Raw genomic sequence first — 72089 nt, forward strand, 5'->3', positions numbered from 1 at the left:
ACATCGACCTCCGACTCCGATGCGCCCTCCGTCACTTCTAAGCGCCAAGAGCGCAAGAAGTATAGTAAGATCCCCCTACGCTACCCTCGCATTTCCAAACATACACCTTTACTTTCCGTCCCATTAGGCAAACCACCAACTTTTGATGGTGAAGATTACGCTAGGTGGAGCGATTTAATGCGATTTCATCTAACCTCGCTCCACAAAAGTATATGGGATGTTGTTGAGTTTGGTGCACAGGTACCGTCAGTAGGGGATGAAAACTATGATGAGGATGAGGTGGCCCAAATCGAGCACTTCAACTCTCAAGCAACAACAATACTCCTCGCCTCTCTAAGTAGAGAGGAGTATAACAAAGTACAAGGGTTGAAGAGCGCCAAGGAGATTTGGGATTTACTCAAGACCGCGCATGAAGGTGATGAGCTCACCAAGATCACCAAGCGGGAAACGATTGAGGGGGAGCTCGGTCGGTTCCGGCTTCGCAAAGGGGAGGAGCCACAACACATGTACAATCGGCTCAAGACCTTGGTGAACCAAGCGCGCAACCTCGGGAGTGTAAAGTGGGATGACCACGAGGTGGTTAAGGTTATTCTAAGATCACTTATTTTCCTTAACCCTACACAAGTTCAATTAATCCGTGGTAATCCTAGATATACCAAAATGACCCCCGAGGAAGTTATCGGGAATTTTGTGAGTTTTGAATGCATGATCGAAGGATCGAGGAAAATCAACGAGCTTGATGATGCCACCACATCCGAAGCTCAACCCGTTGCATTCAAAGCAACGGAGGAGAAGAAGGAGGAGTCTACACCAAGTCGACAACCAATCGACGCCTCCAAGCTTGACAATGAGGAGATGGCGCTCGTCATCAAGAGCTTCCGCCAAATCCTCAAACAAAGGAGGGGGAAAGACTACAAGTCCCGCTCCAAGAAGGTTTGCTATAAGTGTGGTAAGCCCGGTCACTTTATTGCTAAATGTCCATTATCAAGTGATAGTGACAGGGGCGACGACAAGAAGGGGAGAAGAAAGGAGAAGAAAAGATACTACAAGAAGAAGGGCGGTGATGCCCATGTTTGTCGGGAGTGGGACTCCGACGAAAGCTCTAGCGACTCCTCCGACGACGAGGACGCCGCCAACATCGCCGTCACCAAGGGACTCCTCTTCCCCAACGTCGGCCACAAGTGCCTCATGGCAAAGGACGGCAAAAAGAAGGTTAAATCTAAAACCTCCACTAAATATGAATCCTCTAGTGATGACAATGCTAGTGATGAGGAAGATAATTTGCGTTCTCTTTTTGCCAACCTTAACATAGCTCAAAAGGAAAAATTGAATGAATTGGTTAGTGCTATTCATGAAAAGGATGACCTTTTGGACTCCCAAGAGGATTGTCTAATTAAAGAAAACAAGAAACATGTTAAGGTTAAAAAGGCTTATGCTCTAGAAGTAGAAAAATGTGAAAAATTATCTAGTGAGCTAAGCACTTGTCGTGAGATGATTGACAACCTTAGAAATGAAAATACTATTTTAAATGCTAAGGTTGATTCTCATGTTTGTAATGTTTCAATTCCCAATCCTAGAGATAATAATGATTTGCTTGCTAGGATTGAAGAATTAAACATTTCTCTTGCTAGTCTTAGAATAGAGAATGAAAATTTGATTGCTAAGGCTAAAGATTTTGATGTTTGCAAAGTTACAATTGCCGATCTTAGAGATAAAAATGATATTCTTCATGCTAAGATTGTTGAACTTAATTCCTGCAAACCGTCTACATCTACTATTGAGCATGTGTCTATTTGTGATAGATGTAGAGATATTGATGTTAATGCTATTCATGATCACATGGCTTTAATTAAACAACAAAATGATCATATAGCAAAACTAGATGCTAAAATTGCCGAGCACAACTTAGAAAATGAGAAATTTAAATTTGCTCGTAGCATGCTTTATAATGGGAGACGCCCTGGCATTAAGGATGGCATTGGCTTCCAAAGGGGAGACAATGTCAAAATTAATGCCCCTCCTAAGAACTTGTCTAACTTTGTTAAGGGCAAGGCTCCCATGCCTCAGGATAACGAAGGCTACATTTTGTACCCTGCCGGCTATCCTGAGAACAAAATTAGGAAAATTCATTCTAGGAAGTCTCACTCTGGCCCTAATCATGCTTTTATGTATAAGGGTGAGACATCTAGCTCTAGGCAACCAACCCGTGCCAAGTTGCCTAGAAAGAAAACTCCTAATGCATCAAATGATCATGCCATTTCATTTAAAACTTTTGATGCTTCTTATGTGCTTACTAACAAATCCGGCAAAGTAGTTGCCAAGTTTGTTGGGGGCAAGCACAAGGGTTCCAAGAATTGTGTTTGGATACCCAAAGTTCTTGTGTCTAATGCCAAAGGACCCAAAACCGTTTGGGTACCTAAAGTCAAGAACTAAAATTGTTTTGTAGGTTTATGCATCCGGGGGCTCAAGTTGGATACTCGACAGCGGGTGCACAAACCACATGACCGGGGAGAAAAGGATGTTCTCCTCATATGAGAAAAACCAAGATCCCCAACGAGCTATCACATTCGGGGATGGAAATCAAGGTTTGGTCAAAGGACTTGGTAAAATTGCTATATCTCCTGACCATTCTATTTCCAATGTTTTTCTTGTAGATTCTTTAGATTACAACTTGCTTTCTGTTTCCCAATTATGTCAAATGGGCTACAACTGTCTTTTTACTGATACAGGTGTCACTGTCTTTAGAAGAAGTGATGATTCAATAGCATTTAAGGGTGTGTTAGAGGGTCAGCTATACTTAGTAGATTTTGATAGAGCTGAACTTGACACATGCTTAATTGCTAAGACTAACATGGGTTGGCTCTGGCACCGCCGACTAGCCCATGTTGGGATGAAGAATCTTCATAAGCTTCTAAAGGGAGAGCACATTTTAGGATTAACAAATGTTCATTTTGAGAAAGACAGGATTTGTAGCGCATGCCAAGCAGGGAAGCAAGTTGGAGTCCATCATCCACACAAGAACATCATGACGACCGACAGGCCGCTTGAGCTACTCCACATGGATCTATTCGGCCCGATTGCTTACATAAGCATCGGCGGGAGTAAGTATTGTCTTGTAATAGTGGATGATTATTCTCGCTTCACTTGGGTATTCTTTTTACAGGAAAAATCTCAAACCCAAGAGACTTTAAAGGGATTCTTGAGACGGGCTCAAAATGAGTTCGGCTTAAGGATCAAGAAAATAAGAAGCGACAATGGGACGGAGTTCAAGAACTCTCAAATTGAAGGCCTCCTTGAGGAGGAGGGCATCAAGCATGAGTTCTCTTCTCCCTACACACCTCAACAAAATGGTGTAGTGGAGAGGAAGAATCGAACTCTATTGGACATGGCAAGAACCATGCTTGATGAGTACAAGACACCGGACCGGTTTTGGGCCGAAGCGGTCAACACCGCCTGCTACGCCATCAACCGGTTATATCTTCACCGAATCCTCAAGAAGACATCATATGAACTCCTAACCGGTTAAAAGCCCAACATTTCATACTTTAGAGTTTTTGGTAGCAAATGCTTTATTCTTGTTAAAAGAGGTAGAAAATCTAAATTTGCTCCTAAAACTGTAGAAGGCTTTTTACTTGGTTATGACTCAAACACAAGGGCATATAGGGTCTTTAACAAGTCCACTGGACTAGTTGAAGTCTCATGTGACGTTGTGTTTGATGAAACTAACGGCTCTCAAGTAGAGCAAGTTGATCTTGATGAGATAGGTGAAGAACAGGCTCCATGCATAGCGCTAAGGAACATGTCCATTGGGGATGTGTGCCCTAGGGAATCCGAAGAGCCTCCAAATGCACAAGATCAACCGTCCTCCTCCATGCAAGCATCTCCACCAACTCAAAATGAGGATGAAGCTCAAGTTGATGAAGGGCAAAATCAAGAAGATGAGCCACCTCAAGATGATGGCAATGATCCAGGGGGAGATGCAATTGATCAAGAAAAGGAGGATGAGGAAGAACCAAGGCCGCCACACCCAAGAGTCCACCAAGCAATCCAACGAGATCACCCCGTCGACACCATCCTCGGCGACATTCATAAGGGGGTAACCACTCGATCTCGTGTTGCACATTTTTGTGAACATTACTCTTTTGTATCCTCTATTGAGCCACACAGGATAGAGGAAGCACTTCAAGATTCGGATTGGGTGGTGGCAATGCAAGAGGAGCTCAACAATTTCACAAGAAACGAGGTATGGCATTTAGTTCCACGTCCTAACCAAAATGTTGTAGGAACCAAATGGGTCTTCCGCAACAAGCAAGATGAGCATGGTGTGGTGACAAGGAACAAAGCACGACTTGTGGCCAAGGGATACTCCCAAGTCGAAGGTTTGGATTTCGGTGAAACCTATGCACCCGTAGCTAGGCTTGAGTCAATTCGCATATTATTGGCCTATGCTACTTACCATGGCTTTAAGCTCTATCAAATGGACGTGAAAAGTGCCTTCCTCAACGGACCAATCAAAGAAGAGGTCTATGTTGAGCAACCTCCCGGCTTTGAAGACAGTGAGTATCCTAACCATGTCTATAGGCTCTCTAAGGCGCTTTATAGGCTCAAGCAAGCCCCAAGAGCATGGTATGAATGCCTAAGAGATTTCCTTATTACTAATGGCTTCAAAGTTGGCAAGGCCGATCCTACACTCTTTACTAAAACTCTTGAAAATGACTTGTTTGTATGCCAAATTTATGTTGATGATATTATATTTGGGTCTACTAACGAGTCTACATGTGAGGAGTTTAGTAGGATCATGACACATAAATTCGAGATGTCGATGATGGGGGAGTTGAAGTATTTTCTAGGATTCCAAGTCAAGCAACTCCAAGAGGGCACCTTCATTAGCCAAACGAAGTACACTCAAGACATTCTAACCAAGTTTGGAATGAAGGATGCCAAGCCCATCAAGACACCCATGGGAACCAATGGGCATCTCGACCTCGACACGGGAGGTAAGTCCGTGGATCAAAAGGTATACCGGTCGATGATTGGTTCATTGCTTTATTTATGTGCATCTCGACCGGACATTATGCTTTCCGTATGCATGTGTGCAAGATTCCAATCCGACCCTAAGGAATCCCACCTTACGGCCGTAAAACGAATCTTGAGATACTTGGCTTATACACCTAAGTTTGGACTTTGGTACCCTTGGGGATCCACGTTTGATTTGATTGGCTATTCGGATGCCGATTGGGCGGGGTGCAAAATTAATAGGAAGAGCACATCGGGGACTTGTCAGTTCTTGGGAAGATCCTTGGTGTCTTGGGCTTCAAAGAAGCAAAATTCGGTCGCTCTTTCCACCGCCGAAGCCGAGTACATTGCCACAGGTCATTGTTGCGCGCAATTGCTTTGGATGAGGCAAACCCTGCGGGACTACGGTTACAAATTAACCAAAGTCCCTTTGCTATGTGATAATGAGAGTGCAATCAAAATGGCCGACAATCCCGTCGAGCATAGCCGCACTAAGCACATAGCCATTCGGTATCATTTTCTTAGGGATCACCAACAAAAGGGGGATATCGAGATTTCTTACATTAATACTAAAGATCAATTAGCCGATATCTTTACCAAGCCTCTTGATGAACAATCTTTTACCAAACTTAGGCATGAGCTCAATATTCTTGATTCTAGAAATTTCTTTTGCTAGCTTGCACACATAGCTCATTTGAATACCTTTGATCATATCTCTTCTATATGCTATGACTAATGTGTTTTCAAGTCTATTTCAAACCAAGTCACAGGTATATTGAAAGGGAATTGGAGTCTTCGGCGAAGACAAAGGCTTCCACTCCGTAACTCATCCTTCGCCATCACTCCAAGTAAAGGACCGGATTTCGTCTTTGGTATAATCTTAACTCATTTATTTATGACCAAAGGGGAAGAAAAGCACCCAGGAGGGCTCTAATGTTTCCGTTTTTGGCGATTCATGCCAAAAAGGGGGAGAAATGAGCCCAAAGCAAAAGGACCGCACCACCACCACCAAATTCAAAAACTTAGTGCTTTCCAAAAGTATTTATCATTTGGTATCCTATTGTGTTCAAAAGGGGGAGAAAGTAGTATTTCAAAAATGGTATATCAAAACCCTCTTGAACACTAAGAGGTGGATCTCTTTTAGGGGAAGTTTTGTTAAGTCAAAAGAAAAGCATTTGAAACAGGGGGAGAAAATTTCAAATCTTGAAAATGCTTTACAAACTCTTATTCATTTACCTTTGACTATTTGCAAAAGATCTTTGAAATGGATTTACAAAAAGAATTTGCAAAAACAAAACATGTGGTGCAAACGTGGTCCAAAATACTAAATAAGAAAGAAACATTCCATGCATATCTTGTAAGTAGTTATATTGGCTCAATTCCAAGCAACCTTTACACTTACATTATGCAAACTAGTTCAATTATGCATATCTCTGTTTGCTTTGGTTTGTGTTGGCATCAATCACCAAAAAGGGGGAGATTGAAAGGGAATTAGGCTTACACCTAGTTCCTAAATAATTTTTGGTGGTTGAATTGCCCAACACAAATAATTGGACTAACTAGTTTGCCCAAGTGTATAGATTATACAGGTGTAAAAGGTTCACACTCAGCCAATAAAAAGACCAAGTTTTGGATTCAATAAAGGAGCAAAGGGGCAACCGAAGGCACCCCTGGTCTGGCGCACCGGACTGTCCGGTGTGCCACCGGACAGTGAACAGTTCCTGTCCGGTGCACCAGGGGACTCAGACTCAAACTCTTCGCCCTCGGGAATTCTCGGAAGCCGGCGCGCTATAATTCACCGGACTGTCCGGTGTGCACCGGACATGTCCGGTGCTCCAAGGAAGCGCGGTCTCCGGAACTCGCCAGCCTCGGGTTCGCGCGGCAGCCGCTCCGCTAAAATTCACCGGACTGTCCGGTGTGCACCGGACTGTCCGGTGTGCCAGCGAAGCAACGGCTCCCTGCGGCGCCAACGGCTACCTGCAGAGCATTCAATGCGCGCGCAGCGCGCGCAGACGTCAGACATGCCCATACCGGTGCACCGGACATCAAACAGTACATGTCCGGTGTGCACCGGACACCCAGGCGGGCCCACAAGTCAGAAGCTCCAACGGTCAGAATCCAACGGCAGTGATGACGTGGCAGGGGCACCGGACTGTCCGGTGCGCCATCGAGCAGACGCCTCCAGCCAACGGTCAAGTTTGGTGGTTGGGGCTATAAATACCCCAACCACCCCACCATTCATTGTATCCAAGTTTTCCACTTCTCAACTACTACAAGAGCTCTAGCATTTAATTCTAGACACACTAAAGAGATCAAATCCTCTCCAATTCCACACAAAGCCCTAGTGACTAGTGAGAGTGATTTGCCGTGTTCATTTGAGCTCTTGCGCTTGGATTGCTTCTTTTCTTTCTCACTTGTTCTTGAGATCACAACTCCATTGTAATCAAGGCAAGAGGCACCAATTGTGTGGTGGCCCTTGCGGGGAAGTTTTGTTCCCGGCTTTGATTTGAGAAGAGAAGCTCACTCGGTCCGAGGGACCGTTTGAGAGAGGGAAGGGTTGAAAGAGACCCGGCCTTTGTGGCCTCCTCAACGGGGAGTAGGTTTTCAAGAACCGAACCTCGGTAAAACAAATCTCCGTGTCTCACTTGCTTATTCGCTTGGGATTTGTTTTTGCCCCCTCTCTCTCGGACTCGTTTATATTTCTAACGCTAACCCGGCTTGTAGTTGTGTTTATATTTGTAAATTTCAGTTTCGCCCTATTCACCCCCCCTCTAGGCGACTATCAGGTTGCTCTGGCCAGTCGAGCCGGCGTCGCTGGTGGTCATGGCCTTGAGATCGGGGAGCTTTCCCTAGTAAGCAATGAATTCGATCACCCTCCGCCCATTCCCTTTCCCGGTCTCAACACGCTAATCATAGGACGGACGGATGGAGCTCGCCATAACCAACAATGGCGGTGGCGTGGGCGACTGATGCATGAACGAAGACTGGAAAAGAATGGACTCATCTATTCGCCCGTCGGTCAGGCTCAGGCATAGGCCAGGGCTCCCAACCGGTCCATGGACATGACGGAGAGGCTGGCGCTGGAGGAGCTGTTTCTGAACCCGTCGATCCCACGGCCGCCGCCTGCGGTGGCGCTTCCTTCGCAGAGTGCTAACATCGTCTCCAGGTTGGCCACGATGTCGGCCATGGCGGGGTGGTACTTGCCATCGAACCGGACACAGTGCACGACGGTGTGCGCCACCAGCTCAACGGCCTCGGCCTCATGCGCCATGGGCTCCAATCCGTCGCAAGCGGGTCCAGCACTTCCCAAGCTCCCTTCTATTGATGTTGGGCACCTCGTAGTCCACCACGCTCACGGGGCTCCCACCCTCTGCCTCCTTGAAAACCCAAACACCAACAGGCTCCTCCAGTTATGTTGCCCTCTGATATAAAGGTTACACATAAGGAAAATATTAACAATGTTTCTGTTTATTCCTCGAAAAAACAATTACCGATTTTATATCAGGATTTGGGAGAGTGCAAAGGCAGAAAAAGGCGCAAGCCACATTCTATTTAAGGTACGGTGAACATGCACATAAACCAGTGCCTATCAGAATGGGCTAAATCATATGGATAAAGCAGTAAGTATTCACATGACATTGGCGAAGGAAGAGTAACGCTTACTCCATTCATTTTTGTTCATTGGTTTACCTTTACAAGGGTGCTTTTTTTGTTTGTCATGAAAGGAATCCTTAGAGACACATAGTGACATCTTCATAGCATATTTAATGTTAACTATGCTTGCCAAGACTTAGTTCTTTTGTTTGTTTGTCACCAAGGGTGGTGGGGTGCATGGCTATTAAAGTAGCAAAATGATAAAATGTTAGGAGGCACCTTTTCAACATTTAAACATTGAACACTGAAACATCATTTCAGACTTGACATAAAATAACAAGATGTGTTATATTCATAGTCATAAGTTGAGTACTTTGAGTTCACAAAGCAAATAGCATAGAGAAAATAGATCATTATCAAGGTTTATCAATGTGATATATAGAAATCGTAGCAATGCATGACCCATATAGTTGTGTTTAATAATTAGCACCATCCTTCTGACATAGAATTTTATATCTCAAAAATTACAGAGGCATAGTTATTTGTTTATTGTGCATGGAAACTTAATATTCTTTCACTTCCTATGCCCAGAAAATGGTAGATGGCGGTAAAGTCAGAAGTTGGATATGTGCCAATTTTGCTTGCAATGTGCAAGACAGTGTTGTTCATGGATTCTGCCATGAGTTTGCACTGATGTGCCAAGCCTCAGGAATGGCAAGTATTCTTGACATGGTTCCTGCAAAACTTGTATATTGACATCAAGGAGGCACCACAAGATCCTTAAATAAAAGTAGAACCACCATGAATATTAGGATTTGTACTTCATACCCACCAGCTTATAAAAGTAACATTATCATGCATTATCATAATAGGATTTTGCTCGGGAGCTTGTTCTTCCACCTCTGTATGCACATCATGATCAAGTGAATGTTATTGGAATACTACCTGACAACAACGACTCACTTTATGGTATGTGAACCATAATTCTCTAACTTCTAATTCTTCCTATTGATGCATGTGTGTTGCTAGGTTTTCATTATGATTATTAATAAATTATTCTTCATGGAGTTCTCTATTGGCTTCTCATTGGTTGATGCTTATCCAAATGATCGATGCCTATGAAACATGTCATGAGTTTTGTGTTGTCATAGAGTTTGCTCAGGTACACAAGAACTCAGTTCAATTATCTTGTCCTTTATCATCTTGACTGGTTTGAATTGCTTGTTGTTGGCTAACTTCAGTGAAAATCCTTGTCTTAGGTAGAACTATTTGAGGTGCTCGAGGATGATAAATACCTTCTAGAAGAACAAGTTCAAGCATTAGCTAGGCAGCTGGTATGCACTTCACTCTAGTTGTGTTCTCCATACATAATAGCAGTCCGGTTGTTTTGGTCGTCTTCACTTCATTGTTTTAGGACATTTTATTTTAGGTGAAAGCATTGTATTACTTTCTTACCAATCTGAATTATTCACCGGGATATGAAACCTCAGAACATCCTTACTGGGGAATGATCTATTGAAAAGGTAATTTCTCTTCTACCTTGCCATGCATAATTTGTCAATGTATAATTAGTTCAATTAAAATCCAACATAATTAATATTTTAGTTAAAAATGATTAAATATAAAATAGATATTAAGTTTGAAGTAGAAAGGGTTAGCTATAAAATAATAGTTATCGTTGGATTTTTCTTAGATATATCATATCAGTTCAAGATATAATAGTGAAAAGATATAATGAAAATTATAATAGTGAAGCATGTTTTTCAACAAGGCACGTTATGCACTAATATTTTATCAAATAATTTATAAAATAATTTTTGTGATGTCGCAAGGGAGAGGCATTGTACTATTTAGAACCTAAAGGGTAACATGCATCCCCTCCTCAAAGCACCCCTTCCTCCATCAGCGCTGCATCGGCGACTTCGCATACGGGCCATCTCAGTCGAGCATCAGTGTAACGCCCTGAATTTGGGGTAGAATTTTTTCTTCTTGTCTCTCACCAAATTCAGGCGTTACCCTTTTCTTTTCTCGTTCCCTCGCTAAACCTTGATCTTTTCCAAAGTTATAGCGGGATTCAGCTTGGAATTCCCGTGTAAAGAAAAACCCCAAAGTACTTTATGTTGTTTGATGCACCATGCCGAACTATGCATTCTTTGATTGCTTAGAGATGTAAGTGCATTCATCTAGAAAGATCGGATTTCGAAAAGGAGAAAAACCTTTTCTTTCTTTTTCTTTTTCTTTTTCTTTCTCTCTCTTCTCCCTTTTTCTCCCTCCCGCGCCGTGGGCCGCCTCGGCCGGCCCAGCCGCCCCCCCCCCCCCCCCCCGCCCCCCTTTGGGCCCATTGGCCCAGCCGCCCCCTCCCTTTCCCCCCAATTTCCCCCCAATCCCCCCAATCCCTCTCCCTCCCTCTCATTCTCTCTTCCCCACCCAAGCCGCCGCCCCCTGCAACTTGGCCGCCCCCTGCAGCTCGGCCACCCCACCGCTCGGCCACCCGTCCTTGTCCCCGGTGAGGTCCCCCTCCCCCTCTCCTCCCTCCCCCATTTCCCCTCCCCTTTCCCCTCGCCGCTCGGCCGCCCCCGCGCCCCGGTCCGGCCGCCCACCGCCCAGCTCGGCCGCCCCTGCCCGCCGGCTCGGCCGCCCCCACGCGCCCTGCCCCGCCCTTGGCCGGCTTGGCCGCCCCTGCCCGCCGGTTCGGCCGCCCCTGCGCCCCCTGCCCCGCGCCCCCGCCAGCTCGGCCGCCCGCCGCCGGCTCGGCCGCCCTCGCCCCTGCCCCAGGCCGGTTCAACCGCCCCCTGGCCGGTTCAACCCCCCCCCCCCCCTTTTTTATTTATTTTATTTTATTTTATTTTCTTTCATTACTGTTATTTATTTTATTTTAAGCAGGTTAATCATTGTTCATATTATTGAAATAGGAAACTTAATTTAGAATTCCGTTACACTAGTTAGTTCATATAATTAATTGTTTATCCAGGTCAATGTTGATCAACTACAAATGACTAGGTTTCCATTAGTGCATATAGCTAAATTCTTTTGTTAGAACCAATTGTAACTAATCATTAGTGCATAAGCTTTAAACCCCCCCCCCCCCCCGCGAGACATTTTCCCGTTTCTTTCTAACCATAATGAATGCGATATCGAATGTCATACTTGATGCATATTCACTTTATTTGTTCCCTTGTATGATGTACTGTTTGTTTCCCAATTTGAATGGATGAATGTATGTATGCTTGCAATCGCATAGAGAACGATCCGGTTGAAGAGCCCGAGGAACTCGCAGGAGAAGCCCCTGAGCAGCAGTCGTTTGGTGGAGGCAAGTGTCCCTTGACCTATCTCTGTCCTATTCATTATTTAATTCACCTCCCGCATTACACATTTATGCCTAAGGATTGACTAGCTTTTGTTATCCATGTCCTTGTTTACCTATTTGGGTTGGATTATTATTGTTTAGCTTTATGCTATTGCTCAAACTCTAATCAATGAACATGATGAGATTATCTATGATACGCTGTTTTCCCTTCTCTTATTATGATGTTATACTTGTGGTCTTCAAGGGGGCTCAAGCGGTTTCTCGAGTGCCTCTCCGTAAGGACCTGTTCTATGGATGACCGCCCGGGAAAACAGTGCAACCATGAGGGTGGAATGGGATGCCCTTAGCTGAATAATTAGAGGATCCGGGGTGTAGTTCGCTTAGCCGTCGTGCCGTCAATGGGGCTCGGTGTATGCGGCTCGCTCTGCCAAGTTTGGGTTCGCCCCTTGGGGAGGAGTGCGGTGCATTTAGGAAACCTAACGGGTGGCTACAGCCCCGGGGAATCTTTGTAAAGGCTACGTAGTGATGCCCTGCTGGGTCACCTTGGTAGTGATCAATGGAGAGTCATGATCTCCGGGCAGAATGGGAATCACGGCTTGTGGGTAAAGTGCACAACCTCTGCAGAGTGTTTGAAAACTGATATATCAGCCGTGCTCGCGGTTATGAGCGGCCAAGGGAGCTCCAGTGATTAGTGGTACTTGATCAGAGATACTTTGGTACAGGTGGTTATGAGACTGATGGTTTTGGTTATGACTATGGTGCTGGTAAGTGGTATTCTTTCCGTTTGGAAAGGGTACATCGGGTTAAGAACTTGGGTTAATGCTAAAACTTGGCTTTCTACTAGTAAGTAATAATCTGACCAACTAAAAGCAACTGCTTGACTTATCCCCACATAAAGCTAGTCCACTACAGCTAAACAGGATACTTGCTGAGTATGTTGATGTGTACTCACCCTTGCTCTACACACCAAACCCCCCCCCCCCCATCCCCAGGTTGCCATCATTGCAACCACTGCTCAGGCGAAGACGAAGCTGTGGAAGGAGACTTCCAGGAGTTCCAAGACTACGACGAGTTCTAGGTGTGGGTTAGCGGCAACCCCCAGTCGGCTGCCTGTGAAGGCCGCGGTTATCTACGTTTCTTTTCCGCACTTTGATTTATTGTAAGGACTATATGGACGTCTCAGACGTATGATGTAATCGACTATTTCCCTTATTAATACTATTTTGAGCACTGTGTGATGATGTCCATGTTATGTAACTGCTGTGTACGTGAATAACTGATCCTGGCACGTACATGGTTCGCATTCGGTTTGCCTTCTGAAACCGGGTGTGACATAAGTGGTATCAAAGCCGTGCTGACTGTAGGACCGCTAACCTAGAATAGAATGGTCGTTCTAAGGACTATAGACCTCTGTCTCTGCCTTGACTTTGATATCCCTTCAAAAGTTGGTCATACCGACCAAACCTATGTTCTACTATATAGTATACCTTGCTGAAAATCATGTTTTATTCTAATCCTTCATTTACTTATGATTCATTACTTGCTGGTCATATTAATTCTGTTCTCACCCTTTTGCTTGCGATGTCTTTTGTAGATGGCTCGACTTAGACACACTGCACGAAAGTCAGTCATCCCCTTCTTACCCTCCCGCCTTGCTGAGCGTCCGCTTCGCCGTCCCGTGGCCGGACAGTCCAGCCACTTGGAGAGACTACACCACCGCCTGCGTGAGGAGCAGGAACGTCGACGACAAGAGCAGCAGGGCTCTTCCTTCTCGCTCCACCAGGAGATAGAGTCTGTGAGGAGCTGCTCCCCTGTGCTTCCTCTGGAGCCGCCCCCTGCACCACCACTGGGCGTCCCAGCTTCTGGAGTAGCTGCTGGAGGAGACCCAGACGACGGAGATGGCGACGACAGCTCGAGCCACGACACCGACTTCTCTGCTAACCCTGAGCCGGAAGGATGGGTTGCTCGACCCATCACTCGCGACGCTGCTCGCGGGTGTCACTTCCACGATGCGCTCGACACCCTGCTACGTCGGGCATTTGACCGACATACTTGGTCCATCGAGTATCGCTGTGTGGTCTACCAGCATAGTCGCGGGGTCTACCCGGACCGCTGGGAGGCAACCTGCTTGGTGCGCTGCCCGGAGAACAGTCTCCAGGGTGCAGAGGCCTGCTCAGAGCACTATTCTATCTCTGAGTGGGACTCAGCTGAGGCAGCCATGCAAGATGCTGTACGGCGTGCGCTTTCGCACTACTGCTCGGTTTTCGGGGGGGCAGCCGATGGTCTTGACCTGAAGTATTACCCTCGCCGTCCATCTGGCAGCACAGGAGGCGTGATTGTCTCACCTGTCGGTGAGGGCAATCCTAGGTTGAGCAGCACAGTCAACCTAGCCGCCGTGCTAAACACGGAGCTGGACCATGCATTAGACGAGCTGAGTAGGGCTCGTGCTGAGATCGCCCTGCTGCGGGCTGAGCGCGTGGAAAGTCGTTACTTGGATGGTGGTTCCCCCGCTCCAGTCGGGACTCAGCACCCGTACTGCTCACCTCAGCGTGGACACCAGTCTTATGGCAATCCCGGCTGCAAGACCAAGATAACTCTAGAACCATAGATCGTTAGAGTTGGATCTTGTAATTAATACGAAAAATATACATAGAAGCTTCAGTCTTAGCGTTAGACTCGGTCTTAGTTAGTCTTAGTTAGACAGGGTAGTTTGCTATATCCTGTGCATTTATGTTTGTCATGATGAACTATGTTTGGTTTGGATCTTTGTAATGATTGTCACCAGAGTGTGGGTATCCCCTGCATTTTGGTTTACCTGTTATATGTTAATGGAGTTAGTTATATGGTTGGGAAACCTTTTATTCCACTCTCCTCTTTATCTGAGAAGCTGTGTGGTCTGTGTTGGAGATCAGTGAAGATGCTCATCTGTTCAGTGCTGTTGAAGGATTCTATTCTCTTTTCTTATGCTGCAAGATTTGCCAGATCAATTCTGATGTGTGGTTGCATTCTGCAGATGTCAGAGAACAGGCGCAGAGGAGGAAGGCGTGCTCAGCAGGAGCGAGCCGCTCAACAGGATGAGGTGCCCCAGCAGCAGCACCTGCCGCCCCCGCCCCCGATGTCCATCGAGCAGATGTTTCTGATGCAGACTCAGGCAGTCCAAGCCATCAGTCAGACTTTGGCCGCCATTCAGCAGCAGCAGCAGCAACAGCAGCAGGCCCCACCTCAGCCTCAGATGCCTCAGATGCCCAGAGACAAGCGTGCTGAATTCATGAGAGGCCATCCACCAACGTTTGCTCATTCTTCTGACCCCATGGATGCTGAAGACTGGCTGCGCACTGTGGAGCGGGAGTTGCATACCGCTCAGTGTGATGACAGGGAGAAAGTCTTGTATGGTCCCCGTCTGTTGAGAGGAGCAGCCCAATCATGGTGGGAGTCTTACCTCGCCACCCATGCCCATCCTGACGCCATCACCTGGGAAGAGTTCAGAGGAAGCTTTCGTCAGTACCATGTCCCTGCAGGTCTGATGACAGTGAAGAAGGAGGAGTTCCTGGCTCTCAAGCAAGGGCCATTGTCTGTCAGTGAGTACCGGGACAGGTTTCTGCAATTGTCTCGCTATGCTCCTGAAGATGTCAACACCGACGCCAAGCGACAGTACCGTTTCCTGAGAGGCCTGGTTGACCCTCTGCAGTACCAACTGATGAATCACACCTTCCCGACATTCCAGCACCTGATTGACAGAGCAATCATGACAGAGAGGAAGCGAAAGGAGATGGAGGATCGTAAGCGCAAGATCAGTGGACCCCAGCCTGGAAGCAGCAATCGTCCTCGTTTCTCAGGCAATCAACCTCAGCAGTTCAGGCAGAATCAGCGTCCACCTCAGCAGCATCAGCAGTTTCAAAGGCAGTATCCTCAGCCTCAGTACCAGAACCGTCAGAGCAATTAGTCAGGAGGTCAGTTTCAGAGGCAGAATCAGCAGGCACCTCGTCTTCCTGCCCCAGCAAACCAGCAGAACAGTCAGGCAGCACCAGCTCAGGTTGGAAAACAGAGCATGTTTCCACTGTGGAGAGCAAGGCCACTAGGTGATGCAATGTCCGAAGAAGGCAGCCCAACAGCAGTCAGGACCCAATGCCCCAGCAAAGCAGAATGTGCCTCAGCCTGGAGCAGGCAATCGCTCTCAGCCGCGCTATAATCATGGAAGGCTGAATCACTTGGAGGCTGAAGCAGTTCAGGAGACCCCCGGCATGATAGTAGGTATGTTCCCAGTCGACTCCCATATTGCAGAAGTGTTATTTGATACTGGAGCAACACATTCTTTCATTACTGCATCATGGGTAGAAGCACATAATCTTCCAATTACTACCATGTCAACCCCCATTCAAATTGACTCAGCCGGTGGTAGAATTCGAGCCGATAGCATTTGTTTGAATATAAGTGTGGAAATAAGGGGGATAGCGTTTCCCGCCAACCTTATAGTAATGGGTACTCAGGGAATAGATGTCATCCTAGGGATGAATTGGCTAGATAAGTATCAGGCAGTTATCAGTTGTGATAAAAGGACCATCAAGTTGGTGTCCCCACTAGGAGAGGAAGTGGTGACCGAGTTAGTCCCGCCTGAGCCAAAGAAAGGAAGTTGTTATCAGATAGCTGTTGATAGCAGTGAAGCAGACCCAATTGAGAGTATCAAGGTTGTGTCCGAGTTCCCAGATGTGTTTCCAAAGGACTTACCGGGTATGCCACCAGAGCGGAAAGTTGAGTTTGCCATAGAGCTTCTTCCTGGAACCGCCCCTATCTTCAAGAGAGCTTACAGAATATCCGGACCAGAGTTGGTTGAACTTAAGAAGCAAATTGATGAGCTGTCAGAGAAAGGTTACATTCGGCCAAGCACCTCGCCTTGGGCCGCCCCTGTCCTATTTGTGGAGAAGAAAGATGGCACCAAGAGGATGTGCATCGATTATCGAGCTTTGAATGAGGTCACGATCAAGAACAAGTATCCCTTGCCCAGAATAGAAGATCTGTTCGACCAGTTGAGAGGAGCCAGTGTGTTCTCCAAGATTGATCTGAGGTCAGGTTATCATCAGCTCAGGATCCGACCTTCGGACATTCCGAAGACGACATTCATTTCCAAGTACGGTTTGTATGAGTTCACAGTGATGTCTTTTGGTTTGACCAATGCGCCAGCGTTCTTCATGAACTTGATGAACAGTGTATTTATGGACTACCTTGATAAGTTTGTGGTGGTATTCATTGATGACATTCTGGTTTATTCTCAAAGCGAAGAAGAGCACGCAGAACATTTGAGGATGGTATTGCAGAGATTGCGAGAGCACCAGTTGTATGCAAAGTTGAGCAAGTGTGAGTTCTGGATCAGTAAAGTCCTATTCTTGGGTCACATAATCAACAAAGAAGGATTGGCTGTGGATCCGAAGAAAGTGGCAGACATTTTGAACTGGAAAGCGCCAACAGATGCTAGAGGAATCAAGAGCTTCGTTGGAATGGCCGGATACTATCGGCGATTCATTGAAGGGTTTTCAAAGATTGCGAAACCTATGACAGCGTTGCTAGGCAACAAAGTTGAGTTCAAGTGGACCCAGAAATGCCAAGAGGCCTTTGAAGCGCTGAAAGAGAAGTTGACTACAGCGCCTGTCCTAGTCTTGCCTGATGTGCACAAGCCCTTCTCGGTGTATTGCGATGCTTGTTACACAGGTTTGGGATGCGTGTTGATGCAAGAGGGAAGAGTTGTGGCTTACTCGTCCCGACAGTTGAAGGTTCATGAGAAGAACTACCCAATCCATGATCTAGAGTTGGCAGCAGTGGTTCACGCACTAAAGACATGGAGGCACTATTTGTATGGACAGAAATGCGATGTTTACACAGACCACAAGAGTCTGAAGTACATATTCACTCAGTCAGAGTTGAATATGAGGCAGCGAAGATGGTTAGAGTTGATCAAAGACTATGAGTTGGAGATCCATTACCATCCAGGCAAAGCAAACATAGTGGCAGATGCTTTGAGCAGAAAGAGTCAAGTCAATCTGATGATCGCTCATCCGATGCCTTATGAGTTGGCCAAGGAGTTTGACAGGTTGAGTCTCGGATTTCTGAATAATTCGCGAGGAGTCACAGTCGAGTTGGAACCTACCTTGGAGCGCGAAATCAAAGAAGCGCAGAAGAATGATGAGAAAATCAGTGAGATCCGGTGACTGGTTCTAGATGGCAGAGTCAAAGATTTTCGAGAAGATGCAGAAGGCGTGATATGGTTCAAAGACCGCTTGTGTGTTCCCAATGTCCAGTCCATTCGGGAGTTGATTCTCAAGGAAGCTCATGAGACAGCCTATTCGATTCACCCTGGCAGTGAGAAGATGTATCAGGATCTGAAGAAGAAATTCTGGTGGTACGGAATGAAGAGGGAAATCGCAGAGCATGTGGCTATGTGCGATAGTTGCCGAAGAATTAAGGCAGAGCACCAGAGACCTGCTAGATTGTTGCAACCGTTGCAGATCCCTCAGTGGAAATGGGATGAAATTGGTATGGATTTCATAGTCGGATTGCCTCGCACTCGAGCCGGCTACGATTCCATTTGGGTAGTAGTGGACCGCTTGACCAAGTCAGCCCACTTCATACCTGTCAAGACCAACTACAGCAGTGCAGTATTGGCAGAATTGTATATGTCTCGGATCGTTTGTCTTCATGGTGTGCCGAAGAAGATAGTGTCAGACAGAGGAACGCAGTTCACCTCTCATTTCTGGCAGCAGTTGCATGAAGCTTTGGGCACGCATCTGAATTTCAGTTCAACTTATCACCCGCAGACAGATGGTCAGACCGAAAGGACTAACCAAATTCTTGAAGACATGTTGAGAGCCTGTGCGTTGCAAGACCAGTCCGGATGGGACAAGCGATTGCCTTATGCAGAGTTTTCCTATAACAACAGTTACCAGGCCAGTTTGAAGATGTCACCATTTCAGGCGCTTTATGGAAGGAGTTGTAGAACTCCGTTGCAATGGGATCAGCCTGGAGAAAAGCAAGTGTTTGGGCCAGACATTTTGCTTGAAGCCGAAGAAAACATCAAGATGGTCCGAGAGAATCTGAAGATAGCGCAATCGAGGCAGCGAAGCTATGCAGACGCAAGAAGAAGAGAGCTGAGTTTCGAAGTCGGAGACTTCGTCTATCTGAAAGTGTCACCGATCAGAGGAGTCAGAAGATTCGGAGTGAAAGGCAAGCTAGCACCCCGCTACATTGGTCCGTATCAGATTCTTGCAAGACGTGGAGAAGTGGCCTATCAGCTCAGTTTGCCAGAGAATTTGTCTGTCGTGCATGATGTCTTTCATGTGTCTCAGTTGAAGAAGTGCTTGCGTGTGCCAGAGGAGCAGTTGCCAGTGGAAGGTCTTGAAGTCCAGGAGGACTTGACCTACGTTGAGAAGCCAGTGCAGATCCTTGAGGTTGCAGACAGAGTCACCCGAAGGAAGACCATCGGAATGTGCAAAGTTAGATGGAATCATCACTCTGAGGAAGAAGCAACCTGGGAGCGTGAAGATGATCTGATGGCTAAATACCCTGAGCTCTTTGCTAGCCAACCCTGAATCTCGAGGGCGAGATTCTTTTAAGGGGGATAGGTTTGTAACGCCTTGAATTTGGGGGTAGAATTTTTTCTTCTTGTCTCTCACCAAATTCAGGCGTTACCCTTTTCTTTTCTCGTTCCCTCGCTAAACCTTGATCTTTTCCAAAGTTATAGCGGGATTCGGCTTGGAATTCCCGTGTAAAGAAAAACCCCAAAGTACTTTATGTTGTTTGATGCACCATGCCGAACTATGCATTCTTTGATTGCTTAGAGATGTAAGTGCATTCATCTAGAAAGATCGGATTTTGAAAAGGAGAAAAACCTTTTCTTTCTTTTTCTTTTTCTTTTTCTTTTTCTTTCTCTCTCTTCTCCCTTTTTCTCCCTCCTGCGCCGTGGGCCGCCTCGGCCGGCCCAGCCGCCCCCCCCCCCCCCCGCGCCCCCCTTTGGGCCCATTGGCCCAGCCGCCCCCTCCCTTTCCCCCCAATTTCCCCCCAATCCCCCCAATCCCTCTCCCTCCCTCTCATTCTCTCTTCCCCACCCAAGCCGCCGCCCCCTGCAACTCGGCCGCCCCCTGCAGCTCGGCCACCCCGCCGCTCGGCCGCCCGTCCCCGTCCCCGGTGAGGTCCCCCTCCCCCTCTCCTCCCTCCCCCATTTCCCCTCCCCTTTCCCCTCGCCGCTCAGCCGCCCCCGCGCCCCGGTCCGGCCGCCCGCCGCCCAGCTCGGCCGCCCCTGCCCGCCGGCTCGGCCGCCCCCGCGCACCCTGCCCCGCCCTTGGCCGGCTTGGCCGCCCCTGCCCGCCGGTTCGGCCGCCCCTGCGCCCCCTACCCCGCGCCCCCGCCAGCTCGGCCGCCCGCCGCCGGCTCGGCCGCCCTCGCCCCTGCCCCAGGCCGGTTCAACCGCCCCCCCCCCTTTTTTATTTATTTTATTTTATTTTATTTTCTTTCATTACTGTTATTTATTTTATTTTAAGCAGGTTAATCATTGTTCATATTATTGAAATAGGAAACTTAATTTAGAATTCCGTTACACTAGTTAGTTCATATAATTAATTGTTTATCCAGTTCAATGTTGATCAACTACAAATGACTAGGTTTCCATTAGTGCATATAGCTAAATTCTTTTGTTAGAACCAATTATAACTAATCATTAGTGCATAAGCTTTAACCCCCCCCCCCCCGCGAGACCTTTTCCCGTTTCTTTCTAACCATAATGAATGCGATATCGAATGTCATACTTGATGCATATTCACTTTATTTGTTCCCTTGTATGATGTACTGTTTGTTTTCCAATTTGAATGGATGAATGTATGTATGCTTGCAATCGCATAGAGAACGATCCGGTTGAAGAGCCCGAGGAACTCGCAGGAGAAGCCCCTGAGCAGCAGTCGTTTGGTGGAGGCAAGTGTCCCTTGACCTATCTCTGTCCTATTCATTATTTAATTCACCTCCCGCATTACACATTTATGCCTAAGGATTGACTAGCTTTTGTTATCCATGTCCTTGTTTACCTATTTGGGTTGGATTATTATTGTTTAGCTTTATGCTATTGCTCAAACTCTAATCAATGAACATGATGAGATTATCTATGATACGCTGTTTTCCCTTCTCTTATTATGATGTTATACTTGTGGTCTTCAAGGGGGCTCGAGCGGTTTCTCGAGTGCCTCTCCGTAAGGACCTGTTCTATGGATGACCGCCCGGGAAAACAGTGCAACCATGAGGGTGGAATGGGATGCCCTTAGCTGAATAATTAGAGGATCCGGGGTGTAGTTCGCTTAGCCGTCGTGCCGTCAATGGGGCTCGGTGTATGCGGCTCGCTCTGCCAAGTTTGGGTTCGCCCCTTGGGGAGGAGTGCGGTGCATTTAGGAAACCTAACGGGTGGCTACAGCCCCGGGGAATCTTTGTAAAGGCTACGTAGTGATGCCCTGCTGGGTCACCTTGGTAGTGATCAATGGAGAGTCATGATCTCCGGGCAGAATGGGAATCACGGCTTGTGGGTAAAGTGCACAACCTCTGCAGAGTGTTTGAAAACTGATATATCAGCCGTGCTCGCGGTTATGAGCGGCCAAGGGAGCTCCAGTGATTAGTGGTACTTGATCAGAGATACTTTGGTACAGGTGGTTATGAGACTGATGGTTTTGGTTATGACTATGGTGCTGGTAAGTGGTATTCTTTCCGTTTGGAAAGGGTACATCGGGTTAAGAACTTGGGTTAATGCTAAAACTTGGCTTTCTACTAGTAAGTAATAATCTGACCAACTAAAAGCAACTGCTTGACTTATCCCCACATAAAGCTAGTCCACTACAGCCAAACAGGATACTTGCTGAGTATGTTGATGTGTACTCACCCTTGCTCTACACACCAAACCCCCCCATCCCCAGGTTGCCATCATTGCAACCACTCTTTAGGCGAAGACGAAGCTGTGGAAGGAGACTTCCAGGAGTTCCAAGACTACGACGAGTTCTAGGTGTGGGTTAGCGGCAACCCCCAGTCGGCTGCCTGTGAAGGCCGCGGTTATCTACGTTTCTTTTCCGCACTTTGATTTATTGTAAGGACTATATGGACATCTCAGACGTATGATGTAATCGACTATTTCCCTTATTAATACTATTTTGAGCACTGTGTGATGATGTCCATGTTATGTAACTGCTGTGTACGTGAATAACTGATCCTGGCACGTACATGGTTCGCATTCGGTTTGCCTTCTGAAACCGGGTGTGACAATCAGCCGAGTGGAGCGAGCAAGTCTGCAGGTAAAGTAAAGATTTTTTGTTTACATGCAAGCAGTCCATAACCTAGGACACATGTTCAGTTTACTATGTTCTGCACGTATATTTTTTTACAAGTGCTTGTAATTCTCTTTCAATTTACTTGATTATGTTTCCATGTGTGATCTGCTAACTAAACTTTGTATGCCAAACTTAATGTTCTTTTGAGAACACATATATGAATATACGACAGTTCCACATATTGTTCCTGAACATTCAAACCGCTTATTCGCATCTTCAAGTAGACGCTTCGATCTTTTTTTCTCGAATATAATATAGTTTTAGACATCGAGATACCAAATCATTGGTTTATTGCGATGGTTGGGTTCGAGGGTTACTTCATATAGGTATTATTAACCGTTGGTTTTGTGTGGAATCAGCACTTTATGCTATAGTTCTTGAGTGTCGCATGCATTGTCTACTTTGCATATTAATCTAAAACAAACAGGATAAGGATGTAAAATGACATGTCTGCTTGTAGAACTATGTATGGATTGTTCCTACTTTGCCAAATTCATGGCATTTGTGTTCATGATAGAAGGATTCATGTTTCCACCGAGGAGCCAAAAGTCTGAAACAACATAGCTGCATGACACCATAGTAGGAGTTTATTCAAGTATAAAATAAGCAATCTGAAACTGCATAGAAGCACGACACCATAATAGGAGTTATAATTATTATATGTCAAAGGTTACCGAACAATAGGTTCTTGAAAGTCGCCTAGAGGGGGGTGGATAGGCGGAAACTGAAATTTATAAACTTAAAGCACAACTACAAGCCGGGGTTAGCGTTAGAATAAAATCGAAGTCCGAGAGAGAGAGCGAAAACAAATCAACCAAGAAATAAAGCGAGTGACATGGTGATTTGTTTTACTGAGGTTTGGTTCTTGCAAACCTAGTCCCTGTTGAGGTGGTCACAAAGACCGGGTCTCTTTCAACCCTTTCCCTCTCTCAAACGGTCACTTAGACCGAGTGAGCTTTCTCCATAATCAAACAGACCACTTGACCCCTCACAAGGACCACCACAACTTGGTGTCTCTTGCTTTGATTACAAGTGTTTGAAGAACAAGAATGGGAATAGAAGAAATCACGATTGCAAAAGCCAAGCAATAAGAGCGACAAATATCACACGGATCACTCTCTCTCAAGTTGCTAACCACTAATGACCACTTGTCTCAATTGTGGAACTTGGGGAGATTGGAGGCTTTGATTGTGTCTTGGAATGAATTGCTAGCTCTTGTATTGAATGTGAAAGGTTGGAATGCTTGGGTGTAGTGATGGAGGTGGTTGGGGTTGTATTTATAGCCCCCGACCACTTCCTAGTCGTTGCTCCATTTCTGCCAACCGTGGACGGTCCGCGCCTCTGGTCCGGACGGTCCGCCCCTGCACATCAACGGCTGAAATACCAACGGTCAGTAGTAACGGCTATATCAACGGCTATAATGCATTTAATGCGTCGTCAGGTGTCAGATAAAGGCAGTCATGGACGGTCCGGTCGTGCACCCTGACGGTCCGCGAGGACGCTATAATTCATTTTATCGAACCCGTTACCTTCGGGTTTTTCAGTTCTGCGCCGCCCGGACGATCCGCGCCTGAGGCCAGACGGTCCGTGCTTGGTCTCGGACAGTGCTTGCTTTTCCATCGGACGGTCCATAGTGTAGACTTTTGTTTTTGCATTGGTTCTGTCCGAGGCTCACCCTAATGTCGCGGACGGTCCGCCGCAAGGGCCCGGACGGTATTCCGGACAGTCGATTTAGAATAGTTGTAGATGAACTTATGCACCTGTGGAATGATCAACTAGACAAACTGGTTAGTCCACAAGGTTTGTGATGGTCGTCAAACACCAAAATCGATTATAGGAAATGTTGAGACTATTTCTATTTCAGTTCTCACTATTGGGCAATATGTAGTTTAGAGGCTGGTTCTCGACAACTGGAAACCCCAGTTTCATTATGCCAATATCCTTGGTTTCATTGCTCTTACCTTAGTTCTGACGTTCCCCAACTACTCACAACTTGCTACACTGTCAGCTCCTAGACTTCACATTGTAGCTTGCTTGGTAATAATTTATGGTTGGGAAATGAATACCACAAGGTTTTTAATGGTGTCTTGGCTTTTATTGCTGGCTAGCAAATGACACAATTGCTAACTTGCATTTTTGTAAGTGTCTATTGTGGATGATGGTGGGAATTCATATACCAAGGAAATCCTTGTATTCAACTTCATTTTTCATGCTCTGATTTTACCTTTTCCATTATCTCATTTACCATTTTAAGCTTCGGATAAAGATGTGTAAATCTAGGATGATATAATTTGTGACTCTATCAGTTTCCTATTTTGAAACTGCATTGTGCTTTATTAGAATTGAAGTTTTCTATGTTGTTAGTGCCCTGGCAAAAGAATTTTTGCATGTTGCAGAGCTGCATTTTCTCTATGTTGCAGTACTATTCTGCAGTTCAATGAATCATAAAGTGTGGTTCTTTCTAAAAGTGTTTATTATACTATACTGTATTGATTTAGATCTGAACATTTTGCAGTTGCGAAGAGAATCTCAAATAAACAACCTATCGAGCTTAAATTTATTCATCAAATCCTTTTTGGGAGGCTTGAAAAGGTGATTTAGTATATTTATGTGGTGCTTTCGAAATGACTAATGCAGCTTTCTATTTGGAAATGATTCCATGTATCTGCATCATGAGAACATAATTCACCTAGCCTAAATGAAAAACTTACATATGGGCATCTAGCTAATTACTACGTGTATCATATATATTCTATATTTTTTTATTTTTAGTGATGCTTATTGCAGCGGAGTTCATCAGCATTGTTCTCTGTACACTAATTGCTTGTTGTACACTTCACGCACGAAAATTAATTCATCATTGTTTTTGCAGGCAACAAATATTGTCACTTTGTATGATGTTTCCAATATCTGGCACATTCGTTTGTTGTTATAGGTAAGTTACATCTGTTTTCTTTCAATGGTTCGACAATGTACAGATATAACTTGAAGGTTCCTCCATGATACCACAGAGACCCTGCATAAAAGAAAGGGGGGGGGTGGTTCAGAAACTTTGAAAGGGGAGCTTCTTTTATACAGCCCCCTTTGAAAGGGGGCTGGAGAGAGTAGTTTGCAGTTTAGCGTCAATACATAAAAGAAAGGGGAGCTTCTTTTATACAGATACAACTTGTAGCATTTCCAAACAGTCCAGGTAGAGGTATACAGCTGCTTATTTCATCACACGACCGCATATATGTCTTGTAGTATATTAGGTGTAATTTAGAATGTCTTGTGGCAAAGGCAATTTTTAAGCGGCCTAAGGCAAAGCTCACATTTTGATGACAAATTTGGTTTTTTTTGCAGTAGTCTTGTACTCTTGTGTGCCCACCATCCATGGTCCACAATAAATAAACTGGAAACAAAGCCACGCTTGCAGATACATATTTAGTGTGATACTTTTCTAATTTATTTGCACTTAATATTTGTCCGTATTGTAGTATAGTATTGTACTGTGAATCTATGATGAAGTTATTCTTTATTTGTTTATAAAGAGAACAAGCAAAACAGTGGTACTTTTTATGTTTACCTCCTATCATAATAGATTTTACTGTGAACTCATAATGCGGACTTGGATATCCCAATTAAAAGGTCAGTCAATTAACCTGCTTTTTAATAACCATCAGTAAGGAGTTTATTTGTTTGATGGGTTGCCTCTTTTTACATTACACGATGACACACGTCATTTTGCTTGTATAAAAAGGGCAAAGATAGTGGCTGAGGCTCCCAAGTGAGTGGGGTCGAATCAAGATTACATTTCAATTTGTGAATTAGATGGACGATTGTTTATAAGAGGTACAAAAACTCTTTGGTTAGATCCTATATCTAGAAAGGTTACTGTCTTGGCAGCCAATGCAAATTTCTAGGTTGTTGGTTGTGAAGATGGTTTCTTACATGTGTGTAATATCCATTCTTTCAAATTAATTATGTGTTTCAATTTAGATGCTTCTATGCTCGTCAATTATATCCTAAAATCTGCATTTTTATTTTCTAATAATATGTAATTAGTTAGGTCTACACAAGATGTGGAGTGCGAGGAATGTCAACAATGATGATGGGATCTGTAGTTGTTTTTATTGATTGTGAGGATGTTGGGGCGAAGGCGAAGACGCCACCCTTCGCTCGATGCCTTCGCCAACCTCGCTGGCTGCTACCGGAGGCAAGACGACTGGCAGATTTACCCTTCGTCCCACGCGTCGCCGGACGAAGACCTGCGACGAGGTCGTCGCACCCTGCGGCCTCGTCCAACATGGAGGCCCACGTGTGATCCGGCCCATTGTAACAGGCCCTGCGTGGCCGCTGCGCATTACGGGCCTAATTTGTAAAGGTCTCCCTGTAATTACAGTCTGTAACCCTGCTTTATGGGAATATTTCGGGGATAACCTAGGTGCCTGAGGGCACATGCGTCCTTAACACTGGACGCTGGGCACTCAGATACCTATAAATACCCCCGCACAGTGCCCTTGAGAGGCTAGATTAACAGAGCTATTGCCATCTCGAGCAAAAACCCTGTTTACGTTGCTTCACTCCCCCGTTGGATCAACTTGCTCGGGAGAGCAAGTTCCAACAGAGGACTCGTGGAGATTGCTTCTTGTCACAAGGAGATGTCTAATGTACATATGAAACTTTTATGACACAACCTGCATTTTGCAGGACTCAGCTTCTTTGATTGCATCTCCAAATGAGTCATCTGCCATGCTGGTAACTATTTTATATCCAGACTTTGTTGTCGTGCTACGTGAGATGGCTCATCTGAACTTGGTTGCATCTTAGATTATGCATGAGGTGTTTATTAGTTGTCCTTGCTTTGTTGACATGTATAGTAAAGGTTATATCTACCACATTCTTAAGATGTGGATCACCCTTGGTTGTCCTTGCCAGCCGTCATGCTTTTCTTATGACATAAGCCTAAAGTACTAGCTAAGGATTGTTCATGATTGTTTTCCAGCATCAAATTTTGCTAGCACGTTTAGTTTCCCAAAAGATGGGGAGCTAGGGAAGTTGCAGATTGACATAAGCAAGTTCATGGCGAGAAAACCAGGTTAGAGTATACCTTCGATTACTTTAGTATTAAAAGGCTCTTCACGATTTTGTCTGAATATACTTGTGTGTCTGTTTCTATTTCAGGATTACAGATGATAGGTTGCTGACACGTGCCCATCTAGAGACATCCTCGAAGCTGGTTTGTAGTGTCACCAATTTTATTTGTTGCAACAGAGCAGATCACCTTGGAGCATTAAGCATGTTTCTAATTAAAGATTTAAACCAAATTGAAGCAGAAACATGCCACTCCTAGATAGTTAGCATAATCTACATATTTTTATGTTTGTACACTAACATTATAATATATGTTTCTTTATTTTTATGTAATCATTGTACATTAATATTTTATCGAAATTTTTGTGTGCCGTCGTAACGCACGGGCATTCTACTAGTATTACTTAACGCATAAAAAAGACGAATGTGACATGCATACACAAAAAATGAATAAATATGCTGCTATATTTTACATACCAAAATATGTGTCGCAAAAAAGAAAAAAAAGACAACCGTGCACACATGCGAACAATGCGGCAAACAAAAAAAGAAAAAAAAAGATATGGCGTATTTAGGGATGAAAACGGGACGGGTATCCGGAACGGGTACCAAAACGGGACGTAATTTCGGATACGGATACGGGTATTTTATTTGTCGGGACGGATACGGGTATTACCTGGATATTGAACCTCGGATACGGGTAGGATACAGAATCACTAATACCCGGTCAGTACCCGAAAATCCCGGGTCGGATACGGGTACCCGTTTTTTCTTTTTCTGCATAATATAGTTATAAAATCATAACTTTTACATATAAAATTGGATAAAGATAAAGTTTATATGAAAATTGTAGAGCTTGAAGAGATTATCACTTTGTAGTACATTAATTTTTTGTTTAAATAATATTTTAATGATTTAATTGTATTTTGATGATTTTCTATGACAAGAAATTAATAATACATAAATAGCCTCAAAAAATCGTGAAATTTTACGGAGATACAACATATGTCCATATGTAACCATAAAAAAAGTTTGGATCATAATATCTATAAGATGTTCACGTTTCTTTCCTTTCACTTTCACTTATTTTTATGAGTTACATGTGAAATTAGTGTAAGTATCCAAGTTTCAACATAATCAGTACTTAAATTTATCATTTTCATACGAGGACTTGAGTTATCTTCATATAAAATGTTTATTAGTTTTTGTAACTTATTTGCAATTTTTAGTGAAACTGGAATATTTTATGAATTTTAAATATTACGGTGTTGGTTCTACAATATCCTTGTGATAAGCAACTTTGAACTGCATGATGTCAATTTTACCGGTTTCCTTTCTTACATCTAATCTATCATATACATGATTATGTATTGCTTAACTTATGGATGGTTGGACAATTAATATCATCGGATGAACTACCCGACGATTATTCGGTACCTAACCGAGTAGTATCTGTTATCCGTTTCTTACCCGTCCGGATTATTACCCGGTCCCGTCCTGTGTCCGTCCCGAATCTTAACTACCCGTATCCGGTCTCGTATCCAAAAGAAATACATTAGAGTAGGATACGGGATGACCCTGTATCCGACTGTATCCGTCCCGTTTTCATCCCTAGGCGTATTGGCGTGAGGACCCTGCGGGGCGATGCGCCTGATCACGGTGGGGACAACCCCTGCATAGCGACAGCTAGGTTACGGTTGAGTCTAACTTGGTCGTATTATGTCTGGGTGAAGCTTCACTGGTGATATATATATAGTAGGTACACTAAGAGCTCGGAGCTTTCTCTAGTTAGAGAAAACTCACGTCGATCACTCCTGCGATCTGGTCTAGCCCGGTGTACTCAATGCATTCACTCACCAAGCCAGGCTGTCGGTTGCACTCCCTCACCCCACGTCTGTGCAGGCAAAAAAATAAAAAGGTATGCATGAGTCAAACACGTTTCTCTGCATAAGCGTAAATTTAGGAAAGAGATATGTAATAATTTTTATTTTTAAATGCTTGATTTTCTCCATAAATATAAGATCGCTGCAACAGATATGCAACTATACTCGTCAGGACCAATTTATGATATATACTGATACTAATTATGTTACACAGTGTAAATATTTATACAATTCAGTACACCGCGTAAAAAACTATTACATGCTGCATGCACAAAATTATGTGACTATGATGAAAGAAAATGGATTGACATGTATGAAGATAAAAAATCGTATTTAATGCTTTATTTCCTCCATAAATATATGATCGCTCCAACAATCATATAGCTAGGCTCGTCATGATCAGTTTATGATATATACTGATACTAATTATGTTACACGGTGTAGATATTTATGCAATTTGGTACACTGTGTAAAAATCTGTTATCTGCCGCATGCGCACAAAATTATGATGACAAAGATGTACTATGAAAGGAAATAGATTGGCATACATGGAAACAAAAATCATATTTAATGCTTTATTTTCTCCATAAATATAGGATCACTCCAACAACCATGCAACTAAACTCGTTAGAACTTGTTTAAGATATACACTTATACAAATTATGTTACACGGTGTATGTATTTATGCAATGATGTAGACTGCATAAAAAAATCTGGCATGTGGTTTACTGGTGGACGCATCTCCAGGTTCGAGCGTAAAAATCTTAAGTTTTGAGCATAAAACCCCTCGGTTATAAGTGTAAGTACCGAGCTAATGTGAGAGGTTGATATCTCTGGTGAGTTGTATTTACGATCCTATTTTTATGGCAGTTACGAAAAATATGAGAGTTGCATCCATGGGGTTTCTATTTTTATGCAGATCCAAAAATTATGGCAGATAGTTGGAGTTTCCATTGCATGCGCGAAAATTTTGGATGATATTTTTGTTTCCACTACACGCATGCAAAAAATAGAATGACATGGTTCATGCAGAGCATAAATTCATATACAAAGTCGCATAATTACATACACTGTGTAGCATAATTGATAAAAAACTAATATCGGTTCAACTAACAGCCCCCCGTGGGAATTAGGGACAGTTTTATGGCAAAATAATATCGTATTCATCGTCGTAAAAATCATCACTGGAATGCATAAATAGTGTAAGTAGCAGGCATAAAACATAATCATCGATGGCATAAACATAGATCGGATAGTTCGTTGCTGGAGGACGATCCCGAGGCCGCTATATCAAAGGATGACGCCAAAGCCACCAGATCGGAGGAGTTGGTCGTCGAAGGACGCCAGAGCCACCCACGCCTCGCGTGCCCGCCATCGCCAGAGACGACAGCGCCTCGCGCGACCGCCAGAGCGACCCGCGTATCTCGTGGCCACCGCCGCTGCCGACGCCTACCACGCCTCGCACAACCATCGTTGCCACCGGGCCTAGGGTGCGTCGTTGCCGCCCGTCCGCTTCGAGAGCGTCGTCACCGCTTGCTTGCCCACCTCGGGAGCGTCGCCATCGCTCGTTCCTGGTGGAGCGCCGCTGTCGGTCGCCCGCCTCGGGGCAGCACCGCCGCTGGCACCCAGGATCGCCGCCGCTCGCACGCCCTAGGAAACCGCCACTGTCAATAAAGCCTAATCCCTGGCGGTGTGGGAGTGTTTTTATAGTAGCCCCGACCTGGTTCGGCTGAACCGGATTGCACCGTCTGACCTAGGCTTCCTCTAGTTATTGGAAGCCCATGGCTCATAATATACAATCATATATATATATGCTTAATATAGGTTTGGTATATACTTATATTTAGTAATTAAGTGTTGATAACAAAATGTTGACCAACTAAAACGCTAATCGCATTAAACCCTAAGCCTTAACTTGTTAGCCTTACATTTTCACCCCACTTGTTGAGCTCCCACCGTAGGTGTGCTCACCCAGTCACCCTTGGTTAAGACTTTATGTCGATTAGAAGTGTAATATGGTAATATAATCTTTATTTATGCTTTTACATATTGTTCTTTTGATATATTACATTTGTGATATCAACATATGTATTGTAATAGATCCTAACACACATATACTATATATTCAATTATGTCCTTAAAACAGGTTGTGTCAGCAAACTTAATTATGTTTTGTATATATAGACAAGTTATTTTTCTTTATAGATAAATAGATTGTGATATTAAATTAGAGTTATATGAGGCACATGTTTTATATCTTGATCTCTTTGAACTATAGTATTCTTTGTTATTTTATTTTTAAAAAATAAATATATATTTTTTGTTTTGAATCGAAATCGTCTTATAGATAACTTAATTATGTTTTGTATATGCAAACAAGTTATTTTTCTTTATGGATAAATAGATTTTGATATTAAATTAGAGTTATACGAGGCACATGTAGAGATGACAATGCGGAAAACTCGTTAGATATCACTTGTCCAAACCTATACCATCAAAGAAAAAATATACCAGCTAAAAAGCTCATATCCATGATAGGTATAAAATTTTATCTAAACCCATGCTCATATGGTTTTTGGGTACCCAATCAGTTTTCGATACCCACTAACATCAATATAAAAAATATTCCGTCATGTAAATGACGATCAATATATTAATGAACCAGGATAAAAAAACAAGTGGTAACTAATTTTAGTTTAAACTTTGTTACATGTAATTTATTTCAACTAGAACATATTCAGTTAATAATATTGTGCACATATTTGTAAGTTATGTTGATTTTAGGAAGACTTTTAAAAATCTATAGGTTTGCGGACATGTATAGTGGAAGAACAAACTTATGTCCATATACCAGTTAGGTTTTTAGTTGAACACATTAACAAATCCATGTGTAAAGAAATTAGTCTAAACCTATGCCTTAATAGAGAAAACCCACATAGTTTCATGTAGCGAGCACCCATTGCCATACACATGTTTTATATCTTAATCTCTTTAAAATATAGAGTATTTTGTAATTTTTTTAAAAAAATTAAATACATATTTTTTGTTTTGAATCAAAACTTGTCCTCGGTGCGTCGGCCAAAATATAAAGGGTTTAAATACAAATTTTCTAAACCTAAAGCTATCCCAAATATAGCCTAAATCCAAAGGAACAGGCTATCGACTTTGAGGTTTTGTGATGCCCTTGGCCTCGCCATGTCAGCCGCCGGGCGTGAGCACTTTGTAGGGTTCGCTAGTGGACGATCGGCGACCCGATTTTTTTAGTTTAGTCTTTTTTAAAAAAGATTCACATTTAGACTTTTAGATGACTTGATCTTATTTTTGAACTCTTTGTTCGGCGACATAAGCTATGACGTCGAGTTAACACGGCTCGACGCCACAGATCTTGATGTCAAGGTACATGCTCCGCTGGCTACGAGAGGCTCACATGGCCGATGTGACCGAGGTTGGCGATAATTTATGGCGCCGAGCTCCTGTCTCCCACCGCGGCAAGCGGCGCCAAGATCTGTGGGCAAGACCGTTCGTCCTGCGTGCCAGACTCGCGCTCAGCTTCAAGGGCCTCAAGAGTATGAGTACGTCAAGGAGATCTTTGGAAACAAGAGCGAGCTCCTCCTCGAGTCCAACCCGGTGCACAAGAAAGTACCCGTGCTCATCCACAACGGCAAGGCTATCTGCGAGTCACAGATCATCGTGCAGTACATCAGTGACACTACTACAGGTATCCTCTATACAGGCGGTCCGGTTAGCCTCTACACAGGCGGTTCCAGGAACCGCTTGTGGTGCACCGCCTGTGATGTAAAACAACATCACAGGCGGTCAATCAAAAACCGCCTGTGATAGTCACACATCACAGGCGGTCCAGTTTAAAAGAACCGCCTGTGATAGTCACACATCACAGGCGGTCCGGTTTAAAAGAACCGCCTGTGATAGTCACACATCACAGGCGGTTTTAATTATAAGCCGCCTGTATTTCCCAGATTCATATACAGAAGCAGATTCATATATATTTTCCAGATTCATATACAGAAACAGAATTAATAACAGATTCAAACACAGATTCAAACACAGATTCATCATACAAAGATTCAAACAAGTTCTATAGCAGGTTCCATACACAGATTCATCCACATATATATCAAGTTCCATCATACACAGATTTATACACATCAAGTTGCATAACAACTCAACATCTCAAAGTTCCATAGACAACTAAACATCTAAAGTTCCTAACTAAAGACCTAAACACTGTGTGATATTGTGTACAAACTTAGTTCTGGGAATTTTTGCAAATTTCCATTTACATTGTAGAATAGCCCTTGTTGATGAAGAACTTCACGGCGCATAAAGTAAAGCAAGTCTCTTACAACCTTAGCCACGCCGGTGGAAACCATATCTCTTTCTAACCATTCAGCATTGATCTTAGATTTAGGAACCTGCAATGAAAGCAAAAAGCAATCGGTGCTAAGAGTAATGTGATGAGCAACAATATAACATAAAAATTGCAATATAGACAATGATAGCGAACTTACATCCTCACGATTGACCATGTAATGGAAGGTGACACGACACCATTCGCATACATAATAACCGCACAGGACAGTACCCGGAGGTTGTTTGTCACCATATGGAAATAATGATATTGACAAATTAGGCTTGTCCTCTGGATCTTCGCCGCCAAGATCTTTCCAATAAAAACGGTATGCACTGCATATAAGAATAGCATTGTGAGATTAAGAATACATTTGTTAAGTTGTAATAAGTACAAGTGTGCAATAATAATCATACTTCTCTAAAATCTTCAAGAAGTCATTATACGTAGCCTTTTCCATTCTCAGTGAGTCGAAGACCACGACTTTACCATCCTTTGGCCAGATCATGATACAAATGTAGTGGTCACTATATAGACATAGACGAAAACACATGTTAATATCACGATTGCCATAATTTATAGTTCAAAATTAAACCATGTCGATAACTTACTTAAAGTGGTGCGGAGCTATTATTAAGTCCTTGCCATGTTGTACATGATTATACATGGCTCGTCCAATGTATGCCGCCATTACCTTCATTTTCTTTCTCTGATTCTGTTTGACGGCTTTCTCAAATTCAGCATCGTCCAAGTCTTTGTATTCTTCTCCTTGCCTCCGAGCAACTACTTTGTAGCGAGCTTGGGATATCATCAACGGGTCAAGAAACCCTGTCTTAAGTTGTTTCTTCTTATCATCCATGTATTGCATCCTACGTGTAATAGTGTTAATCGTTAGACTCTCGTTTATGTGTGCGTGTACAAAACTAACAAATATGAAAGTTTAGAGGTACTTACAAGCAGAAGAGGGTTAAGTAGTTGGTTTCCATCCTTTGTCGGTGGTACAACGACCAGAGATCGTCAAAGAATAAATGCCGCACAGGATTTATATGATCATTGCTCCAAAATGCATCTTCTGGCACAACAAATGTGAATTCCTCGAGTTTGTATTTGTTGCTAGCCACCATGTACCACTCATGCATTCTAATCTCTGGAGTCGACAACTTAGAAAGTTGCACCGTCGTTAAGAACGGCCTCCCATTCACAAATTTAGGAGGAACATCCTCCTTCTTGTATACCGAGATATTGGTTTTAAGACGTAATGATTCTCGAGTATGAATCATTCCATCTTCTTCCCATACTTCGAAATTGTCTATTTGGGCCGGCCGTGTGCCTACTCCATGAGATGCTGATACTGCTTTTGATTGATTAGTCATAACTCTCTGCAATTTATGCAGGTAGCGTGCCACTGATTCTGACGGTTTCTTGACATCGTCTGTGGCGATTCGCTTATGAATCTTCTTTGAAATAGTTGGCCCTTCAACATTGGTGCCAACCTTTGGTTCCTTTTTGATGTTGACGTCGACATTCTAAGGAACAATTTTGTCTACGTCCCCCTCGTCGAACAAATTCCTCCCACTGAGCTTGAGTGATTTTCCCCATTTTCTTGGGCGGAGGAACCTTATTCTTCTTAACAAAGTCCCTATTCATCTCGGCCTTCCACCCACGAAACATCTTGGCCATAGCAGAGAGCATCGACTTCCTTACTGCATCCTCTGTGCCTTTTGGGAACTTGAATGACTCAGACAACTTAGCCCATAGCTTGTTGCGGGTGTCTTCATCTAAATCCTTCCATTTTTGTAGGAGGTTATTATTTACACATGCAGCCGGGGCAGCTTTTAATTTTGTGACCACACATCCGGACATAGTACACCGGCTCAACATCGTCTGGCCTCTTAACAAGCTCGCAGACGTCTTCAGCCCGAAGGTCGTTTGCTATCACCAAATGTTTCCAGCCATCGGTGAAGCCCACAAATAACGGGAGGTGGTAGACTACAGGGCTTAATCTCTTCTTGGGGTCCTTCAGCATTATAACATCACAGCCATGCTGAAGGACCCCAAGAAGAGATTAAGCCCTGTAGGACCCCAAGAAGAGATTAAGCCCTGTGGTCTACCACCTCCCGTTATTTGTGGGCTTCACCGAGGGCGGGAAACATTTGGTGACATCAAACGACCTTCGGGCTGGGAACGTCTGCGAGCTTGTTAAGGGGACAGACGATGGTGAGCCGGTGTACTCTGTCCGGATGTGTGGTCACAAAATTTAAAGCCGCCCCGGCTTCATCTGTGCGCTTCTCTTCTCTTATGTCGGCTACTAAGATCACTTAGCACCCCACCTAAGAGAAGAGAAGCACACACATGCAGCCGGGGCAGCTTTAAATTTTGTGACCACACATCCGGACATAGTACACCGGCTCACCATCGTCTGGCCCCTTAACAAGCTCGCAGACGTCTTCAACCCGAAGGTCGTTTGCTATCACCAAATGTTTTCAGCCATCGGTGAAGCCCACAAATAACGGGAGGTGGTAGACTACAGGACTTAATCTCTTCTTGGGGTCTGCCGATTCAAGCATTCCGCCGATGCCATTCTCCATATAAGTCCCAAACAGAGAATAGGGATGAGGTAGTCAAGATTGTAGGCGCTAGTGCTCAACTACTAGCATCTATAGATATGGACACAAGTCCAAATTTGGTGCTACTCGGCACCATCGATATCACTAGAAAAAAAAATACATCAAAGAGATACACTTCCCAATAGTACTCGAAGATAGTTCATTGACTTGACACTCTCTAAGAGGTTCATACAAAATACATTATCTCTAAGAGTGAAACCTACGATACTCATATCGTGTTGTTTAGGACTAAACATCAACAACCCCTTGACTGGTCGCTATCATACTCAATTCCAAAATATTTTTCCAATATGTCGGCTTGAGTAAGGAGATCTGGGCTTGGGAGTTCCTCCAAATCATCTGCAGCTTCATCATCTTCAGCATATTGCAGGGCTTCATCTTGAATAATTTTAGCCCTCTTGGAGTCAGCATACTTTTTGATGGACAGAGCACACTTCTCAAGCATGTCGCATACATCTCCAATTTGAAACAAAGTGGTCTTAAGTGTGTACACTGATTCCGGTTCACTAGTATCCACAACCCCATCAGTCACTAGACTGCGAATGATGTCAACATGTGTCTCGATGACTCGAACTGAGCTCTCAACCATGTCAAGTGGCTCTTTTTCCATCTCTAAAACTGAAAATGGCCAAGTCTCACAATCAACATTGAGATCGCAACAAAGGCAGGGATCAGAGGGAAAACAAGGATGTGGCTTATAGGGCAAAAAGAGGGGTCCAAATAACATTGTCATGGCTATGAACAAGTCAAAGATGGGAGATAAGAACAAGTCTTATAACATAGGGTTGGGAAGCAAAGATAGGTAGTCAAAAAACTAAGAAGGGAGATAAGAACAAGTCTTATAACATAGGGAGATAATAACATTGCCATGGCTATGTACTTCCATGATGTATGTGGCCATAAGCACTAAAAATAGACTTGTTTCCCCAATAACTATGGAGATTTTCTACCAAGAAGGGGTCCTAGTAGTTGCATCAACTATCCATGACAAAATTCTTCATAAGCATAATTACCAACATTTAATCACAAGGGATACAAGCTACTAAAGCAAAAATGGTGACCTTAACAAAATATGTAAGTGAAAACACCAACAATATAAGCATAATGACCAACATTAACAATATAAGATTAACAATAATTAAGGCATGACTAGCAAAAACAAGTAATCAAGGCATGAATTTTTAACAAGTAATTAAGGCATGATCAAGGAGTGCACCGAGGGCTCGGAGATGGGCACGGCGGCGCACTCGGCGCTCGGGCTCGGCGGCGCTCGGGCTCGAGGACGGAGACGGCGGCGCTTGGCCTCGGAGACGGTGGCGCTTGGGCTCGGGGACGGGGACGGGGACGGTGGCGCACTCGGAGATGGGCACGGCGGCGGGCTCGGCGCTCGGGCTCGGCGGCGCTCGGGCTCGGGGACGGGGACGGCAGCGCTTGGCCTCGGAGACGGTGGCGCTCGGGGACGGGGACGGGCGCCCAGCTCGGAGACGGTGGCGCTTGGGCTCGGGCTCGGCGACGGCGTGGCGGGCGCTCACGGCTCGGAGACGGGGACGGGAACGGCGGCGCAGCAGCCTGGCGGCGTAGTATCAGCTCCGGGCGAAAACTAAACCCTAAGCCACCGTACCGAGGCTTTTATATAGTAAACACATCACAGGCGGATTTTTAGAACAACCGCTTGTGATGTATAACATCACAAGCGGTTTTCTATTTCGACCGCCTGTGATATGTAAACATCACAGGCGGTCGAAATAGAAAACCGCTTGTGATGTTATACATCACAAGCGGTTTTTCTTAAAATCCGCCTGTGATGTGTATGTAGTATAAAAGGCTCGGTTCCAGCGCAGGAACCCTAACTTCCGGAGCCCGACGCCGCTAGGCTGCACACTACTGTAGCGGTGGCGGATTTTTTTGATCTACGGGAAGAAGGTTTTGTTTTTTATTTTCGGGCTTGATTTCAAGAGTTTATGCATATATGTGATCTCTGTTTGTTTTCTTTCTCATTTTGATACGATTTTTTGCCTCAATTTTGTAATATAGACCGGAATTGAAGAAAAACTCAGGAATTCCAAGATTTGGACTTGTAGTTGATCTAATTTAAAGATTTTTTTTGAAGAGTTGTCTCACCTCAAGGTACCTATATTGCTGCAATCTTGTTTCATTTTCATGCACATTAATTCGTTCATGATTTAGGGATTAAATTCAATTAATTAGAGATATTTTAAAATTTTTTGTCTCATGTACTAGGTACATCTCGATATGATCTTGTTTCACTTTCATGAACATTTATTTTTTCATGTTACATCTCGATATTGACGTTAATCAATATAGGGATAGGTAATGGACCGAGGTTGGATGTACAATGTGCCAAGACCACATCCGTCGTACATTCGAAATTTGAGAAGCTTTATTGAAGCGGCCAACAAGCACGCGAATTTGCGAAAGAGCAAGGAGATATTATGTTCGTGCATCGATTGTGATAATAAGATAGCTTGGAGAGATATAGGAGTAATCCAATCACATCTGCTAAAAAGAGGGTTTAAAAACAATTACACGATATGGTCAGAACATGGTGAGTTGGATCCGTGTGAAGTGCCTGGTAATGACGAGAGAGTTGTCGGAATTTTAGATCTTAAAGTTGATGGTAAAGTGGATAATGTGGATGCTAATCAAGAATTTGAAGAATTTGATTGTGAAGAGATGTTGCGCCATATGGAACCAGAAATGTTAAGTTCTGTGGGATCGCAGAAAGGGCTATCTAAAATGGAGGGACTGGAAAGTGCCTCAAAAGAACCTTTATATGATGAATCAAAGGGTTGTGACAAAGAGTTTACTACACTGCGTACAGTTCTAGAACTTCTGAAGTTGAAGGCTAGCGCCGGATGGTCTGATACTAGCTTCACAGATCTTTTGAATTTTCTGTCTCAATTACTACCAAAACCCAACAAACTACCAACAAGCACTTATAAAGCGAAGAAGCTTATATCTCCCATAGCTCTGGGTGTGCAAAAAATTCATGCATGTCCGAACCATTGTATTCTGTATCGTGGCAATTTTGAGAACGCATCAAGATGCCCAGTTTGCAATGTCAGTCGATACAAGAAGAGCTACAATCAAGACTGTGTAAAAAAATTCCAGAAGAAAAATAAAAACAAGAAATCCACTATTGGACCTGAAAGTGACGATGACACTTTTGATGACATGGATGGGAAAAAGAAGTCAAAGAACCCAGCTTTGGTGATGTGGTATCTTCCAGTAATTGATCGCTTAAAACGTTTGTTCTCAAACCCTAGGGAGGCTGAGCTTATGCGTTGGCATGCTGAAAATCGCAAGCAGAATAACAAACAGATTCGACACCCTGCTGATGCATCACAATGGAAAAATTTCGATCTTATGTATCCTGAGTTTGCCAAAGAAACCAGAAATGTAAGATTTGCTTTGGGTACAGACGGAATGAATCCATTTGGTGAAAAAAGAAGTGTACATAGCACCTGGCTCGTGACTTTAACGATGTACAACCTTCCATCATGGCTGTGTCACAAAAGAAAGTATATTATGTTGACTATTCTTATTCAAGGTCCGAAATCAGCTGGTGTTGATATTGATGTGTTCCTAGAACCTCTTATGGAAGATATGACAAAGCTCTGGAATGAAGGAGTTAGAATATGGGATGAGTATTGCCGTGAGTATTTCAACTTAAGAGCAATTATATTTGTTACCATCCATGATTCTCCTGGTGGCGCCACACTATCAGGGCAAAAGACTAAAGGAAAGAATGGTTGTGTAGTGTGCGTCGATGGAACTGCTTCCATGTACCTTAAATCATCCAAGAAGTTGGTGTTCATGGGACACAGACGGTTCTTGATGAAGCAGCATAAGTACCGAAAGATGAAAGAGGAATTTAACAATCAACTGGAAAGTGAAGGTGCACCAAAGCCTTATAGTGGGAAACTTGTTTTTGAAATTGTAAAGAACATTCATGTTGTATTCGGAAAGGGAAAAAACAAAGGAGAAAAGAGAAAGAGAACTGACCCTTCAACTTACACAACTTTCAAGAAGCAATCAATATTTTTCAAGTACCTCCCATACTGGAAGGATATGGAAATTTGCCACAGCATTGGTTTGATGCATGTAACAAAAAATGTTTTTGACAGCATCATTAGAACCTTGCTGGGCATGCCGAGTAAGACAAAAGACGGACTTAAATCACGCAATGATCTAGTAGATCTTCAAATCAGACCGGAACTTCATCCAGTGGATAGTGGCAAAGGGAAGCCTTACCTCCCCCCAGCTAGCTACAACTTGTCAGTTGAGGAGAGAACAAAGATTTGCAAATGTTTGCGTGGGGTCAAAGTGCCCACAGGTTTCTCATCCAATATCAGCAGACTAGTCAGGATGAAGGACTTGTCTCTATTTGGCTACAACTCTCATGACTGCCATGTGATGATGACGGTGTTCCTCCCAATTGCGGTAAGAGCCCTCGAAACAGAGCATGTCAAAGTTGTCATCACACGCTTGTGTTACTTTTTCAATGCGGTTTCACAAAAAGTAATAGCTTTAGAAGACTTGGACTATCTAAAGGCATACATCATCGAGACTATGTGCAAGCTTGAAATGTGTTTTCCTCCATCATTTTTTGATATGCAAGTACACCTAATCATACATCTCGTGGATCAGATAAAAATATTAGGGCCACTATATTTACATCATATGTTTCAGTTGGAGCGATACCTGGGAGTATTAAAAGGTTATGTGCGAAATCGCGCTCACCCAGAGGGTTCAATCATGGAGGGATACACTACAGAAGAAGTGATTGAGAGCTGTATAGATTACATCAGTGACGGAACAATGATAGGTGTGCCTGTACCTAAACATGAGGGTAAACTATGTGGGAGAGGGAGAATGGGCAAGAAAACTTTTCGCGTTGAGGATTACAAGCTAGTACATTGTGCTCATGGTAGTGTACTACAACATCTCACGATAGCCGAGCCTTACATAGAGGAACACCTGAATGAGCTTCGTAAAGAAAATCAGAACCGCACAGAGGACTGGATCATGAGGGAGCACAAACATCGTTTCAGCGAATGGTTAATGGACAAAAACATCCCATTCGGAGACTCTTCGGATGAGAAAACAATGAAGAATTTGGCTTCTGGGCCATCGTGTTTTGTGACATCATGGCAAGCATATGACATCAATGGGTACACATTCTACACTAAATCAAAAGACATGAAAAGTGTTGCACAAAATAGCGGTGTTCGTATCGATGCTTTTGACCTACATGGACAGAAGACCACATATTTTGGATTCATAGAGGAAATATGAGAACTTGATTATGGCCCAAGCATGAAAATACCCTTGTTTAAGTGCCAATGGGTACAACATCCCGTGGGGGTGATAGTGGATAACTACGGACTCACACTGGTAGACTTAAAGAAAGTAGGATATAAAGATGACCCGTGGGTTCTCGCCGAATGTGTTGCACAAGTGTTCTATGTACTCGATCCAGCAGATGAGAAGATGCATGTAGTTATTTCTGGAAAGCAAAAAATTGTTGGAGTTGAGAATGTGGGAGACCAAGATGAGGAATACAATAAGTATGAAGAGATGTTCGTCTTTAACGGTCCAGAGAGAATCAAGCGTGTGGAAAAGAAAATTGATAAGAACTTAAAGCCATACATGCGGAAAAATGATAGTTCATGAAAAATTGTATGAATCAAATTGTATTTGTTATCATGTATGATCGACTATGAATTGTGGTTGCCAATTAATTTAAAATCTCTCTAGTTATCTATGTGTGCTATTATAATTCATTTAAATTGTATTTGCATATTATTGTTAAAAATTAAATATTAATTCATTTAAATTGTATTTGCATATTTCTGTTAAAAATTAAAATTATTTTCATATTTAAATTGTATTTTCATATTTTTACAATCACATGCGGTTTTGTCTTAGGGTCCGCTTGTGAAAAGGATAGAGCATTACAGGCGGTCCTAAACAAAAACCGCTTATGATACTATTACATCACAGGTGTACTAAACCGCCTGGGACATCACAAGCGGTTTTCTAACCAAACCGCCTGTGATGTAAAAATCCTACCGCTTGTATAGAGCCAAATTGTACTAGTGTGAGGTCTACGACGGCACCGGCCCTTCTCTCCTCCCCGTCGACGCGTACGACCGTGATGTGCAATATATATCCACTAATCCCGCTAGCTGTTCCTAGCTTAATTTGTTTTCACTAGTTGTGGTGGTGGTGTGTGCTTTTGGTGCACGTGTACTCCTTGTATTTCCAAAGAAAAGTGAACGTGTGTGGTTTTCATGATGATGATAATGGGCAAGACGGGTGACGAGAAGGCAGAGCGGCAGAAGCAGTTGTTTGCCGCGGCGGAGACCCTGGAGGGAGCAGTGGAGGAGTGCTCCAAGGGGAGACCCAGACCCTTCTTCGGCGCGACAGCGTCGGGTACGTGGACATAGCGTGGGTGCAGACTGCAGACGAGGGACCTGTAGTGTTGTCTGGTTTTGAGCATTTCGACGCCGACAAGACCCTGCTCCTGGCCGCGTGGATGGAGCGCCAATAACGGGCACCAAGCTCGGCCACGTCGGCACTATGTCAACCTTTTGGATTTCAGATTCGGAATAGTTCCATACAGACCAGGGTTCCGGCTTTTAAGCCAACCACACACGCCCGACATCCAGGACCCACATTACAAAAATACGCTTTTCTCACACACAAACGCCCCACGCTCGGCTGAGCACTTTCCCGCCGTCTTCAGACCGTCACACCCTCGGTCGTGACAGGTTTCTGCCTCCACTGCCTTCCCCACCGCCGCCATGCCCTCCTCCGCCGCCCGGGCCCTCACATCCGTCTCCCGCGCAGCCTTCTCCTGGAAGCCGGTAAGTCAGCGATGCTCTAGTGTTTAAAAGCAATAGTCTGAATCTCTGGCAGACTAACCCTCCTCTGCCAGACGGGGCGGCCGCAGCAAACGCTGGCGGCGGCGGTGAGCAGGTCGGGCGTGGGGCTCCACTCGGGAGCGCGCGTCACCGCCACGCTGTTTCCGACGCAAGCTGGAGAGGGTAGGTATTTCCTCGTGGAGGGTGATGAGGAGGCGAGGGTAGCGGCAGAGGTGGGGAACGCCGAGCCACTGTCGCAGCTCTGCACGACGCTTCGTCGGGGCGAAGGCGCCCACACGCGGGTCCGGACGGTGGAACACCTTCTTTCGGCGATGGAGGCGCTTGGCGTCGACAACTGCCGTATCGAGGTTAGCGGCGGGGATGAGGTGCGTGGATGTCTGCTCATTTCCCACCTTGTCTTAGTTCCCTATTTTCAATGTGGGAAGGTGTAGAGTTATCGTTGTATTTTCCATTTATGTGAAAGTGATTAAGCAATGCCAGATTCCTTTGCTTGATGGATCAGCGCAAGAGTGGGTAGAGGCAGTACAAGGCGTTGGCTTGTGTGCGGCAGAGGATGCCAATGGGGAAAAGTTGGATAAACTGGCGCCTGAAATTCAGGAGCCTGTTTACCTACGGAAACACGATTGCTTTATAGCTGCATTCCCTAGCCCACAAATCCACATAACCTGTGGCATTGATTTCCCAAAGGTATATTCATCTCTTCCCTTTGAAATCAGAAAAAGGCTAGTTCATTATGGATATGAAACCGAATCATGTCTTATGACCGATAAAAATATCAATAACATTAAACCATTATATGGAACACACAAAGTGAGTGGGTTCTTAATGTTATAAATAACTCGTCTGGGGAGAGAAAGACGGTCCTCCCAGTATTATATTAAGAAGAGACCAAAACATGGTCCCGGACTCCTCCCGTCCGAGAAAATCCCCAAACCCTGGCCCCTCATCACTAGCGGACTGTCACCGCCCACTCTGCAACGATCGAGCCAGAGGGTGGCGCGCAGGACTTAACTCGGGAGTGGACGGGGCACAACGAGGGGATTTTTTTAACCAAGCCCGAAATTAGTCCCCGAGGGGGATCGAACCCGAGACCTGAAGGTGCTACTCAGAAGCTTTAACCATTACGCTAGAGACCCTTTCGCTAATATTATAAATAACACAAATAAAAACCAGCAGTAGTGATCATAGAAGAAAACCGCTGAAACCAAGTTTGAGGAGCTTGCTTGAGACCATAGAGAGTGGCAAAAACGACAAACCAATATCCTCACGAATAGAATACCCACGAGGTGGCTACATACACACCTCCTCATGCAACCATAGTCACAAGAGTACAGTGGCAGCGACCCTCGACCTAGAAACGTCGTCCCCGTCCCGGATACGCAGGGTCATTTTCATTCCCACAGTGTAAAAACCTCTCATAAGTAGTGTATCGCGTTCTCGATCTCGTTCCTCAACCCTATCGATCCGAGAACTTTGTGACTATGCATGCAACTTGCTATTAAGAAAGACATTCTTGACATCAAGCAGAGAGATGGATCACTTATGAACAGAAGCTACAACAAAAAGAGTGCGAATTGTAGTCATATGAGCATCAGGAGCAAACATCCATCATAATCATGACCATGCTCTTGTTGAAAAGTATGAGCAATAAGACGAGCTCTATAACGTCCAAGAGAGAACCTTCAGAATAGGTCTTGACCTTATAAACCCATTTACATGTAGTAGAACAAATATGAGGAGGATGGGGGAACAAGATCCCACATGACGGTACACTCAAGCACAACACTCAGTCATCGCAAGCTACCATTCTGGATGAAGAACAGCATCACGATAAGTTGGGTCAGAAAGAACAGTATCATCAAAACCTTGCCAAGTAATTTCCAAAACCATACAAATCAATAGATGACGAGATCGATGCCTACAACAGAGAAGCGGCTTAGGTGAAGAATCACTAGGTAAGGATCGGGGGCGACAGCAGGGGGGCAATGTCCCCCCTAATGCTCCCCTAATTCTATAGGGCTGTTAGTTTCTTTAGCTAATTCTCATGTAAATAATGCAAAAAATGCTTCTAACAGCCCCCTAATCTAATTTGGTCCCCCCAATCTTAGATCCTAGCTTCGCCCCTGGTAAGGATGGCTCAGGAAAAGATGATCCAACAGGAGAAGATGAAGCATCAGAAGGATTGAGCCATTAGAAGATGGCGAGATGGGGAAAAATTCCTTGCACCTAGATGTACAGAAGCAACACCACATGCTTCGTCTGATCATGACACATGTCCATCCTACTAATCTTAAAGCAACCGAACAACCAACCATGTTGGCTCATGCTTTAAGATTGGTGTTATGTTGCTTTAATATTGGTGGGATGGACACGTGTCACAAATCGAGAGGAGCATGCAGTGTTTTTTCTCTGCAGCTGACTGTAGGGAATTTTTAGACGAGGTCATGTATAGACCTATGTCATAGGAGGCTTCATAGTGTAATTTGGAACCACAACCAAAGACTCTAAAGAAAACACAAAATAAGGCACAACGGGAGGCGCCAAGCGGGAAATCGACACACAAGCTATAGCGTCATCAGATATAAATAAGAAAGAAAGTGGGTCAACAAGTGATGTTGAGGAAACATAGAAGAAGCATGAGGGTAAAAAGGATGAGACTCATCAAAAACCATATCCCGAGACACTCGCATTCGTCGAGTAACCGGATCCCAACAATGATATCCCTTGTTCTCGACATTATACCCAAGAAAAACACAAGAAAAAACACAGTCAACCGACTAATTAATCAACTAATTGTGCTTAGGAGGTGCAAGAAGCACATAGCACACGCAACCAAAAAGATGAAGGCTAGAGTAGTTAGACACCTTGCCACAAAGATGCTCAAAAAGGAATACCACCAGTGTTCGGCTAGGCGGCGGCTAGGCGGCGCCTAGGCGCGCCTAGGCGCTAATCGGCAGCCCACCGCGTAGCCTAGGGCGCTGTGCGCTGTTTAGGCGGGCGCATCGCCTAGGCGGCGCTCAGCCGCGCCTCCGCGGCGACTTTGCGGCGCGCAGGTGCCGTAGGCGGGCGCGTAGCCGGGCGGCGGGAGCGCGCGGCTTTTTTTTAGCGGAAGCGCGCGGGATTTTTAGCGGGAGCGCGCGCCGGGCCGACCTGCTCCCGCGCGGGAAAATCCACGCGCTGCTCCCGCTCGGCTGAATTGCGACCGTCGGGGAACTGGGTGCCTACAGGTCCAGCAAGGTCAAAACCCATCTCTCCCGCATGCCTATTTCATAGATTCGAGCCTCCCTTCCTCTTGTCCACTGATTTGCGACCCTGATTGGCGCCTGCTGCCCCCCTTTGGTCCTCCCTCATCTCTGTTGATTGATTCACGGTTTCTTCCCTTTCTCTTCATACAGTCACAGGGCAGGCACATAAGCATTTCTTCCTCTCCTTTTGGCTTCCCTCCTCTTGGGTGTGCACTGCCCCTGCTCTTGACTTGGATGTGCACTGCCTCTACTCGACTTGGATATGCTCTGCAGTTCGCATCTCCTCTGCAGCTCTGTTTCCCTCCTCTTCTGTTTCTTTCCCCGTCTTTCCTCTGCTTGTGCTTTGTTATATAGATGCTGATTGGAAGTGCTTGAGTTCTTTGTTTTACAGCTGATAGCACAATGGTATGTTATACTCTTCACTCGAATTCCAATATGTTGGTGCAGTGGTTAGACGGGGGGTTCCCAGGTCAAAATCTGGTTGGTAGTATATAGTAGTTATGTAGTCATATATAGTAGTTATATATAGTATATATAGTTATATACATAATATATATATAATTTATGGCTATATTGCCAAAACGCCTAGAAAAGCGCCTAGAAGCGCCTAAGACCGAGTACTCCCGACTAGGCGCTAGGCAATGGGTCACCGCCTAGATTCCGCCTAGCGCCTAGCTGAACCTTGAATACCACACTGAAGAGTCAAAGAAGGCTGAATGTTAGTGAGAAGGTTGCAATAGAGACTGCCTCGGCCCATAAGTGAGGGGGATTGAGGAGGCAAGCATGAGAGCACGAGCAACCTTAAGAAGATTACGATGCTTATGCTCGACAACACCATTCTAAGCATGAACATCAGGACAAGAAAACTGAGCAAGAGTACCTTACTCAGAAAGAACCTAGAGAAGAGTCTCAAAAAGATATTTTCCTGTAGAGTCGGCATGTAAAACACAAATAGAAGTGTCAAAATGAGTGCGAACCTTATCAAAGATCTTATAGATGGATAAAGTCTCACTATGATTTTTCATAAAATAAATCCATGACAAGAAAAATCATCTTAAAAAGTATGTAATATCGATGACCCCCTTTGAAACAAAGGGAGCAGGAGACCCATATATCTGAGTGAACAAGCTCAAAAGGACGTTGGCATGGACACTAACTCACTAGAATGATAGGGAAGCTGAATTTGTTTTCCAAAACGACAACCTTGGCAGTTGGCACTGATCTTTGGCTCATGACCTGAAACTGATCCTAAAAGACCACGATGAATCAAAGTGGACAAACAGGAGCCACAAAGATTACCCAGTCGATGATGCCATTGAGCAAACGACGAGATGGACTCCATGATGATGCACCTACTGTGTGATGTGCACCTGTGCTTACTATATGACATTTTGTGTCATATTTTCTAACTTTTAACTGCTTGGGACTACTATATATGTTTTTAAAAAAAATCAGACTTATATGTAACTTGAGCAAAGTGTGCATCTATCGCAGGTGCCAGCGATTGAGTGTCAATGGGTTTCTACATTCCTGGATGATAATATATACTCAAGCAAGATTGCGCCTGCAAGAACTTTCTGTATATTTGAAGAGGTTTACTCATACATCTAGTATATGTTTTTCATCACTTCTGTCTCCTTTTGGTAATATGCATTTGCATTCTCGCTCTTATAAGATTACATTACCTGCTACTATCCTGTATTTACAACTGTTTGCCACATTTACATGTATATTTTATTTGAGGAAACTTCCTTACTGTAGAACTAAGTTACTTACCTAGCACATGGTTAATGCTAATTTACTTCGTCATGAACTCATGATTTTGTGATACATGACTTTATGTTCATTTTCATCTTCTAGGGTACTCTATAACATATGCATTATTCTTGTTTGGATAAGGGCTTAAAAGTACCTCATATGTTCTCACAAGTTTGATTCCTTTGTCCTGCTGTGTGCCTTTTCTTTTCCTTGGAAGGTTCTAGAATTATTTGTTATAACTTTCTCAGAAATTTTCTGGCTCTGTAACACTTGTCTATACTTCTCATTCTCCCATTAATTTTTGGAGTTTGCAAGATCTTTTGTTATGGCGTTCTGTATTAATGATTTTTTGGTCATGAATCACAGATACATAGTGACTCACTTCTGCTTGCTGCATTTTTGAGTTCAACAGGTTGAAAAAATGCGTGCTGCTGGACTCATCAAAGGAGGGTCACTAGAAAATGCTATGGTTTGCAGGTGAACAAAAATACGATGGAAAATTATATTTGTACATTTAACATCGAGTAGAACTGCCTATTAGAGTGATCCTAGTTGGCCTAGTTTTTGAAGGTTTATATTCTGCTGGATCTGTTGTCACGTTGTGAATATAAGGCAACCCGCAGTTCAGACTTTTTTCAATATTCGTAGTGTTGGGAATACAAGGCAAGCCACAGTTCAGACTTCTTTCAATATCCGTAGTGCAACCAAGTCTACAACATTAGCCTTTTGTTGGTCTATTTGTTAAATATCTTATGTTAAAAAGGGCTTCATGAGTAACAAGCCAGATGAAATTTGTTATTAAAGAATTTACAAAATTGATAGGAGTGCAGTCAGTAATTATCTTTTGTACTCGTTCCGTTTTAAATTATACTCTCTCTGTACCAAAATATAGTTCTTTCTAGCCCACTTTTTTTTCCGTCCATATTCATTCAAATGATAATGAATATAGACATACATGAAAACTACATACATATGTTACTTAATGAATATTTGATTAATCTAAAACGAATTATATTTTGGGACGGAGGGAGTAGTTTTTTGCATATATATATAGTAAAACTAGAAATTTAGAAATGTCAAAACAATTTATTTTTTAGGACAGAGGAAGTATTGAATAATTAATAATTTAATGTGAATAGTTACTCTGAACTTTGAATAAAGTTTATTTAAGTAGTAGCTTATTATCTGCACTTCCAATTGTTAGCAATACTCCCTACGCACCACTGATGTTATGCTTTACTGCTCAGCTGCAACCTCTACTGCTGTATTTACTGCTTGCCTGGGAACTATCCCAGTGTGTGCCGCCTTTAGTGTTGGGCGTCAACTGGGTTGTATGCACCTCCATTACGGCACATTACCCAGGTTTATACTCCTTGCCGCCCTACGCCTACAGAGGCACAATTCTCACCAAACTTATCTGCTCCTGGTCCTTTAGGACCACCCCCCTCTACAACCGGGTGCTGTTCCTGTTTCTCCAGTTGTCAATCATCATCCAATGGCCACCTGAAGAAAGTTTGGATTTTGACAGCTCGCCATATACCACACCGAATGTCTGTCTCCCATTCCAAAGACTTGCTAGACTGCTCTTGTTGATTCTAACTGGCAGGCTGCTATGGAGGAAAAATTTGCTGCAGTCCAGTCCAACCACACTTGAGATCTTGTCCCATGACCTCTAAGTGCTAATGTGGTGTCCAGGAAGTGAATTTTTCGTCATAAATTTCATGTTGATGGCTCTTTGGATCACTATAAAGCTCGCTGGGTTTCCCGTGGTTTCACACAATGTCCTAGTGTGGACTATATGATGAAACCTTCAGTTCTATGGTCAAACCTGCTACAGTTCGAATAATGCTCACTTTGGCTCTTCTTAATAGTGGCCCGCCTATTCATCAGCTAGATGTCAAGAACACCTTTCTTCACCGGACCCTAACAGAGACAATTTACTGTTGTCAGCCCACTGGTTTTGTTGATTCTGGCCTGCTTGATCATGTTTGCCACCTCAACAAGTCTCTCTACGGCCTCAAACAGGCCCCTCGAGCATGGTACAATTGTTTTGCTGCATACCTTCTCAGTTTTTTATGTTGGGCGTCACCTGGGTTCCTCCCCTGGCTGCCACCCTCTTTATTCTAGTCTGTACTAGCTCTAGTTATCCTATATAAGTGTACTCTGTAACCTTGTCAAGAATCAGTGAATACAGACAAATGCTCATATTCTCTCCCCAACGACGACAACTACGCGGTGAATGCTATCTTTTGCCTTGACTAATTTAATATGGATATGTACTGCTATTACATAAACCGCTGATTTATAAAGTCATCAACATCAAGTCAGCTAGTGGTTGACCATCCAGTGGTGCAGTGTGCCTTGTAGTGCAACCAGCACTCCAGCAGGGCCATTGGGACTGTTGCTTTCTCTTATTCCTTCCTTTCAAAACTTTGCCCCGAGGATGTTGTGACTTATGGGCTGGGAATGAAACTATTGCACTATTTGAATTATGTATTTTGTCTCAACTATGTCTAATAATTGTATACTGCTTGTTTGGTAATTTGACAGCATATCTGGTGGCTGGCTGAATCCACCACTGCGGTTCGAGGATGAACCTTGCCGCCACAAGATTTTAGATCTTATTGGTGACTTCTCGCTGTTTGCACAGAATGGTAACCAGGGCTTTCCAATTGCTCATATAATTGCCTATAAGGTACCTTCCTTTTATTCAACTTACTGCTGTCTTGTTATGTGTGCTATAAGTTAACAACTGCTTCTTAAGTCACACGTTGCTTTTCCTTTATTTAGAATTAAAATGATAGTAGAGTCACCTCGTTAAATTTCAGGTTCACGCTCTTCTTCTCACTAGTTAGTCCTTGTAAATTCTGTATTTTTTTTGGGTTTCTACATGTCCATCGTTTTTGAAATTACTGCTCAATAAAACTGTTGGTTTTCGTTTACTGATACATACCATTTTGCACTCTCTCGCCTTTTATAGTTTTGTCTGACTAGTTAATTTACAAAGTTAATTTTCAATCCCAATGTGTAGCGGTAGGTAAAAAGACTATGTATTTCAAAGTCACTGAAAGCACCAGACAGTGACTTCATATTCCGTTAATAGATCATGGGCATAGTAAAAGTTAGGCCAGAATTGTAGTTATCCAAAAAGGGTACAAAGAGTACCCTGTTACTGCAGGGGCGAAGCTACGTGTAGTCGTGGACACTCATTATTCTGATGTGACCCTATACTACAGACCACCTGCTTTTTTTTCGTTCTGTTTCGTTGGCGCATCACAGGCTCATGCTTTCGAGCAACATGTGGTTCTGAGATAATAGTGTTTGTCTGCTGAGGCCATAGCATATTCTCTGTGTATCCTTTTTTTGTGCAAGAAGATTCTCTGTCTAAGAGCAACAGATCGTAAATTGATGTCCTTGCTTTTCCTTGTACTCTGTTGTCTTTTTTATGCTAATCCTTGGAGCTCTCTTGTGGCACCTCAACTTAACTTCTCCTTTTTTTCTGTGACGAAGGCTGGTCACGCGCTGCACACTGATTTCCTCCGCCATCTGTCTGGAAAGATCACTGTGGACCAAGAGCAGCTTGCTGGGCGGTGTTCAGATGTGCACGGCTCATGTTCATCGTATGTTCGGTAGTGGTTAGGATAGAAAGAGGTGCATTTCAGGACAAGCACGCGGTGACACCCCTCGTTTCTCAGTATAAGGCTAGTACTGAGATGAGGGTTCTACTGTGACATTTTTCCTTCAGATTCGTGGGCTGCAACAGCCATGGTCTTTCAGAAAATTGAATTTTGCCGGCCCGTGTGGAGTTTTGGTAACTTGGTATGGAAGATCATTTTTTTCCCATCGTACTTTGAAGTTTGCGGATGTGGCCGGGCCGTGTCTGTTCTTTTGATGGCTGAACCCAGGTGGGGGTGGAGTCCGGTGGACGCTCCAGGAAGCAGGGACTGCAGGTGGGGGTGGATTTTATTTGTATTTATTGAACTATAATTATAGAGCTCTAGTTTATTGTTCTAGTTTATTGTGAAGAAACATTTGGATTAGGATCCATTGCGACGACCCAGTGGCTGTGGCTCGGGGTCGCCGGTCGCCACGTCGTGGTCGCCCCTCCTTTTCCCTGTGGATAACCACGAACAGCGTTGAGGTGGCACTGCGACGCGCGGGTGGACGACTGGACCCGGAGAGCGACGTTCTCGCGCGCGTGGGAAAATTTGGCCACCACGATGAAGTGGCGGCTGATGGAGAAAAGGCGACCGAAAGTGCAAGCGCCCGCGGCCCTCTGGAGTTCCGCCGTCTCGCCGCGCGGCTTCCTGCTCCTCCCCCTCCGGAACGGGTTTGTCCATCCGTTGGCAGTTGCACTAGGGGGGTCAGCTGCTTCGCCCCCATTGGAGCCACCGGTTGAGATGGTGGTCCTGAGCTGACACCCATCTCCATCCGCGACTCGTCGTGGTCCGGCCCTGCGCTCTGTTGCGGTCTCTGCCAGTCGGAAGCCGCAACCCGGGCTCGAGCTAACGCGCCTTTTACGGGCACACAGCATGAGTTAATTTAGTTTTATCGCACGCGACAGCGACAGCAACCAGCTGCGTTCTTCCAGGGCCAGTACACGCGAGTACGCGACTCGTCACACGTGTCGGCTGGTTTGATCACGCGACGAATGGCTTCTGGCAGGACTGCGACCATGCCTACCCCCTTCGTCCGTCTCGCACACCGGAACCACTTGTGCGGCCGTGAGTGGCACGCACAGAAAGATTCGGCATCAGGTGGCCACTGGCACATTAACTTATTGCAGTAGTTTGTACTCCTGGCCATCGGAAGCAGTCACAGCCGGAGCCGTCTATCCTTTCTCGGAGGGCGCAAAAAAGAATTCGCGAAAGCGGAGCCCCGTCAATCCTGTGCCGTGGAGGCTTTCGTGCTGCTGCTGCTGCTGCTGCGGCTCTACTAGTAGCAGTACTAGGATCCAGATCTAAAAAAGCCTCGTCATCTTTTCATTGCTACCAGTCAGTCACCTGGCCCTCACTTCAAAAGATAATTCACCTGGCCTGGCCTGACTCTGTTTGGGCTTGGCTGTTTGTTGTTGTATATGCAGCGGCGCATGCGGATCCATGAGCTGTGCTGCGCATCTGTTTCCAATCGAACAAAACTTGATTGGGCAAAAGAAATCTCGATCTAGAATCTAATAAAACAACCTCTCCTAGGAATCTTGCTGATTCGTGTAACTTTGTGCCCTTATTTCTGTGCTACTGTGCTTTATGTTTCTGTTTCCGACCAAAAATATGGTGTTTTTTTCGTTGCATGAGCGGCCGTTTCATGACAAGCTGGCACGTATCAAGTCTGTTCGTTTAGCTTTAATTCGTACCGGTTTCTAATGTTTTTATAATATTTTTGTCTTTATGGATTACAACTGCAGTAGTTTAAACAGCCTCCGAAGCAAACAACCTACGGTTTCTTAAAAATTGTTTCTAGACTTAGTTTCTAAAACTGGTTTTCAAAAGGAAAAAACTGAATAGGGGTTTTGGATCCACTGGTTTTTTTTTAAAAAAAGATAGTCTATAGCTTTTTCCATAAACAATGACTAACCATCTAAAATTTTGTTTTAGCTGGGGATAACCAGTTTTTTAGTTTTTAAGAAATTGGAAAAATAGTTTTTAGAAAATGAACATGTTTAGAGGTCTTTTAGCTTTTAAAAACCAGCGGGTGGATCCAAACAGGGCCTAAGTGTATGTACAACCTCATTAATTAGGAGTCTCTTGAAAAATCTATAGAGGGTTAAGTAACAAATTAAGAGACAGACTCTTCGTGAATAGTTCGTCTCTACGTGACTCTCTCTCCATATATATATTCTCTTAATTACACTTATGGTTTAGAGGCTCTAGGTTGTATTATGTAGTTTCTGAGCTATCTCTTGTATTTTAAAAATTGAACCAATGGCTCTAGGTTGTACATGCTCTAAGGGTATGTACATTGAGTGTTTTGAGCTGTGTCTTGGACTATCTCTAGGAGTACCGTGCAAGGATTTTAGGGTTATATGCCCTAATTATAGTTCTTTGTAAAATGTAAATGCTTGTTTCAGTCGAGACCTCCTTTCTATCTTGGGTGCATGTATCCATGCAAATAACTCCTGGCTTCAAAGACATTAATTCATGCACTTAATTGCTCATGGATACCGCACACACCTTATATAATGGGAGAATTCAATCTATAACAGTCTTAAAAAGTGGATCTAAGCAACAATTCTTAGATCTAAGATACACAAATTCTAAATCACTCCCTCTCCAAACAATACCATGGCAGCTACTAATCTCTCTCTCTCTTTCTCCACTCTAACCAAGTTTTAACACTAAATTTCACGTGAGGCCGTTTTGCCACTCACTATACAAACACAGTCATGTGTTCATGTGAAAGAACACCGAAAAATATGATCTAGTCATCCCATCAAAATAGTAATATAATTAGGTTAAAAAATAAATCAATAAAACATATTAAAATTGATCAATATTGTAAAAAATAAGATATTGTGGCATAAAATATTAAAACATAGAATTCCTATGTTCTTTGACAACATGGAACACTAAAAGTTTAGTGTAAACATAATACAATGGAACACAAGATTATTTTGTTTTTTAATATTAAAACTATGAAATAAGTCAATATGGTAAAAAGTATTTCCATGTTCCATAAAATATCAAAACATAGAATTCTATCACTCTTACATCTTATAGTTCTTCAAGTGTTCATACTTTATTGTGGGCGAAGTTATTTTCTTCATGTATGACATTCACTGATTCACCCATTCTAGATCCTCAAGAGCTTTATGTATGCAAGTAGGCTTAATGCAAGAAACAAATGAGTGATGTTCAAAAAATGGAGCATTTCTTAGACACCATCATTACATCCCTTGAAGGACTCCTTGCGATGAGATCTTGCGGGTGATCTTAGGGTGTGTTTGGTTGAGGACTGGAGGAGAATGTATCGGCTCCATTTTAGTTTTATGGATGTTTGGTTTCTAACAAAAGATGAGTGAGACAGCTCCTAGAGTCTCCATATGGAAATTTACCATAAATAGTTGGAGTGATCCCGCTCTACTAAAATAGTTAGATGCGAGCGCTCTCCTCCTCTTCTCCCCTCTACACTCATATGACTCTCCAACCAAACAAAGAACGATGCGGCTTCGCTCTATTTTACTCTTCAATCAAAAAAAAATAGAGTGGCTCAGTTCTGCTTGCCAAACGGAGAATAGAACGATTCAATTCTCAAAAACTGAAATGGAACCACTCCATTCTAATTTATCCTAACCGGTTAGATCTAGTATGTTTGGTTTGGCTTTTGAATATATAAATTCTACGCCTACGTGGTGTTATCAAATTGCGACGTTTGTTTATTACCATTGCACATTATTCTTCTGTAACAAGTAGATCGTGGTCGAGTAATCAACCAGCCAAGTGGCTCGCCAAGTGGCAGGAGAACTCGCACGATTCGCCCATCATGCCATGCCCCGGACCGCTGGCTCCGTTGCCAGCATATATCCCAGCCTAGTCCCGAGTGGCGCTAGTACACAACACACACATCCGGGCCTCACGCCTGGGCGTGTGTAGTGTGTTGCAGGACGAGCATGCAGCACTTGTCAGTTGTCACACACACGCCGTCGTCTCAAATGATCCGCTTCAGCAGTGATAACTGATAAATTTCATAATCAGCTTTGATAATCTGCGAAGCCCAAACCATAATGTGTCCATCATTTTCCACGCATACAAACTGATTTTCCCACTGTAGCAACACATTGGCTGGCGCGTGCGTGCTTTCATCTTGTAGTAATGCTATAACATGGACGTAGAGTCGAGAGAGCTTCTGACAGCAACAAGTTAAGAGTTGGCAGGGAATGCTAACTCCTGTTCCGTATGGATCGGAAATTCATTTTGTCAGCTAAGGGCTTGTTCGGTTATTTTCAATCCATATAGATTGAGGAAATTGATACGGATTGAGAGTGATTTTGACTTGCTAGGGATTGAAACCCGTCAATCTCCCTCAATCCATATGGATTGGAGTAAAACCGAACAAGCTGTTGACGCCTTTTTGGAGGCGCCAATTACTCAAGAGAACCAGCGGCGGTGCTCTCTGCACAGGGGCGGACGGTCCGCGGCCTGGTGCGAGGCGGCGGTGCTTTCTGGTCAGGCGCGGACGGTCCGCGGCACAGGGCCGGACGGTCCGCGACCTGGTGCAGGAGCCCGAGTTCCCTGCCTGACGGCCGGACGGTCCGCGCCCTAGGGCCGGATGGTCCGCGCGTGCGCAGGGGCGGCGGAAGACCGCCGACGGCGCCTGGATCTCGCTCCCGGGAGGGACCCCGTCGGGGAGGAGAGATCCTAGGTGGTGTCTAGGCTCGGGCCGGCCGACCTAGACTCCTCTAATCGACGTAGAGTCGAAGAGAGACGAAGAATTGGGGATTGGAAGGCTAAAGCTAAACTAGACTAGAACTACTCCTAGGATAAAATGCGAAATAGAAGTTGTATTGATTCGATTGTTGATGATTACAAATCGGCCGTAGACCTCTCTATTTATAGAGGAGGGGGGCTGGACCCTTTACACAACTGATTCCGAGCTAATCCCGCGAATATAGCTAACAACCGTAGCACAAAACTCGGAACCCTAATCTGTTCTGCGCACGCGCGGACCGTCCGGACCGTGGACCGTCCGGCCTCAGGGCCGGACAGTCCGCCGCTCAATTCTGGTTCGAACATATGCCCCCCTGCCTTTTGGTGGAGCTGGGCGAACCAAAAGCAACTAACTCGATGTGATTACATCGGTTTCCTTAGGCATCTTGCCACATACTAGGATGGTACTGTTTGAGGAAACGCCCATTCAAAGCCTTAGGTAAATCCTTGCCTTGTAATGTTTGTAGTAAATAAGCGTTACCAGACATCACCTGTTTCACTTTATAAGGACCCTCCCAGCTTGGCGACCATTTCCCGAACTTTCGGTCTTTATTCCTCAGAGGTAGAATGGTCTTCCACACCAAGTCTCCTACTTGGAATGATTTTGCTTTGACCTTCTTGTTGTAGGCCCTGGCTACCATGATCTTGTCCTTTTCTATTGCTCCCAAAGCTATCATCCTCTTGTCGGTCACCTCATCAATATTATCCATCATTGAATTATAATAATCAGTAGCAGTTAGATCATTTTGTCTGGCAAACCTGACAGCATTCAAACTTATTTCCACAGGTAACACTGCTTCCTGCCCATAGACAAGCTCAAAAGGAGATACTTTAGTAGCACTATGCTTAGATATTCTATGAGCCCATAAAGCTTCAGACAAAATCTTATGCCAATGTCTAGGATTATCAGATACCTTTTTCTTTATCAAATTAATCAACGTCCTATTACTAGACTCGGCCTGTCCATTGGCCTGAGCATAATATGGAGACGAATTAAGCAGCTTAATTCTGTATAATTCAGCAAATTCACGTACCTCCTTTGACATAAAAGAAGTACCTTGATCTGTAGTCAAGGTCTGGGGAATGCCGAATCTATGAATAATATGCTCAGTTATGAACTCAATTACCTCCTTGTGCGTCATGTTCTTTAGAGCAACGGCTTCAGTCCATTTGGTGAAATAGTCAGTGGCAACTAACACAAACCGATGCCCCTTTGATGATGAAGGATGAATTTCTCCAATAAAGTCTAATCCCCATCCTCTGAATGGCCAAGGCTTGATGATAGGATGTAATTCGGCTGCAGGGACCAACTGTAGGTCGCCGAATTTTTGACACACTTGGCACCCCTTGTAGTACTTGAAACAATCAGCTGTCATACTAGGCCAATAAAAACCAGACCTTCGCAACAACCACTTCATCTTTGGGGCTGATTGATGGGTACCACAAATTCCTTCATGTACTTCGGCCATGGCTAATATAGCATCATCTGGGCCCAAGCACTTAAGCAGGATATCATTAACCGTTCGGCGGTAAAGTTCATCACTCATCAAAACATACTTGAAAGCTGTTCGCCGAATGTTCTTATCTGTCCTGATATTGGGATTTTGCAAATAATTAAGTATAGGTATCCTCCAATCACTTGTATCGGCTTCATTGTCAGCCGAATCGATTAAGAGAACCTTTCTGGTAACCTCGGACGGTCCGGCGTCAACACGCGGACGGTCCGCGACCTGGGATTTTGGCTCTGCACTGGTTATCAGATTTTCAGTTTTGTGAAATTTCCCTCTCTTTATCCGATAACCCGATGCATCTTGTGCCAAGTTGTTAGCTCTATGATTCTCAACTCTAGAGATATGCTGAATACTGAATTCATCAAAAGAATGGATTATGCTCCAACATTTCTCAAGATAACTATTTAGAGTACCATCAAGACATTGATATTCTTCTAACACTTGTTGGACAACCAGCTGAGAATCACCAAATACCTTCACATGTTTTACTCCCGTACCATTTAACAGTTCTAAACCGAATAGGAGGGCCTCATATTCAGCTTGATTATTAGTGCAATACGTTTTCAATCGGCTAGAGAAGTCAAAGGAGACATTACTTGGTGAAACAAGCACAATGCCAATTCCTTGCCCTTCATTGCAAACCGATCCATCAAAATATAAAGTCCAAGGAGTAATAGTGAGGTATGACATGTCTAGTTCATGAATATCATTAACCCGATGTTCTACAATGAAATCTGCTATGACTTGGCCCTTCATAGATTTCAATGGTTCATAGGCCAAGTCATATTCTACGAGTGCATAGGCCCACTTACCAATTCTACCACTCATAATTGGGTTATGCAACATGTATTTGATCACATCGGCTTGACCAGAAACAGTGCAATGACTAGACAATAAATAGCATCTACATTTGGTGCATGCAAAAAACAAGCATAAGCATAACTTTTCAATAAAAGTGTACCTTGTTTCAGCATCCACCAACCTTCGGCTTAGATATGTCACCACATGCTCCTTCCCCTCGGTTTCTTGTGTCAGAACAGCCCCAATGACCTTATCCTCAGCTGCAATGTATAATCGGAATGGTACTCCTGCTCGTGGTGCTTTTAATACGGGAGCCGAAGATAAGTATTTTTTGATGAGATCAAATGCTTCTTGTTGTTCTGCCCCCCAAGCGAATTCGGCATCATTCTTAAGCCGAAGAATAGGGGTGAACGCATCAATCTTCCCGGCTAGGTTAGAAATAAACCTTCGTAAATAATTCACCTTACCGAGAAACCTTTGTACCTCGACCTTACAGGTCGGAGGTCCCACATTCCGAATAGACTTGATTCGGTCAGGGTCTATTTCTATACCATGTTCATGTATGACAAATCCTAAAAACTTACCAGCCGACACTCCAAAAGCACATTTACGTGGGTTCATTTTCAAACCATACTGACGCATTTTATCAAAGGCTTTGCGCAAATCAGCTATATGAGAACTAAACTCAGCCGATTTGACTACAATATCATCAATGTAAACTTCCACAGTGTTTCCTAACAATTCATGGAAGATCAAATTCATAGCCCTCTGATAAGTAGCACCAGCATTTTTCAGACCAAATGTCATGACAACCCACTCAAATAAACCAATGAAGCCTGGACATATAAAGGCCGTTTTAGACGCATCTTCTTCGGCCATGAAAATTTGATTATATCCGGCATTACCATCAAGGAAGCTAATAATTCTATTCCCTGATGCATTATTGATTAATGTATCGGCTATGGGCATGGGATATTCGTCTTTAGGAGTTGCTCTATTTAAATTGCGAAAATCAATGCATACTCTAAGTTTACCTGACTCCTTCTTCTCCACCGGCACAATATTGGAGACCCATTCTACGTATCTGCAAGGTCTGATAAAATCAGCTTCTAGCAGCCGGTGGATTTCGTCCTTGATGCGTGGGAGAAGATCTGGACGAAATGTTCTAGCTCTTTGCTTGAAAGGTCTGAAACCAGATTTAATAGGCAGCCGATGCTCTACGATCTCTCGGCTTAATCCAGGCATTTCAGTATAATTCCAAGCAAAGCAATCTGAATATTCCTTCAATAGACCGATCATCTCATCTCTAGGATCGGTCTCCAGGGTCTTGTTTACAAAAGTCGGCCTTGGAGTTTTACCATCTCCTATGTCAATCTCCTCCAAAGGATCGGCCGATGTAAACCCCTGTCCTAGTTTATCAAGATCTCTGAATTCCTCTATCATGTCCCCCACAGAGGAATCAGATGATCTTTGTGTGATGGCGGACTTTCCGGTCTCGTGGACCGGATCATCCGTAATACTGTCTTTTCGCTGTGGTAGATGTTCGGTCTTAAAGTCCGAACTCTTTTGTGAAAGACCAGACCATCCGGCCTTGGCGGCCGAACTGTCCGTGACCAAAGACTCATGAACTTTGTGTGTATTCATCATTTAACTTTATTTAGGATTTAGCCGATTCTCCATCGGCTCTAGCATTACAGGAATGAAACCTTTCTTATCTATACTTATGAATTGATAATCAGAAAAGTCTACTCCTGTGAGACATGTAGCAGTCTCATAAGTCCAGAGTACAGGGGCATCGGCCACAGCGATGCAGGCCGATACATCAGCATGTACTTGTTCTATGTCATCGCCTACCCATTGTATCAGCATTTGATGTAATGTAGAAGGTATACATTGATTGGCGTGAATCCAATCTCTGCCTAGGATTAAACTGTAATTTCCTTCTACATCAGCGACGAAGAATGCAGCAGCAAGGGTCTTAGTCCCGATGGTTAATTCAACGGACGTGACTCCCCTGGCTTTGATCGAACTATCAGTCCCAACACCGCTGAGGGTCATGTTGGTCTTGACAAGTTCGTCATCTTGTTTACCTAATTTTCTGTATAATGAATAAGGCATTAGATTTACAGCCGCCCCTCCATCTACCAACATCTTAGCAATCGGTATCCCATCAATGTGACCGCGCACGAAGAGCGGCTTTAAATGATTTATCGATTCCTTTGGTTTAGTAAAGGCGGCTTCTTTAGGACCAAAATCAAACTGGGCAACAACAGGTTCATCGTCGCCGATGATAGTACAATCGGCAGAAAATGTAATAATATTTACATCCATACCTGGGCGTTCTGGAGAAGCCTCGTAGTCGACCAGGTCTTCTCCCAGCAGGTCGTCCTCTTCCATTGATGTTGTCGTGTCGTTGGAGGCTTCCTGGTGAACGGCGGACGGTCCGCGTGTGGGGGCCGGACGGTCCGCGCTTGGTGCAGGTTGTCCAGAGACTTCCTGGTGAACGGCGGACGGTCCGCGCGCAGAGGCCGGACGGTCCGCGCTTGGTGCAGATTGACTTTCTATTTCTGTGGCCGTTTGTTTTTTCTCAACGGCCTTCGGTCTCCATTTCTTTTGTGGTGGCGGGTATAGTGGATGTGTGTCATTAAATGTCTTTTCCGCCTCCTTCTCCTGGCTCTCCTTTGCTCTTAGGCGTTGTAATTTTCTCTTTTGGGATCGTGTCAATCCCGCTGGGCACCATCGAGGCATGGAGTATTTTGGATTAGCTGTTTTGATGGTAGCTGTATCCTTTTCTGTTGTGTTGGCCGATTCGCCAAAAATCATCGGCCCTTTATTGTCTCCCTGTATGACAACATCTGCAGTGCCTATTTTGATGATGTCCTTTTTTGTTGTTCTTTGAGTTGCTACATGCATATGCCCCCCTGCCGGATTGGTCGGCCTAGGAGGCCAAGTAGTCCGGCAATCTTGTTGGGCCTGTGCCTGGTGACCAGATTCAGCAGCGCTCAATCGGTCTTGCACTGGCGGCGCCAACCTATCAAAAACGGATGTTTGGGGTGCCCCCCAGGTGGGGTACTGTGGCATCCCAAATGGATATGGTGGCATGCCCCACATTTGATTTGGGACATATGGTGGAGGTAAGTATGTGTATGGATATGGCATAGATGGATAAGGAGGTGGAGGGGTCCATGTCGGTATGTTAGGTCTTAATTGTACAATAGGACCTTTCATTTCTTCCGATTGGTGAGGTGGTCCAATCGGCCTGACCTGACGTTGCTCATGAACGGGTGAGCGGGATCGCTTTGGTGGCCGGTCACTGGGGCCGGCCTTCTTTTTCACGTATTTAGACAACAATTGATCGAAAGTCGGGCCAGGCTTGATCAGCCGACCAGCTGCTTTAAATGTATTTGTTTTCCACGTACCTATCTCGGGTCGTCGTGGTTTGAAGGTACGTGGTTGCTGCGGGTCCTGAGCACGGCCGGACCGTCCGCTGGAGTTCGCCGGACCGTCCGGAGAAGCGTCGGACAGTCCGCGTCTGGATGGCGGACCGTCCGCGATGCGCAGAATGGGTTCTTGCGCCTGTCTCCCTGTCTGTGTTTGCCCCCCAGTGCCAGAGGCTATGATGGTCACCTTCAAGGTCTCCCCTCCATCAGGAGTCTTCTCGGCTACCACTTTTCTGCAAGAAGTCTTATGATTCCCACCGGCCTTTCTTGCATCGCCGATGACTATTTCTTTGCCTTTGCCTTCATCGGCTGTGTTTGGCCGAGTCAGGACTTTCTTGCCCTCAAAGTCGATCATGTTCATTGGAAAGGGCTCCGTGTCCACCTGCATTTCCTGAAATTTCAATCGTCCTTCGTTAATGGCCGATTGAATCTGTCGACGGAATACATTACAATCATTAGTGGCATGAGAAAATGAGTTATGCCACTTGCAATATGCACGACGTTTTAGCTCGTCGGCGGATGGAACAGTGTGATTTATTTTAATGTTGCCATTTTTGAGTAATTCATCAAATATTCTATCACACTTACCAACATTAAATGTAAACTTAACCTTCTCTTGCCGTTTCTTTTGAACCGGCTGTAAGGAGGCACAAGCCGAAGATTTGGCCTGCTTTGGCCAAACCATTTCAGCAGCATACACCTCTGCTGATTCGTCTTCTGAGCTACTTTGGTCGCATTCTACTACATGTACGTTGTGACGAATTGTTTTAGCAGTTTCTTTGCTTCGGCTTTCACAAGCCAAAGCTCTCTGGTGTAATTATGCTAGTGTAAAGAATTGGATGCCTTCTAATCTTTCTTTTAAATAATATCGTAGACCATTAAAGGCTAATCCTACTAACTATTTTTCTGCTAAATGAATTTGAAAGCATCGGTTTCTTGTATCTCGGAATCTCTGGATGTAATCATTAACCGATTCATCTTTTGTCTGTCGCAATGACACTAAATCTACCAAATCCAACTCATAGTCACCGGAGAAAAAATGATCATGAAATTTTTGTTCTAGATCCCCCCATGATGAAATGGAATTAGGAGGTAAAGTGGCATACCATGCAAACGCGGTTCCTGTTAAAGATAACGAAAATAAGCGCACGCGAAATGCCTCTGTGTCGGCCAATTCTCCCAATTGTGCTAAGAACTGGCCTATATGTTCACGCGTGTTTTTCCCTTGGTCACCCGAAAATTTTGCGAATTCGGGTATTCTAGTTCCCTGTGGGTATGGGTGGTGATCAAATCGGCTGTCATAAGGTTTCCGATATGATTGCCCCCCAGGGACCATGCTTACTCCGAGCTTATCTCGGAACGCCCCGACTATTTCTTCCCTTACTATATCAATGGCAGCCGGTGCAAGACCACCGGCTCTCTGGTCAAACATAGGTGGGGTTGGCTGGATATTAGCATGTTGTCTTTCCCCCCATTGGTTTGAGTTACGTGGTGCATTTTCATTTGCCCTATATGGGTCATAGGTTTGATCGTTTCTTTCCGGCCTTCTAGGTGGGGCCGGAAAGCTTTCCTGGGCTTTGGATCCTGAATTAATGGGCTGGTGCATCGCATAGTGTGATGGGAAGTGTTGCTGGGACGGGCGAGGATTCATGTAATAATCCTCCTCAAAATACTCATGTGCGGACTGTCCGGATACGTACCCGGACCGTCCGTGGTTATATGCGGACCGTCCGTCGTTGTATGCGGGCCGTCCGACTGGGTAGTTTGAGTTCTGTACCGTGTGTGGTGGCTCGGGCGCATATCTGGGTAACTCATTAAAAATAGGTCCGACTGTTGCTGGCCCGGACGGTCCGCGCTCACGTGCGGACGGTCCGGGCATGTGCAGATCGGCTGGTTTGCTGCCGATTTGCGGTTGCTTAGGGTATGTGTCCATCGGCATCCCATAAAGGGGTTGTGACTGGTCGTGACAACCTGTAGCCGATGTGTTACACGCGTTATCTCCTAACCCAACCTCGTGTGAAGGAAAATTTGCGATGTTAGACTTATCGAATGCACGTACTAGTCTCTTAACATCGCTTTGCATACCCCCTATGATGCTCTGCATTTGTTCACGCTGCTCTTCTACATAATTTCTAAGAGATTGTAGCTCGTTGGTATTACTTACATTGGGGATATCTGGCGTGGGTTGGAGCGAAGCCGGATCCGTCGCCCGATGTCGGACGACCTTGTTGTTCCTGTCCACTTTGAAGTTGGCCAGGAACTTTGCTTTCGCCTCCTGGATCATCCGCTCCTTGTGCTCCTCGAACTGAAGCTGCTCGTCAGCCGGCAAGGTTTCCCAAGTCGGCTCTATGATGTTGCTTGGAGAAATATCAGAGCTATCCCTTGAACCGGCCATTGAGGGCTGATTTGATGAGCTTAGATATGTCGTCCCAGCGGAGTCGCCAAAAAGTATGTTGACGCCTTTTTGGAGGCGCCAATTACTCAAGAGAACCAGCGGCGGTGCTCTCTGCACAGGGGCGGACGGTCCGCGCGCGGGGGCCGGACGGTCCGCGGCCTGGTGCGAGGCGGCGGTGCTTTCTGGTCAGGCGCGGACGGTCCGCGGCACAGGGCCGGACGGTCCGCGACCTGGTGCAGGAGCCCGAGTTGCCTGCCTGACGGCCGGACGGTCCGCGCCCTAGGGCCGGACGGTCCGCGCGTGCGCAGGGGCGGCGGAAGACCGCCGACGGCGCCTGGATCTCGCTCCCGGGAGGGACCCCGTCGGGGAGGAGAGATCCTAGGTGGTGTCTAGGCTCGGGCCGGCCGACCTAGACTCCTCTAATCGACGTAGAGTCGAAGAGAGACGAAGAATTGGGGATTGGAAGGCTAAAGCTAAACTAGACTAGAACTACTCCTAGGATAAAATACGAAATAGAAGTTGTATTGATTCGATTGTTGATGATTACAAATCGGCCGTAGACCTCTCTATTTATAGAGGAGGGGGGCTGGACCCTTTACACAACTGATTCCGAGCTAATCCCGCGAATATAGCTAACAACTGTAGCACAAAACTCGGAACCCTAATCTGTTCTGCGCACGCGCGGACCGTTCGGCCCACAGGCGCGGACCGTCCGGACCGCGGACCGTCCGGCCTCAGGGCCGGACAGTCCGCCGCTCAATTCTGGTTCGAACACAAGCCCTGAAAGAAAATACCAGTACAAGTCATGAACCATGAGACTTCTAGACATAAGCTGTTCACTTGAGATTATTACATATATAGCTGTCGGCTATGTCCAGGATCAAACATGTTTTGTCCAACTGGGAAGTTATTCTTTCGCCTTTTCTGTCTGTAACGACGATCTGTTTAGATCCAGATAGCTATTTTTTGTCTGCTAATTAGAGGAAACTAGCTAATAGCCCTTTACTAGCGGGCTGTTATATTAGTTGACCTTCATTTGGATCCTCCAGCCAACAGTCCAGCTAAGAGCTAGTTTGGAAACCATATTTTTTTAAGGGTTTTTCGTTTTTCCAAAGGAAATTAGTTCATTTTCCCTTGGGAAATTGAAAATCCTATGGAAAAATGCGGTTGCCAAACTAGCCTTAATAGTTAATAGTTAGTGGAAATATTTAGGTTATGTTTAAATACATGAGCGAATAGTTAGCTGACTAAAAAGCTACTAGCAGAATTAGATAGCTAACTATTAGTTGATTTGTTAAAAGTAGTTAATAGCTGAAGTATTAGCTGTGTTGTTTGGATGTCTGCAACTAATTTTAGCATGTAGCTATTAGTTAGGATGTTAGATCCATCAGAGCTAATATTAGCAGCTAACAAAATAATAATTATCTTATAAGATCCATACAAAATCTACTCTTACAAACGAGAGTACCATCCACATATTTACACTGCTAGACAATAGACATGACAAGTGGATAGCAGTTGCAACCAAAAGGTATATTATAATGCTAATTGTTCTCATTTCATAGACATTAGAGATGATTTAGGGAAAATGTCATCTCCGGTTGCATATGTTCTTTTATATTTCTTTAACCAAATATAAAAGATTGCATTGTCAAATATAATAATAATTGATCTAAACTCTTAGCTTACCCCACGAAGTCGTGACATAGACCAGTACATTGACTAGCATGAAAGGAAAAAATAGGTATCCATCGCTATCCTAAGGCAAGGGTCCTCAAGCTATCAGCTTCACTTGTTTCTCTAATTGTAGAGAAATAGAATTGCTAGCGATAGTCAAGCCATTTTTGTTGCGTCAAAAAAAACATAAGCGAACTTAAAATATGGAATAAATGTGGCCACTCAAATTTGGACTAAAATAAAATAGATGTTTCTAGGCAAGAAACAAATGAAAAATAAAATAACATAGCATCGATGGACCAAAGTCCAAAGGCTTATTGCAATCAAGTGTTATTATGTGCACCTATTTGATAGGATATTGCACTATGCAATTTGATCAATTTTAACTTTCTAGTTTTGAGTAACAAGGAAGTTGTTTTTTTGGAAGAGGGGGACCCTCCTGTTTCATTACGAAATAGGAATAGAACAAAGCCATGGCGATTACATCCATGCAACACACTAAGGTTTAATAGACCTCAACGCCCCAGACATAAGAGCACAACAGCATCACCCTTATTTACATAGACTGAACATGTCCAAAACGATAGTCTACACCACACATGCGGCCACATTTATGAACCAAAGGAACATCAAAGTCTAAACTAAGTCTCCTTTCTAAAGATCACCGAATCAGAAACCTTTATTGCTTTAAACCAACATCCTCCTAGAAACCGAAGCCCAACCTCTCGCCCGATTGAGGCACTCATTTGTTGTCCTTCGAACTAGTTAGCTTCCTTCTGGTAGCCTCCTTTTTGGTGTCTCGATCTGCAATAAAGCCCAATAATCCAGCCAAAAACAACAGAGGTAAATCACATCAGAGGGATCAGAGAACATTTTATTGTCAAAACAAGCTATGTTCCTTGTTTTCAAGATTGCCCACAACACCGCCCCACAACCAACCAACATCAACTTTCAGTTGTCTTTCTTAAAAGATTGAATCCAACTATTAAAGAGATGACAAATGTTCTTAGGAGTATTAGGCAAGTTAAAAGCAATTTGGATGATTCTCCAGATGTAAATGGCAACCGAACACTAAAAAAGAAACAACGACAATCCGACAAGCCTACCCAACCACTTTTTTTAGATTTTCTTTAAACAATATCCAGTTTTTAAGTAACAACGAGAGATTTTTATTTTCTAAGGGAGTTTTGTTTTCCACAGAAACCTGAACGACACTTTGGTGGAATCACATCTGATCTGTAAGTAAACAGACTTGACTGAAAAACCCTTAGTATTAAGAGCCCAAATGACTCTATCACTTACATTAGTCAGGCTAAAGTCCTCGCAACAATTTTTAGATTCTCAAACATACTAGCAGTATCACCCACTATTCTCCTTCTAAACCCATTTTCAACCGAAATGTTTTTTATCAAAGGTTAACTCAAATAACCTTTTGAATTTTCAGCGAAGGGGACAACACCACACCACACATCATACCAAAAGCTGGTATTTTCCCCATTTCCAATGTTTTTGCTGAATCAAAGGATACTCTTTAACTTCCATCAGCCCTTTCTAGAATTGCATGTCATTGAGCTTTTTTCTTTACCAACAACAAATGACACTTTTTAAGATATTTTCCCTATCAATCCTCTGCCAAAGACCATTGTAAGAATCAAGTCTCCAAAGCCACTTGACTAAAAGACTGATATTCATACACCTGAGGTCTAACAAACCCAAACCTTCCTGATCCCTAGGTTGACAAACTGAATTTCAATCAACCAGGTGATATTTTCTAGTATTCAGACCACTCAGACAAAGCATATTTTTTTCTCACCAGATCCAAATTTTTAATCATAGTTGTCCGTACCTCAGAACTACGGTATCCCTTACTGCTGTATCATTTTATCAAAATAAAGTACCCACATGGTTATCTCTAATCGTGTGCTAAAGGACTTCACCAATGGGTCTAGACCCCCATGGGTGGATCTCGGACCTCCACGTGTATAGACCAGACCCCTAAGTAGGGACCCGGACCCCCTATGGGGTTCAGGTCGCCATTAGGGGCTCCCGGTGCTTTAGGGCAGAACATGCCCGCAAGCTCTACTCCGAACCCAGGCAGGGGTCCGGTGATGCCACGTGGCTGCTGGGCGCAAGGTGTAAACCTTCACATTGAAGCAAAGCCTCGTCCCGCATCACATGCAAGGCGATCGTGGCATACCTTGACCAAGCGTAGAGCATTGGCAGGCTTGTGACAGTCCTTTGTGGCCGCCCCGCACGTTACCGAGGCACACTGTAGCATGGCAGCGGCGCACGCATTAAATGCAAGCTTAGAGCCCCGCACGTTTCTAAGGCCATTGTGTCACACACGTGTGTGAGACCATCATGAAGCATCATTCGATCGGGTATTGGGTCCACTATAGTGACCGACCGGACGTGACAACACGGGCGGTTGCACAACGCACCTACGCACGTTAGCATGCCAGTCTACGGTGTAGCCTATACCAGAGCCTTCGCACATACGCTAACGAGACAGGGCGAAAGATAGGCTGCTCAGGAAATCTGCACGGCGACCAAGAGAAGATCTTTGTCCATTGACGGCATTACTTGTTCCATATAGTATGTTTTTATTACTATATTCCTAGGCCCACCTTTCGGGGCTCGGCTTCCTTGTATGTGCGCCCCTTAGACTATAAAAAGTAGGGCACACAACGTTACAACGGACAACACACAGAGACTCTTAAGCAATACAACTCACAGTGGATGTAGGGTATTACGCTCTAGTGGCCCAAACCACTCTAACCCTTGTGTTCTCATGTTCTTTCAGCTAATCTGGCATTCCTTAGGTCCCCTCCTCATCTTAGAATCAGGGCGGGTGCACTCTACCACCCCCGCCAGAGGATTTTCCCTCCGACAAAAGTCTTATAAACAGAATAAATGGAGAGCATGTACAAAGGAATATTAGAAAGGCTGCTATTAATAAAAGTTACTCTCCCACCCATACTGAGAAACCTAGCTTTCTACATCGCTAGCTTTTTCCCCAACTTTTATTCAATAGACAACTAATGAGAGCTACGTAGCTTTGTAATGTCAATAGGAACCCCCAAAACCTTCATATGAAGCTCCCTAAAGGGACATTTAAAAATGCCAACATATAAGCTTTGAAAGCTTCTGCTTCCCCAAAATAGAAGACTTCAATTATACGAAAATTTATCTTCAAACCCAACATTTGTTCAAACAAAACCTAAATGAATTTTAGGTTTCTTGCCATGGACAAATCATCTTGTAAAATAAAAATGGTATCATCGGCATATTGCAAGTTAGTTACCCCATTATTAATGATATGAGGGAAAAGCCCTACAAGCAAGCCCTCCTATTGGGCTTTTCTAACCAAATTAGAAAGGCCATCCGCAACCAAACTAAAGAGAAGAGGGGAGAAGGGATCACCCTGCATAACAACTTTGTGAGTGAAAAAAGGCTAGTTAACTTATTTGTCCTCACAACCACTTTTCCTCTCCTCACTGTTTTTATAACCCAGTCACACCAAATATCCCAAAAACCTTTCATAACCATCATTTGATGCAAAAAGTGCCAATTCACCTTGTCATAAGCTTTTCAAAATCCATTTTAAATAAGATCCCATTTTGATTTTTCTTTTTGACTTCATCCAAAAGTATCATGTAAAACCAAAACACTATCCAAAATAAATATCCCCTTAATGAAACCCAATTGAGATTCACTAATCACTTTCTTAATGCAACTGGCTAGCCTATTGTTGAGAGCTTTAGTAATAATTGTGTAGTAAACAATCAACAAACAGATGGGTCTAACTTTTTCATTTCATTGGCATTCTCAGTTTTTGGAAGTAAGGTTATCACCCCATAGTTCAGTCTCTCAATGGGAAGAGCTCCCTTATGAAAATCCAAAAATAAAGCCAACATATTTTTTGTATAACCTTCTAAAAAGTTTGAAATAATTCAATAGGGAGCCCATCTGGGCCAGGAGCACTATTATGATTAAGAGTGTCTACCACATTCGTATCCTCATCATTAGTAAAAGGAGAAGTGAGAAAAGATCTATCAATGTCATTAAGATGAACCATAATAAAATTATTCATAGTGATATGAGAATACTTGAGGGGCCAAAAATATCTCTATAAAACGCAATAGCAACTTTATTAATCTCAACCTCCCCTTCCACAACAGAACCCTCACGACAAAGAGACTGAATCTTTAATCTTACTTTTCTACCTTTAGCCCCTAGGTGGAAATACTTAGTATTTTTGCCCCCTCCAAAATGTGCTTCTCCCTGGCCCTTTGCCTCATCTTAGTTTCTTCTTCAGCTACAATTGAGCGGAGATCTGTTTCATATTGTAATTTTTCTTTTCTTCCATGAACAGACAAGAAACCACTTTCACTCTTGCTGTATAAGGCAATAATTTTCTGACACGGATCTTTTTTTTGTTTTTCTATATCTACCTTCAGCATTGAGATGCCAACCTTTAAGGGCTTTCTTTAACCTCTTGACCTTCTCTTTCCAGACATCTAAGGTATTTCTACTTCTAACAGGGAGACCCCAACTATTAGTCACAATCTGCCTAGAGTTAGGTCTAGCTTTCCAACACAACTCATACCTAAAATCTCTGTTATTAACCAAAGCCCACCCCCTCCCCGAATTTAGGCAAAGGTGAGTATGGTCAAAAAAAGTGTGATTCAGACTAGACACCACAACATTTCTGCACATCAAATCCCATTCGGGACTAACCAAGAACCTATTTAATTTTTCAAAAGTGGGTTCAAACCTATTATTTGACCAAGTGAACTGTCTACCCACCAGATCCAATTCAATAAGCCCACATTGATCAATAATAGCATTAAAGAGAAAGCTCCACTTGTTAGTGCCCCCAGGTTTGTTCTTGTCGTTCTCCCTTCTAAGAATATTGCAATCATCTCCCACCAAGAAAGGGTGGGACTACTGTGACAAAAATAAGAAAGATCAAACAAAAACTCTCTCTTCTTATCCTCTTATGTGGCACCATACACATTGATAAAGGTCCACGGCCTATTATTTTGTTTTTGCTAAGTCCTGCTACTTATCATGATATTACCAATTTCATGATCGATCACGTCAAAAGTATCAGCATTAAAACCAAATAGTAAGCCCTCGGCCTACCATTAGGACAAGCAACAACCCAAATGAACTTCCTATTACCACATAAACCTTCCAACCAAGTCTGATTGAAATTATTTCTATTAGTTTCCTGCAGGCCAATAAAATTCAAATTCTCCTCGCAAATGAGCCCTTTAAGAAACTCATATTTGCATGATTTCCTCAACCCTTGACATTTCCATATGATGCCTTTCATGAGTGAAAGTCGCCTAGAGGGGGGTGAATAGGGCGAAACTGAATACAAAGTTAATCACAACTACAAGTCGGGTTAGCGTTAGAAATATAATCGAGTCCGCGAGAGAGGGTGCAAAACAAATCGCAAGCGAATAAAGAGTGTGACACGTGGATTTGTTTTACCGAGGTTCGGTTCTCGCAAACCTACTCCCCGTTGAGGAGGCCACAAAGGCCGGGTCTTTTTCAACCCCTTTCCTCTCTCAAACGGTCCCTCGGACCGAGTGAGCTTTCTCTTCTCAAATCAACCGGGAACAAAACTTCCCCGCAAGGACCACCACACAATTGGTGTCTCTTGCCTCGGTTACAAGTGAGTATGATCTCAAGAAAGAATGAGAAA

The 72089-nt window shown here is 44.1% G+C and overlaps 1 protein-coding gene and 2 pseudogenes across 2 annotated transcripts; all 3 read left to right on the top strand.

Annotated features, from left to right (window-relative positions):
* The first annotated feature begins 8285 nt into the window (after positions 1–8285).
* Positions 8286–30870, top strand: LOC109940835 (protein HIRA-like; annotated as a pseudogene).
* Positions 30871–32643: 1773 nt separating this feature from the next.
* On the top strand, positions 32644–42789 carry LOC103644519 (probable glutathione S-transferase GSTU6; annotated as a pseudogene).
* A 116-nt stretch (positions 42790–42905) lies between these two features.
* LOC103644520 (probable UDP-3-O-acyl-N-acetylglucosamine deacetylase 1, mitochondrial) lies at positions 42906–52139 on the top strand. Of its 2 annotated transcripts, none has more exons than XR_002265564.3 (7): positions 42906–43105; positions 43177–43488; positions 43626–43810; positions 47863–47961; positions 48539–48603; positions 50677–50821; positions 51637–51974. XR_002265564.3 is itself a non-coding variant. In XM_020545639.3 (7 exons), the coding sequence occupies exons 1-7, from the start codon at positions 43043–43045 to the stop codon at positions 51757–51759; spliced, it is 1014 nt and encodes a 337-aa protein (XP_020401228.1). In that variant the 5' UTR covers positions 42906–43042; the 3' UTR covers positions 51760–52139. The 2 variants fall into 2 exon arrangements, 1 of the variants encoding a protein (XP_020401228.1); XM_020545639.3 differs by having other exon boundaries at positions 43604–43810; positions 51637–52139.
* Positions 52140–72089: the final 19950 nt, after the last annotated feature.

Source organism: Zea mays, chromosome 1, assembly GCF_902167145.1.
Source record: "Zea mays cultivar B73 chromosome 1, Zm-B73-REFERENCE-NAM-5.0, whole genome shotgun sequence".
NCBI classification, from domain to species: Eukaryota; Viridiplantae; Streptophyta; class Magnoliopsida; order Poales; family Poaceae; genus Zea; species Zea mays.

Excerpts from the sequence above, each read along its gene's own strand:
- LOC103644520 (XM_020545639.3), top strand. The coding sequence starts at position 43,043 with ATGCCCTCCTCCGCCGCCCGGGCCCTCACATCCGTCTCCCGCGCAGCC. Across the intron at positions 43,489-43,603 it reads AGGTTAGCGGCGGGGATGAG|ATTCCTTTGCTTGATGGATC; the intron begins GTGCGTGGATGT and ends AAGCAATGCCAG. Across the intron at positions 48,604-50,676 it reads GAAAATGCTATGGTTTGCAG|CATATCTGGTGGCTGGCTGA; the intron begins GTGAACAAAAAT and ends GTAATTTGACAG.